The sequence below is a fragment of the Zosterops lateralis genome (genome assembly GCF_965231275.1).
Source record: "Zosterops lateralis genome assembly, chromosome: Z".
NCBI classification, from domain to species: Eukaryota; Metazoa; Chordata; class Aves; order Passeriformes; family Zosteropidae; genus Zosterops; species Zosterops lateralis.
The window spans coordinates 79,668,953-79,739,684 of record NC_139800.1 but is presented as its reverse complement, the minus strand read 5'-3'; the positions used below and the strand labels follow the sequence as shown (position 1 = coordinate 79,739,684).

General features: G+C 48.8%; 3 protein-coding genes across 5 annotated transcripts in view; 1 reads left to right on the top strand and 2 right to left on the bottom strand.

Annotated features, from left to right (window-relative positions):
• Positions 1-25,203, bottom strand: part of LOC310922472 (four and a half LIM domains protein 1-like) — a 30,002-nt gene extending 4,799 nt beyond the window's left edge. The window contains exon 1 of one of the 3 annotated variants that reach the window (XM_083883056.1): positions 25,100-25,203. Coding sequence is in view for 2 of the 3 variants with exons in the window: in XM_083883054.1 (XP_083739180.1) it covers positions 6,467-6,488 (22 nt within the window). In the remaining variant the exon portion in view is untranslated. Of the gene's footprint in view, positions 1-6,466; positions 6,614-25,099 lie in introns of those variants that run through there. The other 2 variants (XM_083883054.1, XM_083883055.1) reach the window with 2 other exon arrangements.
• A 13,615-nt stretch (positions 25,204-38,818) lies between these two features.
• LOC310922569 (sodium/hydrogen exchanger 6-like) lies at positions 38,819-62,686 on the bottom strand (the record flags this gene model as incomplete). Its single annotated transcript, XM_083883199.1, has 16 exons — positions 38,819-42,669; positions 43,448-43,553; positions 44,151-44,230; positions 45,410-45,440; positions 46,422-46,575; positions 46,921-47,032; positions 48,602-48,715; positions 48,931-49,019; positions 49,240-49,345; positions 49,573-49,714; positions 52,544-52,649; positions 54,224-54,336; positions 55,267-55,343; positions 55,997-56,074; positions 56,447-56,646; positions 62,434-62,686. 16 exons carry the CDS (start codon positions 62,684-62,686, stop codon positions 42,394-42,396), a joined length of 2,037 nt encoding a protein of 678 aa, XP_083739325.1. The 3' UTR covers positions 38,819-42,393.
• A 1,197-nt stretch (positions 62,687-63,883) lies between these two features.
• On the top strand, positions 63,884-68,571 carry LOC310923015 (ER membrane protein complex subunit 5). The gene is made up of 4 exons (XM_083884070.1): positions 63,884-63,978; positions 64,477-64,529; positions 65,362-65,465; positions 66,436-68,571. The coding sequence occupies exons 1-4, from the start codon at positions 63,897-63,899 to the stop codon at positions 66,596-66,598; spliced, it is 402 nt and encodes a 133-aa protein (XP_083740196.1). The 5' UTR covers positions 63,884-63,896; the 3' UTR covers positions 66,599-68,571.
• The last annotated feature ends 2,161 nt before the right edge of the window (positions 68,572-70,732 follow it).

The following is a 70,732-nucleotide window of genomic DNA, read 5'->3' as shown; positions in this document are numbered from 1 at the left end:
TGCAAAAATCACCAACAAACACGAGCAGAGTGGAATTGTTTCCATGTTTCCACCCTGAACCCGCAGCCAGCTGCAGCCCTCCAAGGCCTTTTGTGCTGGATAGTTGTGCAGCTTCCAGCTGTCCTTTTTCACCAGGCTTTCACATATAAAATTATAAGGAAAAAAAAATGGGCCTCCATGGAGAGATAATTTTCAGTTCACACCATCAAGGCTCTGCCAAGGTCTGATGTTCCACCATGGCCAGGGAGCTGTCAGTGGGTGTGGGGAATCTTGACTGGGGGATTTTCCACTTTGGCTCACAGTTTCTCCCCAGACACCCATCCCTCCCTGCCCTCCCAATGTCCTGGTAATGACTCCCTCCATCCCACACACCCTTCCTCAACAGAGGCCCCCAACACTCTTGTGAGGGGGCTACAAGGGCTCCATTAGGATTCAGAGAATCCTGGGCTGGTTTGGGTTTGAAGGAACCTTAAAGATCATCTTGTTCCAAACCCCTGGCTGCAGAGAGGGGTACCAGCCACTACATCAGGTTGCTTAAAGCCCCATCCAGCCTAGCCTGGAGCACTTCCAGGGAGGAAACAGAAGAGTTACAGAAGCCCATGGAGTCCCACAAAGGGAGCCAGTTCCATCCCTGCCTCTGCCGCTCGTGTCCCCAGAGCTCCAGCATTGCAGAGCCCATTTCCCTGCACCACCAACACACAAGGACACAGCCCTGAACTTCCTGCATCATCACCAGCCAGATGGGAAAGGTGGCTGTGGTCTGCCAAGAGGAAATGTCTTTTCTTCCTGACAGAGCAGCAGCATCAGCACAGAGCAAGGAAGGGGAAGGACAGACAGACATACAAATTGCTGCTGCCTCACCTTGGACCACCCCATCCAGCCCTGGGGGCTGCCTTGAAGCCTGCTCCTCACACAGCTCAGTGGTACAACAGTGCTTATTCCAGCAGTGCTGGACCAAGCCCAGCACAACGCTCCTTTATTAACCAAACCAGTAGGGTTTTGAGGTGCAGAGAGGGTGTGTCACTCCTGGCTGTGCCCTCACAGCAAAGCAGGATCAGTGGGAACAACTCTGTTGTGCTCACCCTTGGCTGCAGCATGTTCTTGTTCTGCCCTGTTATGGCCTAAGGGCCTGTTCACAGGATTGTCTGGACACTTGCCCACCCCAGTAATTAGATGTGCCATCAGCTACAGGGCCCAACCTCACCATACCACTGCAGCACTCCAGGAGCAGCCCAACATTGCTGGGCACAGAGCCAGATGAGCCTGTTTGTGAACACTTTGCCATCACAGCAGAGCATCTGCCTCATCTGGGCCCTGGAAGAGTGGGACTCACAATGTTACCTCACAAGTTTTAAAATCCAAAAGTCATCACACTGTCTCCCTTTGTCACCCTCTCAGTAACACAGGGCCAGAATAAGCTGAAGAATTTGTATTTCAGAAAGCAGAACAGAGAACCCTGAAGAAAAGTATCTCAGGGGGAGGCTGCAGCAGAGGTGGAGGCTCTGTTCACACTCTATTATTTCCCCTAAAAATGACAGAGGCAGGCTGGAGACTGAGCTGATAGGAACTGTACTTTATGGAGAAATCAAGATCTGGAAATAATCCCTTGGCAAGGCCAGGAGATGCCATGTCCTGCTGACAACTACACCAAGAGTTTTGAGGTACCTGTTCAAGAAAATGAAACAGATAAACAGCTGGGAAACATGGTAATTATGTGAGCCACCACCAGGTCTTCAGAGCTCTAGCAAGCAGGTGAGTTTTATTTGGAAGAAATGCAATTGCAGATTCCAGGGTAAATGGTGTTGAAACATCCCTGATCTGAGGTTTAGGATTACTTTCAACCTGAACACATAATCTTGAAAGTATGGCTCAGGAAGGAACATAATACATAATCTTGAAAGTATGGCTCAGGAAGGAACATAACCCTGTGTTCCCATGTAACACATCATGTGCTAATGTGAGATACATTTATCACAGCAGCTCTGGAGCTCCACAGGCAAATTAACACTGGGGCTGGCAGCCTCCAGACTGGGCTATGCAGGCACCTTCTGCCTGCCTTGTGCCATCTCATACACCAGAAAGCCCCTCTCATACACAGGCAGGGGCGTGAATTTGCTTCCAGCTTTTCCAGCAGCTTTCTGCCCTCCACTATCATTCCTGAATTCCTGGTCTGGAGCCAGGAAAGGCAGCTCTGTCCCCTTGCCTGCAGTGAAAATGGAATCATTGCATTTCATCTGCAAATTGCTGGCTGCTTATGGGCCCTGCTCACCTGTGCCATGTCTGGAGCAGCCAGACCATCTCCCAATACCCTCCTGCAGGAGCAGGACCAGCCCACCCAGGGTATGGTGCACAAAAGCTCTGAAAACCACTAGTGTGTAGCAGAGTGGAGCCCCAGGCCAGTAGCAGCTGTGCTGGGACCACCAAATTATTTTCCCCGAACATCTGTGGACACTTCAGAATTCAGCTTCATTTAGTATCCTACAGCTGGTTCCCTCAGCAGTGCTGTCCCCTCTCATGGAAGGTAAATAGAGCAGATATTTCTTGTGCTCTGTATAAAAATAAATGCATTTCTAAAGCCTGCTTGACAGCAGGTCATGAGTTTGGAGTTGTTTATCTCCTTAATAACCTGTTCACCCTCCAGCTGCACCAGGTCCCCACAGCACAACTTTCCAGAGTTTCCAGGTATATTAACCCTGGCCTGTCTTTGCTGTCTGAAAAGTAGGCAAGTTATGAAACTAAGGTTACACTGGGTATGTGGAAGAATCATTACTTCCTTGGAGTCTTTATTTAGTGCCCTCATCATCACTTCCTGTATGAGCAGGGCAGCAGCTGCTGAGCACAGGGCAGGGATTCACATCAGGGGTACAACAGTGCTACAGCAACCCCAAAGCAGGGAAAGCACTCACCAAACTACCACTAAAGCCCTGAACCTCTGTGCTTTTTTTCACACTGCTGTGTTTAAAGTAAGAGTAGTACATGCAAATGTTTTTGCTTGGAAGTCACTTGAACACAGGTTTCTGTGGCTGTGTCTTTACAACAGACTACGGAATCTCCAGGGTGACAGCCTGGTCAAGTGTCTCTTGTTTAGCCCCAGGAGAATCACGTACCCTGAGGATGTGCACTGATCCAAACCCCATGTCAGCTTGGCACTGAGGCCACAGAATGGGATTTAGAAAGCAGAGGAGAAGTATGGACAGGCTGGAACTATTCCCTCTCCCAGGTATGTGCAGAGGATGGTTCTGCTGGAGAGAAGCAGGTGAAAACAGTGAGCACAGGCAGCTGGGGAGAGGGATAAATGCAGAATGTGCCCATCCTTAAATAGCCTCAGTAAGTGATAAAGAAAAATGAGAGAACCCTCTATAAGTGATGAAGAAAAATGCAGCTATACTTCCAGAAACTAATCTGGCTCTAAGCAAGGCACCCCTGTCCCACCAGCCCTGGCAGGGTGTTCTCCAAATGTAGCTCCCTGATGGATTTGGCTACAGCTGGAGGGCAGAAGGCCAGGCCAGTGGCCTTCTCAGATATCAGGGTATTTGGCACAAGGTCCCACTGGAATAGAACCCTAACGTTTACCTGACCACAGAGGTGCCCGTTCACCACTTGTCCCCTGAAAGCATCTTCTGCTTTACAAAAACAGCCCTTGGACAGCCACACCTTCCTTCCTGCCTTCCATCCAGAGATCCCAAATACTTGGGCCCCAGGGGCTTCCACACATCACAAGTGGCACTAACACCAAGCAGCCACAGGGCTGACTGAGGGTCAGGGCCACATCTGCACCCTGCAGCATCCAGGTTTGGGATGAAAAAGGCACAGACCTAAGAAGAGCCAACCCACAAAAGCTGTTGCACCCACACAACCCCTCTCTCCCACTGGGCTCCTGCCATCACCCTGGGTGGTTCATCCCAGTTCAGCCAAAAGCCCAAAGTAGCATTTGGGGCTTTGGCTGAACTGGTTTGCAGTTCAGCCAGTGGTTCGCACAATAAATGGAACCAAAGAATTGAGAGAAGGGAGCTGAAGCACAGCTGATAAGCAAAGCACTTAACACAGACTATGTGTTAATATCTCTGGGGAATATGTTTAAATGTGATAAACCACCAAGGAAGCACTTGAAGTGCAATCTCTAAACACAACCACAGAAACTGTGCTTACACTTCACAGATTATTCTACCACTTAAGAAAGAAGATGAGGTTGGAGTTGTTAACCCTCTGCCCTACACACAATTGCATATGGAAAAAAAGGAGCAATTGCTTTTAAATTCTCCATTAGTTGTTTGGTTTTTTTCTCAGCAGACTGAGTGCACAGCCCCACTCTGCCAGACACTGGCTACACCTGCCTGTTTCAGATCAGTCCTGGCAGCCCTGGCCTGTCACCTGAGTCACTATTCTCAGCATTCCCCTGTGCAATGTCGCATGGCTTGCTATAAATACCTGGGAAACCCTTAAAAGAAGGGTCCTGTTAATCCCAAATGCAAAGTGACACTCAGGACTGCGCTGGCACAATGCCCTGGGCAACAAACCTTTGCAAAGCCCAAGAAAAGAAAGAAAAGAAACCTCTTGTAGGTCGTTTTTGCTGGGAGGGCTGAAAATACCAGAGCTGTGCTCTCCCATTGCCAGGCTGGGGCACGTGCAAGCCTCAGCCTCTATAATTCAAAAATTAATCTGTTGATAAAATGAAAACTTCTTTATTTAGACCAAGAACAGCTCCAAGTTCCTCAGGTGGTTGCCAAATATATTCCCTACAGTCCTATTGCCACTATGTCTGAGCACATCCCAGTCATCACTAAATCTTCACAGTCCCCCAGGGAAGGAGGGACATGCTATTTATTAAAAATCACTGTTCCAGTCCCACAAACACTTTCCTCAGGGACTGCTTTGTCACTCAGCGCAGAGCTCAGGGAAGGCTAACAAGGCACCACTACCTCCAATTTAGGCAGGGTTTAAGCAACAAAGTCCAAACCTCTCAAAACTAAACAAATCCTGATCAGTAACTAACTCTGTGGCTGCATTAAGTTTTGTCCCTTGAGACTCCCCTGTTATGTTCCCATCTAAGCGCTGGTCTGCCCCACCTCTACAGCTGGATGACTTCCTCACACCCAGGTGCTCCCAGGTGCCAAAATGAGATTTTCTCCTGCTCTGGAGGATTCAGCCCCACCCTGAGTAGGCACTGTGATACCCCAAAGCTGCCCTGAGGCTCCCAGTGGTCTGCAGGAGCAGACACCATGCTGCGGCTGTTTGGCAGCAGCACTCCAACCTCAGCATCTGCTCAGAGCACCCTGCAGCATTTTATATTACAGCACAGTATCATGTCTGTGAGTTCTTGCCCCAGGTGACACCCTCTGAGGAACATTAAAAAGAAAAAAATTATGTATCTGGGAATATAGTGGCAGTCATCAGTCAGTCTTGTGGGCTGAAGTTAAACATCCTCTTGCATCAAATGATACCACAGAAGTCAGGTTTTACTCACAATGGTGCCCTGCATAACGTGTATGTGCATCTGAGAGGCAAATCCTGAGCAGTCACATGCTGTGCAAACAGCCTCATGTGTGTGCCTTGTCCTGGGAAGAGGAGCAGGAAGCTGAGCAGCAAATTGTGCTTTTTCTCCCCATTTTTGAGGAGACGCTGTGTTCCCAAGAGCAGCCCTGGCTCCTGGTGTGCAGCAGCTCATTGTGATGGCCACAGGAGCTGTGCCCTGTGCTGACCCTCTCCCCAGGCACATCCACCCTCATGGTTGTGTCTCACCAAGAGATGCAATGGCACTGACACTGGACTGTGGTGTAGGGCTGTGAATATGCCCTGAATATGCACAAAAACAGCTTCTAAGAGTGAGATAGGCTGTCAAAAATCCCAAAGAGTTTCTGATTGTCTTCAGCTGCTGGGCTAGAGGAATGAGGCAGGATGAGAAGACACCAAAGAGCTGCATGCCTTGGAGACATGTAAAATATGATCTCAAGATTCCTGTTGGTGTTAATGGAAAAATTAACATTTTCCTCTCACTGCTAAGGGTCAGCCCATCTGAACTAAAAGGCAAACAGAGAAGAGGGACTAACCACGAACTTCCCACCAGAGCACAGCAAACCATCTGGATTTACACACTGGTCTCCTCTCTGCTCTGGGTTTCTCTGCTCACTGCAATAAACTTGCAGCAAGGAGGAGCATTGTCCCTCATTTTCACCAAGTCCTGCTCAAACAGCTGCTGAGCCCCAGCCTTCCCACAGCAGCAGATACAAAAACATTTACCATCCAATGCATTTTACAGAATAAAGGAGGCCACCACCACCACTCTGCTCCAGCACCAGTCTCCCACACAGGTTATCAGCCGATTTGCCCTCAGGAGTCACAGCTGCAGATTGCTGGGGTTTAAGTCTGCATTCGAAGTTATTTCTCTGACACAGGAGCCTTTTAGCAAAACCTTCCTCCCCGTTTACCAGGTGTGCTCCCACAACACCTGGCAGCACATCCACTTTACCTGTGTGCCTGTGGAAAGCCATGGTCAGCAGCCCAAAGTCAGCAGCAGCCCCTCAGGTAATGGAGTTCACAGTCTCTAGGCTGATAAGGAGCTGCCCCATTTGATAACATACATTTAAACGGAGGCTATTAATATGGACAGGGCTCCTACCAGATGTCCACTCCCCTCCCCAGAGATCACAACCCTAATCCCCCTTGGAAATTCTTACCATTTTAGGTGATCTGAGGGAGAAGAATAGGATCCTGAGACCTCTAGGTCTCTGCAGGCAACAGTCAAATACCTGCCCAGCTACTCAGCACCCAAATTAGTCCCAAAGGCAGAATGAACTCATGAACTTGACCCCATGCTGGTACTATTTGGCCTTGGCTTTAGAGTGAGATTGTGTCTCGTAACAGTCCTGAGCTAGATTACAGACCCAACATTAGTGCTGCTCTGCCATGGCTGAAGGGAAGGGGTGGATCACTGCCCTGTGGGGGGGCAGAGGGGCTGCAGCCCCAGGAGCCAGCAAGAGGCTGTATTCTGGCCCAGAAAGGATACCCCAGAGGACTCAGCTGACAGCCCACACAAGTACCAGCACATACATTCATGGGTGGGTTGGATTCACTCTCAATATGGAGGTCATGCTGAGGCTTCACTTCCAGTAAAAATGCCATTCCTGGTCCTTCTCCAGCTTTTTCCTAGAGGAAGCTCACAGCATTAACTTCTCAAAGGGAGCAAATCCCTGAAAAGCAGCACCTAGAAAGATGGCTGTCATGGTATGGGGCTTCTCTAGCATCCAGTGTGGCTTTAGAGGCACTGGCTCATGCCTCTGTCCTCTTGACTCAGGTGTCCACAAAGCTCTCAGGAAGGTCCCAGCTCCATAGCTCCAGCCAACCTGTTTCCACCCAAGTCACAGCAGGGGGAGAGGGAGCTCTGGCTTGGGGTCACTCCTGTGGGGACCCCCAGGCTGCAGCAGCTCTGCAGCCCCACCCTGACTCTGGGTTATGCAACTGCTGCCGGCAGCACACAGGGCTGGGGGCCAGGGACACCCAGCTGCTAATCCTGCCTCCCCACTGACGCACTGCACGGCCGTGGGAAAGTCACTGAACCTCCCTGACAGCCACTGGGAAGAGCCAATGTTTATCATTCCTTCCAGGGAGCCCATCGTGGTGGTGTCTGGCCTCTGAAGAGCAGCCCTGCCACAGCCAGGAACATCTCTGCTTCCTGCTTACAGAGGTCCCAACAGCTCCTCAGCCACACACACGTGCACAGTCTCCAGCCCCAGCAATGGGCTTGGTGAGCCCCTCAGCCTTCTTAGGCCCCCAGGCACCATGTGCACAAGCTCAGCATCTCACCAGCATCCTCACACCTCCAAGTTTCCAACATGGCCTGGAAAAGGCCACTCTTGACACCATGCCATTCCAAAAGAACACAGCATGGATCCACTGGGGCAGCAGATTGAGGCTGGGAAATGTGCTAAAATACTAGTGCACTGAAACACTTTGGCGAGGAAAAACCCAATGTTATTCTGCCCCAGCTCATCTATAAACTCCAGCAAATTGTTTGCATAATTGAGATAGCAACAGGAACCCTAACAACTGGTATTTTCCTGTTCTAATCTTGCTGCGTGCAGTGTAATATTTACAGACGTGAGTTCATTTTTGGCAATGCAAGTAGAGTTTGCACCATTAACCATTCTCATTCCTTTCTAGTTCCCTGCACAAAGCTCTGGCACCCTCCCACCCAGCTGTCATTTCCTGCTTTCCCCAGAATGCCCAGGTATTTCCATCAGAAGCCCTTGCTCCCATCCCGGATGATGGAGCAGAGTCTCTGCCTGGTGCCAGCAGCTGCCATGCCCCGACTGGAGGTGGCTGCAATTAGCAGCAAAGTTTGGCAGCTGCAGAGGGGTGTGGAGAACAGGGATGGATTCTTGGGTGTCACAACATTTCGTGTGCACACACACACACACACACACGTGTGTTCACAGCACCACAACAGGCTTGGGCTGGAGGAGAGAGGAGAGGGAGAAATCTTGGCCAAGAAACAGGAGGAAGATCCAGACCTGTGGATGCCTGTGGAGATCCCTGGCATAGCTGTCTCTGAAAAGCCCCTGCTGATCTCCCAGAGCAGACTTTAATTAAAAAGATATTTTGTTTGAAATTCTGGCCTCCTGTTCCAGCAGCAGGAATGGAAAAACCTTTCTGCTGCTCTTGGTTTCTTGCCTGGCTTTAGCCAGATAACTTTGGACAAATCCCCTTTTCTTCCCATGCCCCTCCTCATCCACACAAGCCCAGGTGATTAAACACAGCTGTGGTGCAGGTGTGGCACAAGAGCCAAAGAGAGACATCAATGCCCTGTGGAAGACATCAAGGAGCAGAGACCTCCAGGAAAGAGAGGGTGCCCCAGAATGGAGCAGTGCCAGCCCTGCCTTAGCCCTTGTCTGTGCACCAGGCACCCGCAGGTCCCAGAGGGAAGAGTGCTACAAATACACCAGTGAGTGCACAGCAGGGCATAGCAGGCTTGGGATGTGATGTTTTTAACATCAAACCTGTCCTGTAGGTTTTCCAGGGAGCTGCCCTGGACACGCTGATCCCACCCAACTGGTCTGACTGCAGGGCAGCATGGCTGGGCCATAGTGTCATCTGCTCGGATAAACAAATGATTCATGTTGTGATTTCCAGAGTATTTTCTTGCCCTGAGAATCCTGCCAGAAAAGGCCTGGGTCTCTCAGCTTGCTCACACATCCTGCTGTCATTCAATAGGGAGAAGATCCTAAAGAGAGCTGTCCTAACCCAGGCATTGATGAACTATTAGTCACCATCATCAAAGAAAGCAGCAGTAAATACCAGCAGCAGGGCACCTGTGCACCTCCTAAAAGTAATGCTGTGCCTCCTGCTTCCAAACATGCTGCTGGCAATGCACAGTGCACCTGCACAGAAGAGCACACTGCCATTCACCAGGCTCCCCATAAAACGAGAGTCCCACATTGCTCCCTACCCTTCCTGTCATGAGGGCAGAGCGATTATTTTTTAAATTCTATTATATGTCTCAGGTTGCATGCATCTGTCTTCCCACAGCAGAGCACCCCTGTACAAGAGAGTTCAGCTATAAATTTCCTTGGCTCTTCTGGGACAGAAAAAAGCCATTTTTAAAAAAATAAATTTAAAAAAAAAAGTTTGTTTGTTTAACATAAAGACAAAGTTTGCAGGAAGGCCACCAGTTAGACAGTTGGGTTTGAGAGGAGAGAGGACACAGCTCTCTCCAAGGAAAAGATCTCTCAGCTGTAGCTGATCCATCAGAGAGACACAGGAGGCAGCAGTCCCAATGCTACAGAAATGCTGGACAGATCTGGCACGAGGACTGACACTGGGGGCTGATCCAGCTCTCCAAGCACTCAGTATCCAACATGTTTCCTGCTCCCAGCACTGGCAGCAGGCACTGCAGAACAGTTTGTGGATCATCTGGAGAGGATTGCCAGGGGATGATGGCCCCTGGTCCCCCCAGCCTGACCCTGCATGACAAAACCACACCTGAACCAGAGTGGGAATTTTCCACTTTGTCCTTTCAAAACTGGACAGTTTCTCTTTGAAGTATCCCAAAAATGCTCTAGAAGTCTCAAATCCAGCCCTGTGTACAAGAATGTGGCTCGGCACCACTGAAGCATCCCACAGGCACTCACAGGAACACAAGGCAGAGACAGATAGGATGTACCCACATCCAGAAAAAAATCCAGCAAGGTCATCACTGCAGTGACAGGGGAATGAGTACCCCAGGCACCAGGGGAGTCCCTGGTGTTTTCAGGGAAGCAGCTCAGAGGGAGAGTAGAGAAGGAAAGTGGCAAAACATGGCAAAGGCACAATTCTTCCATGCTGAACCAGGTCACAGTGGTGAGCTGAGCCTTCCAGTGCCAAGGGGAGATTTTTGGGTCAGCTGTGAAGGCAGGGGTAAAGGAACTGGGAATAGATTTATAAGGAAGCAGATGCAGGGTGAGCAACTCAGATATAGTGTGAATAGAAACAAAAGGTGGAAAAGAAGACAGGATAAGGGGGGGGGAAGGGATAAAGGTGTAGTAATAGGAAGGGTCAAGAGATATTACAGAGCTGGAAATAAAGGCACCTGAAAAAAAGGCAAAACCAGGAAGAAATATAAACCAAGTCTTTCCCCATCTGCCTCCATCCACAGTCTGGATCGTTTCCAGGACTATTCCCCCAGGCAGCTCCAAATTTACTTCCCTGCTGCCATCTGCTCCGTGGCTCCCCTCCACACACGCTCCTGACTGGCACTTCTCCCCATCACCTGTTGCTGACATGGCAGACCTCTCACTGCTGCTGACAGCCAAGTGACACTGAGGCCTGGGGAGTGTCTGTGCATAAATCAGGAGCTGCTTTTGTGGTCCTAAAGCTTTGTTCAGCTCCTGTTCCCCATCCTGGCTATGGCAGTGTGGGGATGCAGGCACCAAACAGCCCCATGGTAGCCCCAGCTTTGGAGAAGACTGGGGAGAGGAGAGGCTGCAGCAGGTGCTGGGCAGAGCTGGTTTTGAATCAACTAAGTCGATTTTTTCCTATCCTTGCTCCTCTTTCTTGCATTACAGATAAGATGCCAAGGCTGTATCTCCCAGCAGCAAGGAGGTTGAGTGCCTGCTGTAGCCTCAACTGTTAGATTTAGACCTTCAGTGCGAACTCTAAAAGGGACAGCCTCAGAAGGCTGAGAATTGTTTAAAAATCTCTAGAAACATAGATGCCTTCATCTTTAAATGCATTTGCCTAAATGTGAGCTGTGTTTCTGTTCCCAGCTCTGTCTCCCATGTCCCACTGCTGTGAGTGTGCAGGCAGTGGGCTGGAGGCTCAGCAGGCTGCCCACAGCACCCTTGCAAGATGAAGACCACAGGTGTGAACATGCCCATGAAGGTCATACAGCCCAAAGGGGAAACAAAGACTTCCTCTGCTCCTCTTGGGAGACAGGTCCACAGGTACTGCCAAGACTGGTCTAATTCAGAAGCCTCATAAGAGCACCAGGCCCACGACTGGGCTCGAAGTCTTCAAATACTGCATTTACCTCTTCCTCACCAGCCCTGCAACTGGGTGTTTGTCCTGGGTTGTAGTGTAGGATGTACACAAAGTATTTATTCTATCACCCTCTTCATGAGCTGTTGGAACCAGGTGGGGCAGTGTTTTCCCAGGCCCCTCCTTTGGGCTCTTCTGCTCATGGCCCATCAATGCCTTGCCCAGGACTCACAGGGAACTCCCTCCAGGAGTTATCTCTGTTTAATGGGCCATCAAGGACCCACTTCACGACTCCTCATCCCATTGGGAGATGCTCCACCCAGGGGGAGGAGCCAAGCATTCTCACCTGGATATAATCTGGGATTTGGGACAGTGCAAGCAGCCCTGACCCACTGGATTCCCAGAGGACCAGAGCTACCAGACCTTTCTACAGGATCACTGCTTCAGGAAGAGCACCTCACCTGGACTGCTTCCACCATCCTGCTCAGGTTGTGTTCTGACTCTGTCAGTGGTCTTTTGCATAGTTGCATTTATTTTACTTTATTTTATTTTACTTTTTTTTTCCTTTCTTCTTATTAAATTGTATTTCTCACTTGGAGCCTCTCATGTGTTTTGCTTTCAAACTACAACAGTTGTGCCCAGACCCACCCAGCAGTGGGTTATTCAGTTATTCCCCAGTTTATTACCCCAAAGCTTCACACTTAGAGCAGTGGAGCTCCTTAAGGCCTTCTTAGCCAACTTAAGGTCTTTTTTTTCTTCTTTAGTTGCACTCACATGCAGAGGGAATGACCAGGGAAGCCAAATGCGAGGTAAATATTTGCCAGTCACAGCTTTCCCCTCATGGCTTAGGCCTGGCTTCAAAGCTGAGAAAAGTAGCTCAAGTCCCTGTCAAATAAATACCACAGTGATCCAGCCAGGCAGCAGGGCAGCCTTTCCCAGGACAGATGAGGTGTGAGGAACAGGCACAGCAATATAATCCTGCCATGCCCACACAGTAAATGCTCATGCCAGGGCTTCACCAAGTAGTGAGTGAGCCATCAATGAAATAATGTTTCACAGTGTCCATCAGGCTCTCTGCACTTCTAAGAGCTCCCAGTTCCTTCTCATGGGCACAGCAGCCGGCTGGGCAATGCTCTGCCCTGTGAGGTTAAACCTCTGCCAGTGAGGTTAAACAGCTCACTGTGGAGCTCATGGAAATTCAGCTACTAGTTTGCTTCACTGCTTGAAAGCTGGGTCATTCCTCGGAAAACTACACACTAGGAGTTAGAAATTAGCAGCTACCCAGACATCAGCTACAACAAACACTCCTTCCAGCATCCCCTGACACCCTCCTGCATTTGTTCAACAGGACCTGGGAGCAAGGAAGACTCACAAGGTGGGTGCTGCAGACTCTGCCCAAGCTCTTCCTCCAAAGCCTGGGAATGCTTTCCATGTCATGTTTTCTAGCAAAATACCATGTTCCCAGGAAGCTGCTGGGCAGATTGTTCTGCAGACCTCCATCTCCTGCCCACGCAGGACAGTGGCCAAGCCAAATCCCCACACCAGCAGAGCTCTGTGGTACCAAGAAGCCTTGGTATTTCCCCTTACAGATCTTGACTTTCAGGGCAGGAGAAGGAAGGGCTGATTGTACATGGACTGTGATTCTGGCAAAACATTCCCCAGAAATTCAGCACGTGAGAGACACTGAGGATAGAAAACTTCAGCTGAGGTGGTCAGAGATGGGCAAAGCAAAAGCCCTCAGAAAAGGGCTGCCTGGCTAAGGGTGAAGACAGACCACCTCTTTGATGAGGACATGCCCTTCCAAGCATTGGCATCCTGGTTGGGAAGACTCCCTGGCATCCAGCACACCATCAAAGCACTGCCCAAACTTGGCACCAGCCACAGGGCCATGCCCTCAGCACTGATTTAGAGCTGACAGAGCCAGAACTGGCACATGCTTTCAGCAGGAGAAGCAGCCCAATACCCTGGGCAGGACAGTCGCCTGGAGCAAGATTAACGTTTGGCTGTCTGCACCCTCAGTTGTTAGCCAGAGCTGGTGGCTGAAGGGACCAAATCACCCTTGTTATGTGGCCACTTTAAAAATAACCTTTCCCAAAGCCCCACAGTGCATACCCCTGTGTCTGTCTCAGCTCCAGGAGCTGAAGGGGATCAGCTTGCAGGGTTGACGGGTATTTTTGGGCACTCTGACTAATTGTCAGGACATATGCTGAGCATTCTTTACAAGGAAAAACAAAGCTGCAAAGTCTCCTCCAGCAAAGCCTAAGGGGTTGGATTAGTCACAAGAGTTATTTTCATAAACCTCTGCTTTAGGAAGGATGGATTTAACTTCCAGCTTCAGATAAGTGTGGTTTAAAATGAAAGAAGAGGTCAACTTCCTTGCACCTCAACACTCACCACAAAGGCTGGACCAGGCTGGGCCAAACTGCACCAACAAGGGCAGAATAAGTGGAAACTCTTCACCTTGGAGTGGCTTCAGGTTCACAATCTGTGGTGCTTCTTTGGTACCACATCAAGTATTTTGCCAGTTGTGTCCCTCTTCCTCCCTCCACTTTCAGGAGCAAGAGCTCCCAGCTTGGAGACTCCAGAGGTTTGATATCCTGCAGCCTAATGTGAAGTTCTCCTCAAAGGCCACATCCCCTGACAGGAGCAGAGATCAGCCAATTCTTGCATGTTTATTCACCATTAAAAAGACTTTGTCCTAAAAGCAACCTGTTTTGGGTGGGTTTCTTTGTTGCAGTTACTTGCTGCTTCTTTCACCAACCTGAGAACCTCAGCAGCCCTTCCCTCACATGCCAGTTCAAGGCAGCACTCATCAGTTCACTTTCTCTTAGAGAGCAAATAAAGCAGCTGTGTGCAACATCTCTGCAACATCTCTACAACATCCTGGCACACACAAGCCAGAGCAGCCCATGTTTCCCCACCACTTTGCTCTCCCTTTCAGCCCAGAAGATCTTTGGGATGTTTTAAGCCCCTCTGCTGTCTCAGCCCATGCTGTTGGCCCCTGGACTTGTGGTTTCCCCTTTCTCTATATCATATCAAATATTGTTCTTATATATCAAATATATATATATATATATATATCAAATCTTGTTCTTCTTATTCAGCAGACACACTGCACCAGAAGCACACACATCTCAAGATGACAAGAGCTCTCTGAAGTCCCCACCAGTGCTCTCTGTACATTTTCCCCCGAGCTGCAGAGCAATTTCTACTGAGGATAAATGTTGTCAATTCAATTTCTAATAACGGCATTAAAATGTATGAGCCATTTCTCTGGAGTCAGGGATAATATTTTCAAAGTGCCTGTGTGATACAGGAATGTAAATCTCATTTTTCATAAAGTGATAAGGATCCTGAGTCTCTCTAGAAATATGTCAGATCAGAGCTTGGCAAAGACTACACAGGAAAGCTTTACCTCTGGGGTCGGTTAAAAAACACAGATTCAAATGTCAAAAAAGAAAAAGGAACAAACATCTTTAAACCTTTCATCAGGGTTAGGTTTCAGTTTCAGCCAAAACCAGAGTCCCAGCCAAGAATGGTTTTCAGAGCCCTGCCCTGGTTTGTGGTATCCCAGCTGAGTGTCATCATCTGCAGGATAGAGGCTGTTTTGGAGAGGGAAGCAGGGGAATTCTCCTCCCCAACATACTCCCACTCTAGTTTTTTGGTAACCTAGCAAAATCTGAGTTCCTTTAGTGTCTTGGAAATGTTAAGATCAGTAGATTAATAAGAAACAGCTTGGGCCAAAGGGGCATGGGGAGGTGAGGTTACTGAAACTGCCAAATTTAACACCTTCATCCCCCTTCCCATGCATTTCTACCAGTGCTGACTCTTGGAGGAATGGGCAAGGTCTGTGTGTGAGTACATTCATTAAACACAAACTTTGAAATAAGGAAAGTGAGATACTTAGAAGAGTGTTTAATTTTTAACATAGAAATAAACCAACTGGAGTTGGTAAAAGCACTTGTGTGTTTGATTAAACCATCCCCTGCTCTGGGGCTGGATTCAGGCCCAAAAAATTATTTTGTTTTCTTTTTCAAGTAGCAGAGACACAATAAATTGAGGGACAACAAGCAGCACAATCTGGAAAGAGAAACAGCCCTTCTCAGCACAACCACTGCAAGCTTTGCCACCACTGCCCACATCCAGCTATTAGAGGATGGGCTCCATGTGACAGAAAAGCAGTGCAAATTGCTCACAAGTGCCAGGGAAAGCTGTCAAAAAGCTAAACCAGATGTGAAACAGTGTTTTCCTTTCTTTTAAAACCAGCTTGTGCAACCGCATTTCCTGAGAGCCCACAAGCACCATGTCCCCCTGGGAATGCTGCAGGACAATGGGGAAAGGGTGAGGTTTCCAAAGCATGGAGGCCTTTTCCTGCAACAGCAAGGACTCTGCTGTCCCTCTGGTCCCTCTGTCTCCTTGAGACAAATTCTCAGCTGTGCTAGAAGGAAGCCTGATAGGAGGCTTTTCCTACTTTGTGCCAGTGCTGAGCAAGGGTAGGCTTGGTCCTGGGTCTGCAGAGAACTGCAGTGGGTTTAGTCACCCAGAGACAGCCAAAAGGCAAACACATCCTGATACCAAGAAGGTGAAACACTGGGGGAGGACACAGGGGAGACCTGCAGGGATGCCTGCCCTCCTTCCAAATGTTAAATCCAGTGCTACACCCCACAGACAAGAGGTGACACAAAGGAACATCAGACACCACGCAAACAATTCACATCAGGCAGGCAGTGTCTCATCTCCAAAGAGATGCTGAAAGTAGAAGATAAAATGCTCCACGTGGCATTTGTAGGTTTCAAAGTTTTTTAGCATCCTGCCCAGCTCAGTTATGGGCAGTTTGGGGCCACAGGGCAGGGCTGTGCAGCAGGGTCACACAGACCCAACCCCAGCCACGGGGACAGCCCAGGCACACCAGAGCACTGCCCACCTTGCAGCTATAAAAGGTGAGCTCATGTCTGTCTCACCGAGATCTCACTCAACTGTAAGTCCTCACATGAAAATCATCTTCTTTCAAATGCCAGACTGCTCCAGGAGCCAGGTTCTCCTGAAACCTCTCCCTGGAGGTGATGGCTGAATGCACTGGTGGCACTGAGATCTGCCCATGATACTGAGGGGCTTGGTTGTGTCACCAAAGCATTTCTCACGGCCCCAGAAAGGAGCTGGAAAAAATCCACCCACAGCCCTGGAAGGGACTTGCAAGAATACATAATTTACAGATCCCTCATGACTGTAAAATTATAATAAAAGACTTCCAAAATACAAAATACTCCTGCTGAAACCAATCTCTTTTTATAGATGCAACCTCCATCCTTTGTTTCAGAAAGCTATGAAGTTAATCCAAAGAAAGGATCATGTTTTTTCATCATGTGAGTAGGTTCACAGATCACTTTCCAGGGACTCAGCTTCTTGTTTTCATTTGTGCTGTTGATAATTGTTCCTTGTTTTCACTCACTGTTAATTATGTCTTATAAGATTTGCTGAAATCTGTCAGTGGGTCTCTGGTAAGGGGCTCATGAATTGCTTCATTAAGACAGCTGCCAGGTGATGTTGTCATGTATTTCTACACAGCTTCACATATTTGGTAATTCAGCAATGGAGCGAAAAACCCAAGCAGAGACCACTGCCACAGCTTTGTCAGCCTCCCCCCTGCAGCACCATGCTACAGAGGGACAGGTACTTCCCCCTACAGACAGAGCTTTTCAGTTTAAAATTGTACTTCTTCAGAAAATGCAAGTCCATTGAAGGAAGTGCATCTGGAAACATCTCTGTCCTCACAGAGAAAGGTGCAGGATGATACAGGAGCCCTTTCTGGGCTGCCAAGGGACTGAGTGCAGCACAGCCTCCTCATCCTGCCTTTCTCAGGCACAGCTGGCACTCCACCAGAGCCCCCTCCAGCCCCAGCCTCCATCGTCCCAGAAATGACATCTCTGGCCCCACAGTGCCCTGGCAGGAGGTGACTCCAAAAGTCCAGTCCTGACCTGCTTAAACTGGGGGCACTTCAAGGCAGAATAATGCCAGAGTCCAAATTTTCAATCTCTTGTCCCAGGTGTATTTCAATTTTCAATCTCCTGCCCTCAAGCAGAAGAGGGTGAGGTTTTTCCAAGCTCTTGCTGCAGGCTCTGGAGTAGCAGCAGGCAGTCAGTAATCCTGTCTCATCAGCTGCATAGAACCAACCCTTACCTACAAGCTGAGCATCTCAGTTCCCCCACAATCCTTTCACACAGGGAGACGTTTCCAGGATAGGGGAGATGGCAGAGAAGACCACCTTTGCAGCACCTGAACCCACCCCCAAGGCTCTCCCACAGTCCCAGGAGGAATATAATTCCCATACTTCCAGGAATTGCAAAAGCCCTGTCTCAGCAGCCAGCCTCACACACCATCCCCTGCATCGTCTCATTTACAAGGCAAAGGCTGTTTGGCAAAACAGCTCCCACGACATCCAAATGTCGGTGGGGCAGACAGCATTCCTGGCCCTGGCTCCTTTTCCATCCGGCTGCTCCGGCTCAGGCACCAGCGCTGCTGCTCCAAGGATGAGCTCATCGCTATTTCAGGTTGAATTTGCACTTGGCAATCTCCCTGGTAACCAAAACAAGTTACTCCTTGGTTTATAGGAGATTTATTGGTTGTTTGGTTCAGAGTCTAGTGGAGCACACAGAGATTTCCCGGCACTAGAGCTGTGGGGAGGGCCGGGAGGGCAGGAGGTGTTCACAGAGTGCTCCAGAGATGGGCAGTGTGAGCCCTGCAGGGAGCAGGGAAAACTCTCTTCAGGCTCACCCCTGCGGCTTGGAACTGCAGAAAGGAGGCGAGAGGCATCCACACACACCCCAGGTGAGCATTTATGGCAGTCTCCTGCCACCCCAAACAAGTGTTACAGCCTCTCCAGCATGTTGAAGTAACCACAGGGATGCTGTTTGCAACCCTGCCCGGCCAAAACCCAGCCAATCTTTCCCCAAACAGGAATTGTGTGTCCCCCACCCACTGCAAGAAACCCATCCCTACCACAGGGACAGATCCAGAGTCGAAGTTTCCACCTTCAGCTGTAAATCATCAAGGTGATAATGGCATAAGAGAGGAGGGAATGTTATGGCAAGGTGTGGATGGCATGTTCTGGCATCCACCAAAGCAAATCCAGACAGAATTTAACAGATTTGCAACCCCACCAAGCGCCCTGGTGCTGCTGTGAGGTGAACATGGGCTGCTCTCCAATCCTGATCCCATATTTATTGTCATCCTGGCCATTTCCAGTTGGAAAATAAGTCCTGCATCAAGTGGCATTCACCTGGCAGGCTGTCCCCTGGGGAAAGCATGACTGGCTTTCAATGGGCAGAGCAAGGGTAGACAGGAAACTATATTTGCATATGTTGAGTGAAACACAGAGCTCTGTGTATTTTTACAGTGAGATGAGACCAGGGAGAGAGAGCGAGGGAAATCCTTGCACCCTGGGCTGTTCATCTGTGCCTCCCCACAGTACTGTCAGAAGCAAGATCACATCAGGACAATGCTTAGAGATCACCAGGGGATTTTTAAATGTAAGCAAAGCCACTCCAGATTATGATCTCAAGTTACTCAATCAAGATGAGGACCACACACCTGTGTTCTGGAGGTGCTGTCTGTGTTTGCATTCCCCCAAACCACTGACTACCCTGATGTTAATGCTGTACCAAAGGCAGGACACAGTGCCAGGCCCCTGGAATGCTCTCAGGATCCTGACACTGCCTCTGTGGGCTCTTCAACTGAACAGGCATCAGTCAGAAACTCATCAAACTCATCCACTGGATGAGGTAAGTCAAGCTAGAAAAATCTCTGTAGCACAAATTAAGAGCATTGTGAGTGCACACAGCTGTCCCAAGGCAGCAGTTTCCTGGGATGCTGCAGCCCTGGGGATGACACACCTACCAGGAATTTTAAAGAGCTCTTTGCTATCTCAGTGCCATGAGATGAGGGGAAAACCAAGAGGCACAGAATGAAGTGGAAAGGGCTCAAGAGTCCAAAAAGGAGACGATAAGACAGAAGCTGGAAAGGGAGGCAGGCAGTGCCTCAGAAGTGACTAATTCCAAACCTTTGCTCCAGTGTTTATTATAGAAAAGAACAGATAAGAAAGGCTGCTGGTAACAACTGCCAGGGGCAGCCAGTCCCAGGGTAAACAAACAGCAAATGCCTTGGGAGCAGCCTGCCAAATCCAGACAATTCCCACATCTTGGGGCATTTCTTTAAAAGAAAGGGCATTATTTTCTCCTACCCCAGCATCCTCCCAGCAGTGGGGGGATATATTTAGGGTAGTGTCATAGTTAAGGGGATCCTTGGTCAGAGACCACTGAAAGCACATGAAAACTGAATATTCCCATATGAAGGCTCTGAGGAAGATCTGGGAGCAAACTCCCTGCAGGAAAGTCAACTAACAACCCCTGTGGGGTGGACCAGTCATGGCTTTAGTGTGATGAACCATTTCTATTTTTCTTAGCACGAGAAGAAAGGCATGTCCAGCACTGTAGTTCATATGAGAGAGTTTTGGAGGATCGAGTGGATTTTTTGCTCTGTCCAAGCAAAACAGCAAGAGCAATTCTTGCTCTGCCAGAAGCTCTGAACTCCTCTGCAGCTGAGAGCTGGTGTAACACAAGAGCCCTCACACTCTGGGACATCTGCTGCAGTGCTAAAGGGACCTTGAAGCAAAATAGGTGGATTTTAGATCCCTGTAGCAACTGTGCCTCCCTGCAGGAGTCCCTTGGCATATGGAGCACACACAATTTCTTGTGAACAGGGGTCTTTTAAACCCATCATGTCAGCAGACAGACACCTCTGGAGACAGCCAGTATTTGATTTGAAGCTCCTTCTTATGTCGAAGCATTGTGAGGCATGAAGGTCTCTTATGTCTTGAAGACATCTGGGAAGATTTCTAGGAGAGAGTTTTCTATTCTATTCACTAATTTTAGCTATTTTTCCTGTTATTTACCTCCCCATCCACATCACAATAGAAACAGCAGAACAGATTAATTTCGCTGTAGCCATGCAGTTCACCAAGTAAACTAGCTCTGAAATATTTTGATCCAAACTATTAAATCTCAAGTTAGACAGCCTCTTGTGAGGAAGATTTTAGTCTCCTCTTTTCCATTGTGCTCATTTCCCCTTTCCAGGGGTGGAAATCCCTCACAGTTCATGACCCTTGGCTGCCAGCTCACACCAGAGACAGCTCTGCAGGAGGGATGCATCCCAAGGGACACCAGTCACTGGGGTCACCTCAAGGAGCAGAAAAAAAGATGAGGCACATCTGTGGAACAAGTGGGTCTTCTGAAAACGTCAGTCCAAAGTCAAGAGGGTTTGAATTTCTTATTTACAAAAATAACGCAACTCTGTAACAGCATCCAAACCAAAATTGTAACTGTGCCTGAAAATTTCCAGTCAGGCCCACAGCAAAATAGCTGCCCTTCCACCCTGGATTGCAGCTCCAGGAACTGCCAGGAACCCTTCCCTAGCTCTCCAAATTCATCCAGGGAACTCTAGTTCAGCCTTTTTTGAAAGAATTCTTCCAACCCTGTCTATACCATTCCATCATGGCTGTAATGCAATCCTTGCCCTACTCTGATTTTCTCCAAAGCCTTAGATATAATTTTAACTCTGTCTTGCCACAGGACACAAATCCCACTTCCCACCTATTCTGATGGAGATGAAAACACTGGAGAAGCAGAACAGCAAGCATCCATCCATCCATCCATCCATCCATCCTTTGTCCCACAGAAAATGCCAAGCTCTCCTGCTCTGAGAGGAGGAATTTGCTCTGGCAGCATTCTTGGCACTGCACACACCTAAATCACCCTGGAAATATCAAGGACCAGCTCCTGCCTCGGTGTGTGCTGCAGGGAGGGCAAGCACTGCCCCATCAAGGGCTCTTCTGTGGCTTTCCAACAGCAGCTTGGAGCAGGGCAAAGCCTTGGCAGGAAATACCCTGAGCAGAAAAATGAGCCATTTCTGGTAGGAGAGTTTTGCCTACAGGCCTGGGGAGGTTTTGCAGAGAGAAATGCTCATCACACACCAGCCTTGGCCTCTTGGCTCCAATTCACTCCTCCAGAAGCCACCTGGGGTGATATTCCCAGAGATGGCTCTGCACTGCTCAGCTACAGAAGGTCCCAGTTAAAGCACATGGGGGAGAGGAACAACCTGGGCTATGTCCTGTCCCTGAACACCAGGAGAGCCCCAATCCCTTGGTCCTACACCCAGCTGAGTGGCTGCAGAAAGGGTTTTTAGTGGGCCCAAGGACAAAAGAACTGAAGCCATAATATATGGCACAGTCCTTCCAAAACCACTCTGCAGAAGTGGAAGCATGCATTTATCTAAGTAGCATTTAATTCTTTGGAGTTTCAGTGTCTCAAGAGCCATCTGCTTGAAACTCCTCTCCAAACAGAGTATCTAAGTGAAGTATGAGGTCTCTTTCTTCCTCCCACACTCCCTCTGCCAAAATCAGACACAAAATGACTGATCTCAGATATTTCTGCTTTGTTACTTTCCCTGTCTGCATTTCTATAACAGAGAAATGAAATAAAAAGAGATCCCAATGAATCAAGCCGTAGTATTTTGACTTAAATGCATTTTTTAATGAAATCACAGGTCAGTTCTGGGAAGGTTTATTGCATAGACAGGGTTTCCATTATCTTTTCAAGCAAAAGTGAGTCCACCCTGCTCAAGGTATAGAATTGAATTGGAAATCTCAGCTTTGCTGCCTTTGCTCTCCTACCATCAGGGCACAAGGTGACAGTGGCTGGGGATCACGAGGGTGACAGGCAGGAATTGACTGCTTGGCTCAGCTCTCACACATCTGCATCTCTGTGTGACCCTTGTGGAAGCCTGGCACCAGAGCCTGCCCCTGGCTCTCCAGGGAGCTGCTCTGATTTAGGAGCAATCTAATCAAAACCAATCAAAACCCTGAGCAAACTTTGCACATTGCTGGTGGTGAGGCTTTTCTTGCTGCATTTAATGCCGCTGGGACTTCAGGGCTAAGCAGCACCACAAAAAAGGAAATGCTGAACACAGGCTCGTGTGATCCTTGTCTCATCAGCAAAGATCAGAGGAATTTTCCACCTAAATCCCCCAGTGCATCCATTAGATGGTGAATAAACTTAAAAGAACATAATTCACTCGGGCTAGTGCTGAGGGGACAGTATTATTCCTGGCTCACATCTGCCTCCCTGCTCCATTTTGTGAGATCTCACCTGCAGAGCTGGTGCAGCCCTGGGGTCCCAGCACAGGCAGGACACAGAGCAAGTCCAAAGGAGACAGGGATGATGTGCTCTGAGGGATGGAGCATCTCTCTTTGGAGACAGGCTGAGAGAGCTGAGATTGCTCAGCCTGAAGAGGAGAAGGCTCTGGGAGGGCCTTATTGCAGTGTTGTATTTCAGTATTTCAAGGGGGGGTCACAAGAAAGATGGCAACTAACTTTTTATCAGGATGAGGGCAAAGGTTTTAAACTGAAAGAGGTTAGATTTATACTAAATACAAGGAAGGAGATTTTTTTCACTGGTAAGACCAGTAAAACACTGGCACAGATTGCCCAGATATGTAGTAGATTCCCATCCCTGGAAGGGTTCAAGGCCAGGCTGGGCAGGGCTCTGAACAACCTGTCCTGGTTGAAGATGTCCCTGTGGACTAAATGGCCTTTACAGGTCCCTTCCAATCACAATACCTTTGTGTCCAAACTATTCTGTGACACAAAAGGAAGTAAGCTGCTTCCTGGGGGCAAGGGGGTCAGCTCCTTAAAGCTTTTGTTACATCCCAGTGCAGTGGGTGTGAATCCAACCCATATTCATGGGGTAAGGATTTAGATTACAGATGAAGTACATCCAACAGCATCACTCCCCTATCCATGGACATGAGCAGGGACCTGACCAGGCTCCCCCAGCTGCTTCCTACCATATGTCTGGATTTTCCATTCACAGTACAGTTCGATGGACAGGCTGCTTCCAAAATAAAGGCCAGCCAAGATGGGCAGGAGACTGTTTATTGTCAAGTGTTTGAGCACCCTAAATCTTGCCTCCTTTTGAACAGCTGCCATTGTTTACATCCAAACAGAGAATTATTCAGGGGGACATCACTCACAGCAGGGAATACCTTCTGTTAGAAACTGTTCAAGGGCCCAATCCTAAAATCTTTCCCCAGCCAAAATTCCCAAAGAGCTGTGCATGTTAGAAACCAGCTGTAAAATCCCAGCCCTGAATTCATTCCTCAGAGCCTCAGTCCAAAATCTGAGCAACTGGCTTTCTGCTGCACTGAGATCTGGAGGGGTTTGGGGTTTTTTGCACTTGTGGTGCCAGCTCTAAAACACCTACCCACATTTTTTCTCTCAGGTATTAGTCAAAAAGGAATTTTTATATACTGAGCTCGTTAAGGAAAAATTAGGAACTGGTTTGTATTCAAGAATGCTGTGTTTGGGAAAAGGAAGAAAAGGGTGTTGTCACTGAAGTATGTGGGTGCTTTTACCATTATAAAAGAAAGTTGAAGTTTCAAAGCCATATTTGGTTCTTGATCAGCTATTTTCTTTGTACATCATGGCTTAAGAATTTAATCAGTTTCCTTTCGGAAGTTTTTTTGTTGTTGTTTTTTAAAAAAAACACTCTTCCTCTCAAAACAGGGTAAAAGGCTATTTGGTAGGTGGATTGTTTTTATGATTTTCCCCATTCTATGTGCTAGATTTCAGTGGTTTAAAAAACAGTCACGTCCCATTCTCAAACACAGATGAGCTCCTGCTTACACAACACAAACAGGACCAGAGTCCCATGCATCAACTTATCTTTTGACCAATTACTAAAGAAAAGATTAATGACAGAAACACCCATCTTGCACACACAACTCCACTCATGCAAGTGACTCCCCAAATCTCTATCCATACAGGGGTGCAGCATTTGTACAAAGCTAAAGGTGTTTGCATTCACAGGTGTGCAGCTGCAGGAACTCTGCAACTGCTTGATATTCCATAAAACAGAAAGAAAGAGGAAAGCATGATAAGTATTGGGCAGAAGCTTGCATTTCCATATTCCCCAATTGTGCTCCTGCCAGCCTGCTCCTAGGATTGTTCCTCGCATCACCTGAGAGCCCACAAAACACCTTCTGCTTTAGTTATTTCCTCCCCAGCTCTCATTAAAAGCCTCAGAGAGGCACATCTGATCACCTGCCCAGGAAAGCACAGAGCTGACAGCTCTTGCACAACTCAGTACCACTGCAAAATGTTCCCTGAGCACCAGTTCAACTTGGAAGCAAAGAGAAAAAGTTGTGTTTATACCCCAATGACTGCTGGTACTTTCAAAGCAACCACCTTCCAGGAGGGAATATGCATATCAGAAAAAGAGAAATCAGAAGCAAGAACGTAGATAAACCCCCATTTCCAAAACAACCCATAAAACAAGCCGTTTCTGAGGTTAACTCAGCGAACCACAGAGAAATCTCTTTGCTGGAGAGTGTTTCAGAAGTACATCCCACACCCACAGGCTTCCCACTCCCCATCCGTGCTCTCACAAACCCTCCACAGCACAGCACAGCGCTCACAAGGCAGACAAAAGACCAGCACCAGCCCTGAAATCCAAAGCTCTGCGAAGCGTGGGATGCTGAAACGCTCCCTGCCCTGCTCGGGGAGGCGATGCTGGGGAGGGAGAGGAGGGAGGGATGTGCTTACTGCCTGCCGGAGAGCCCGGGGGTGCTGCTGCTGCCGGGAGCAGGGAAGGGATGGACACGGGAGCGCTCTGGTCCGGGGCTGGGCTGGGATGTCCAGCGGGAGAGACGCGGTTTCCACACTTATAGCAGCAGGGAGGTGCACCAAAAAAAAAAAAAAAAAAAAAAAAAAAAAAAAAAAAAAAAAAAAAAAAAAAAAAAGTTAGTCCAGCCCAAAGCACTCAGAGCACTGCCCCTGGCTGGAGGTGGGGAGGGAGCTCCTCCCAGGGTCACTGAACCATCCACGGGGGGAAAACCCCAACCAGCGAAGGCACTTTGCCAGCAGAGCTGTTGGGAGCCTCCCCACAACAGCCCAGCGCTGTCATGGGAACCGTGGGATGCAGCAGGATGGGAACAGCCCCGCTGCCCCAAAAAGTGCCGGCAGCTGCATCCCCAGACAAGGAGACTGAGGCACAAAGTCTTTGCAGGAGGATGCCTCGCCAGGTTTCTGTCCTGTCCTAACAACCCTCTGGGAATGCTAAAGCCTCTCCTGGAAGCTGAGTTATACATCACCTTCTGTTCATTTTGTGTCCTTCAAACCCCTCCATGAACCTGCAGGGATGTATGTCAAGTGAGAAGTCTGCAGGGAGGGAGAGGACCCAGCTGAAGAGAACACAGAAAAAAAAAAAATATGCCAAGAGATGAGCATAATCTTCAACGCAGACAAGAAAAAAAAAGTACTGTCAGGCAGCAATTTATCCCTATTGTAAAAAAATCTGCCTGACTGTGCTACACCACATCAGAAAAATCTCACTACATTGATGTTTTTTTTTTCACTTTCTCCATCCCTCATTTTTTTAATATTCTTCCGAGTTTATCCCACATTCTTCCATTCTTCTTTGCTATTGGACACATGGCCCAGCAAGTAACTAAGTTTGTTTTTTAACAAGAGGTGCTTGTGTTGGAGCCCTTGCTCTACAAACAGGCTTTTGTGGTGCCTTGGAGAGCCACCACAGAGCTCCTGACTAATGGCAGGAGAGGCTGGTAGGTGTGCTGGAACACAGCACCAGCATCCCTGGAAAGCAGACCATTATACTTGGGCCAAGGAATTTGTCTTTGTTAGTGAAAGGAAAACATTGTGTAAGAGCAAATACAGTCCCTTCATAAAAACATCCATATTTTTCTGGGTCTCTGCTCATTCAACAGGTAAGTCCCAGAGATTCCTCCAACACTGAATCATCTGTATTAACAACATCCCAAGCAGGGACAAGAACACCGTACTGCCCTGAGGTTCAAGGCTCAGACCTTCACCACTTGCCAAAAACAACTTCAGGCATGCATAAAACACAGATGTGAAACACCAACATCATTTATCACTATGGACTGAAGTTTACACTTGATTTTCAAAGGAATCCAAATACTCACTTCCAGCTAATTTTTGCAACAACTCTCCTAGCAAGCATAAAACTCACTCACCGTTAGTGAGAGCTTTTCTCTAATGGCTGTAACCAGCCATCAGACCTACAAGAATATTAGCAGAACCCCCCTGCCCCTAAGGTGCGATGTTTGTTACATGCTTGCAGCTGCAGAGCTCCAGGATTCATGAGAAAGTGCTCCAGGATTCCCGAGAAATGAGACCTATCAAGGATTGGACATTCAGATAGAGCATTCCCTATTAGAGAAATCAAGCCAAGAGCTCCAGGAGAAACCAGAGGTGTAGGGTGTGAGGTAGATAAAGCAGGTGTTGCACAACTGTAGGAGAACCTCATCAGGGAAAATTACCCTGCAGACAGCTCCTGTGAGGCTTCTTCTTTCAAAAGGAGTTCTCCTGCCTCTGGCCACAAACAGAAACAGGAGGAGAGAGGAGTGGGGAGGGCTTTGCTCTAGGGGTGTCAGTTCCAATGGAGCCCCTTCACCACGGACCAGCCATTGCCCCTGACCCCACAAGGGTTTTTGGGGACTAATCCTGCCCCTCTGCAGCTGCATCTTGGAAGGTCCTGACCAGATGATGCATCCTGGAGAAGCACAAGTGTTCTGATAAGTGCCTGACAACAGGCACCTGCAGCCCACACACAGCATAACAAGCATCCCGTATCTGCAGGGAATGTCATCAGGCTGTCAGCATCCTCTGCCTCTTATTTAAAGTATTTGATGCCTTCCACATACAACAGAAACTAGAGGTTTCATGGCCAAATCCTGAACACCAGCTACCATCAAAAGCAACTCCTAGGCAGCATGTCTGTCAGCTTAACAGAAGAGCAGCTAAATAATAAATTCATCTATTTAATGTGGCTCTCACTGGTTACAGCAGAGCAGGCTGTTATTGAGTAATTAATTGCTCTCATTGGATTGCAACTCAGGGCCTCATCCTGCAATTGCTGCATCCTTTAGATCCCTGTTGGATTCTCTACCCAGTCCCATGTGCACAATGCCACATCCAGAAAAAGAAGCAGCACAGTCTGCAAAGGCACGTGGCACAGAGCAAGTGCTTTACCCCATCCTCAATAGCCTACTCCTGCCAGAAAGTGAGTGTGTGCAGGATCAGGCCTTTAATCAGACCTTAAAATGACCAGTATACCTGACAGAGAAGAATTTAAGCACTCCAAAGCTTGCACTTATCACAGCAGCAGTTTTATTCTGTTTGGAAAAGAGCACTGGGTGATTTAGAGAGCAAGGACAGCACACAACCAGAGTCAAGGAACAGGCACTGGGGCACTGCCACATCACAGATACAGAAGATCACTATAGAAATCTCTGCCAAAGCATGGGATTAAACAAGAATAAAGTGCAAAAATGACACAACTCATTGCAAAGGACTGAGTCAACTCTGAGTCAATTCCCTGCTACCACCAGTGCTTACTAAGGAAGATAATCAATTACCCTGCAAAATGATTTCTGGCAAACACTGCAAGTAAATCTAAAAAACAAGGACTCCAATGATCCAATACATCCCTGACTAGTTATCCAAACAAAATGAATTATAAGCAGAAGCACTTAAAACCGAGTTGGTTGAATTACTCATTCAAATCTATCTGCTAGGAAACTTTATTTGGAGATGGAAGAGCTTGCAGAGGGTGTGGAGAAGCTGCTCTACAGCCAAGTTCTCTCCAAGAAACCCCGAGGGCAGGACACCCCCAAAGCCAAGGGCTCACCCCAGAGCAGGGATCATCTGCACCAGTGGAGAAAAAGGTGTGTTTTGATTCATCCTTAGGCTCTCTGTGCTGATTCCATTAAACCTCTCTTCAGCCACAGAGGGGGAAACCCTTCCACACTGTGAGCCCTGGTTTTGGCAGTGGAAGGGAGCCAGTCCATCTTGGGGTGAATCCATGCCCAATTCCCTTCATGTGGGCCATGGGTGGGTGTGACTGTCCTGCTCTCCACACTCCATTAAAGTAATTACCAGTCATTATCCCCTCTCACCCCTTTGTGCAAAACAGCTGGGAAGGGCTCTTTTCCACTTCAAGTTGCAGTCTGAGGGATGCAGCTATTTTAGGCTTAAGGTACCATCACAAACCTTCTTGACTGCCTATCCACACTGACTCTGCAGGGTCACTGCCCTGTTAATTCCCTCACTGACAGGCTCCATCTTCCTTTCACCACACAGCCACCTGCTTTCACCAGCCTCTGGGGGCAGGAAGCCTTCCCAGCAGAGTCAGCCACACAGGCTGGCTGCTCCTGTGATATCTCTGTCCCTTGTCTGTGTAGAAGTAATTCATGCTTTGTTTTGGACAGGTTCCTTTTCCACTGGAATATAAAGCATCCATGGCTCACACAGACCTCCCAGCTGAAAGGAGAGCTATCGTATTGGAAAGCTGATCCCTTGAGGCCCCAGTGATGGCTCCCTCCTCAATCTGTCCTCTGACTTTTCCAAAGTCTGTTTTCAGCCCCAGGTGCACACCTTGCCCGGCAGTGAGTCATTTCAAGAGATCCTAGAGAGAGGAAAAAGAAGAAAAGAAGTAGAGAAAGAGATCTATCAGTCTCCACACCCTCAACCACCCCCATTCTGCTGCTCTGGGGGATAACTGGTGGCCAGATGGAGCCTCAGCCCTGTAGGCAGCTGGAACTCACCTGACACCAACCAGTTACCTCACAGCCATCAGCACAAAGTCTCCAGGCAGGCAAAGTAATGGAAAAGCTGAAACACTTCAGAGTCATTCCTCTCTGGGAGTAAGTAAGGGAGGGGCTGTGGAAGGTTTGGAATGGTGTGGTCAAAACATCAGTGATGCAAAGCCTTTTCCATGGAGTTTAAGTCCATAACACACTGCTTTCCAAATTGGTGCAGAGGAGAGCATCGATACCTGTTGGCCACACACCATGGGCTGTGATCCTCAGTGGGAGCAGCCAGGCTGCCAAAAATCAGGTATGTCTGTGCTTCTGCTGCAATTCCTCCTATCAGTGTGGTTTGGAAATCTGACACATGCAAGGGAGTGAGGGTGAAATAGCCAAGGGGCATCAGTGGGTTCCTCTTTCTTGCTGGTTGAGCAAACCAGAAAAGGACCAAGCTGTCCTGGCTTCAAGATGCACCATGGGAGGTTTAGATTGGACATTAGGAAATATTTCCCCGCTCAAAGAGTGGTCAAACATTGGAACAGGCTACCCAGGAAAGTGGTGGAACCATTGTCTCTGGGAGAGTTCAAAAACCATGTGGATGTGGTGCTTAGAGACGCAGTTTAGAGCTGGGATTGGAAGTGCTGGGTTAATGGTGGGACTTGATGGAAGCTTTTTCCAACCTTTATGATTCTATGATTCTTCTAATTTAGTGGGCAAAACAGCAAGCCACCAAAAAAGGATTATGATTGTATAAGGTGACATGAACAAGACTACTCAGCTTTCCCCAATTTAGTGTCAAAGTATTTCTGTAGCACAGCCCTAAGATTCCATCAGCAAACCTGGATCAACGGATCAAAGCAGATTTCCAAAAGCTGGACAATCACCTGCTGAGAGCCTGCTAGTGAGTAAGCCCATGAGTAATTACAGGGGCTGTGTTATTTGTGACATCACTGCTACTCAGATTTTCCTGAGTGAAACCAGAATCTGCACATGGAGAAGGGATCTAGCTAAAGATTGTCCCACCTTTAAAAAGCAGCTGCAGAGATGGCTCAGCTATCAGATTAAGAGGAGCAGCCGTGTCAGCCCCCTTGGTGTCCTTTGGCAGAGTCCAAAATGCTTCTCCCAGAACAAGTTGCTCCTTCTGTGGATGGAAAATTACAAAGGTGACTCCCATTTATAAAAGATGATGCACCAGAGCCCCGCAGGAATGGACCCATCTGTTGACTCTAACAAGGCTACATTTGGAAAAAGCAAGAGAAACTAAGGTTTCCAGCTGTCTTACCAGCAACAATTTAAGTTTTCAAGGAATGTTGGCAGTGGTCACAGCTGCCTGCTACCTGCAGCCTGCAAGGGGCTATTCAAACACACCAGGTTTCTTCCAAGCACAGAGCTTGAGGTTTTCTGCTCTATGGTCAATTGAACTTCAGAATTTCCATCCACATTCATGTGCTGGTTCCTGGTGGTTTTTTCCTGCTGGATCACAGGCAGGGATGTGGGAGCTGCAGGCAGCTTGTGGTCATGGGCAGTGCCCCATGTGGGCACACAGCCCTGGGACAGGGCAGCCCTGTGAGGGCACAGCTCTGCATCCCCACACACTGACCTCAGGGCTGGGCAAACCCTGCTCCCTAGAGCAATTCTGCCTAACCCTGAGCAGAGCCCACAGGCTGAACTGTGGGGAGCAGCCTGGCCAAAAATATAACTTTGCTCCTCCACAGTTGCTGCTCTTTCTAGAACTCTTCAGCCACCCTCTGTAAGTCAAGTAAATTTCCATTGACTTCAACAACTGCTGGGGCACAGTTTGCTTAAGTGTTTCCAGACTTTGGCCCTTCCAGCAAACACCTTTGCCAGATGTTAAACAATAATAGAAATCCATCAAATATTTGAGTATTCCCATAAGCCAAACAGATAAAATTTGAGGAGAGGTTTGGTTCTCGGTCCTTATCAGTTATCAATTCCTGGGTGGACACCTATTGAGAGAGATTTAGCACAGGTTTCTAATAGCAATGAGGTAAAGAAATAACAATATAATATAAGGTTTTCCTTCAAACAGAGCAAAGAGATTTGTGATGATACATGTTATAGACACAAGTATATCTTTATCTTACTATACATCATTACCCTAACATTGGTCTTTCTTCTTGGTGCCAGAATCCCCAGGAGTTTCATGTTCCAGATTTGAAAAGATTGTTTCCAGGTATCAGACCGAAATTAAGCTTCTTTATTAATTTTAGCTTTAGATTTTAGTTTAGGAAAAAAAAATCATTCAAGGTACCCACAAACTAACATAAGCAAAATACATGTTTTAATAGCAGAGGAAATTTTCAAAGCATGACAAATTTCATTTTGCTTGAGTCTGCAACTAAAATCAAATCAATTAGAAAGCTGAGGACCGTGAAGAAATACATACAACTGGATTAGATCATTCCATGAACATGAGAGACAACAGGCATAGAATGAGCTGGGGGCTCACAGTGTTTGCTGCAGCTCAGGGCACCAAAATTAAATTCCCCATCATGGTGCAAACTGCTTGCTTAACTTGGGCTGAGTCACAACATCAGCCCCTCAGGCAATACCTGCCTGGCTCCAGGGCTGCTGGAAATGCTGTGGAAATGCTCGAGAAAGGACTAGTGGTGCCCAGTACCTGCAGTCCCTTGTTTGTTCACCTGTCATCTGTGACCACGATGGAAGGAGTTGCTCAATGTGCCTCAGGCTCCTGTGTGCACACAAAGACATAAGAGCATTTTTTGCTCCCCTCCCAGGGAAGCAAAGATATGGGAAGGTTAAAATGCAGGCTTTGCAACAACAGCCAGGTAGTAGGAAGGCAAGTTTTCAGACTCAAATATACCTCATGGTGAAGATTCTGGTTCCAGAGCAGAGCTGGAGACCACTGCAACAGACTCACACAAACCTCCTCTGCTGCCACAGCATCTTGCAGTCCATGGGATGGGACGCAGAGTCACACCCCAGCCCCCTCCAGCACCAGCCACCAGCATGTCCTTTTCTCTCTGGATGCAAAGCCTCGAGCTGGGGAGCCCTAATAAATGCTCTGCTGGTTCCTAAATAGTGATATTCTGTGACTCACAATTAATGCCAGTGAAAATCATATTTCATGTCATAGTTAATGGCATCTGAATCTGTGCAGAGGGTTAAATTTGGTGCGCTCCAAGGTACCAACCTAAACCACCCATATGGTGCCCAGGGTTACACCAGGAGCAAAGTGGAGAAAGCAGCCACTTATCCAAGGCTGTGGATGAGCTCTGTCCCAGAGCTGGAACTGAACACCAGCCCAGCTCACCACACCCAAGTGCCTCTACATAAATCAAAGTCTTTTTTTTCTTTTACATAAAGGCACTGGGAATCATACTTACTGCTCAGACCTGCACTGAGGGTGATGTGGAAAAGCCAGGTCACACCTTTCCACCTTTTCTGCTTTTTCCTTGTGTCCAACAGCACTGGCTACGTGAGCATTTTGAATTTCTACATCAGATCAATTTTCCTTTGCTAAAAAAAGATTGTATTAAAATTTTAAGACTATTGATGGAAAACTTAGTCACAAACAGGGTTGGGGGTTTTATTCTCTATGCCAAACAAATCAAGGGAATGGTATCCCATTAAACTATATACTTCATATTAGCTTCACACTTAGGCAAAAAAGTAAATTTGTGCAAGATTTCCAGAGGCTTTGTTTCACAAACAAAAAAAAGAAATAGTCATGGGAAAATTACAAACCATTTGGCACTAAGGAAATTATGAATGCAATTTCCTGAGCTCAGTGTGCTGAAGGAGCTGCAGTAAATAGCTGTCAGCTAAAGGCAGCTCTCTCGAACAAAAGATTTTAGATTTGATACCCAACTGTGAAGGAGATTTGTCTGTGCTGGACTTTTGTTCTCCTTCCAGTCAGATGGGATTTTCAACTGGCTTAGTTTAGCTGGCACAAAGGGAGAATGGGTGTGTTGCCTTTGGTTTAAACCAAATTTTCTGGGAATTATCTCTTAAGTAAAAATGACAGAACTCACTTCTTTGCTGAGTTCTGCTGAAGAAAAGTGATTTAACAATGATTTGAAGTCAAACTGAGAGACCCAAGAGAAAGGTCCCAGACATATGCATGGCTACAGAGAAGCTGTCTTCCTGCCACTTTCAAACTGAAATAAATCTCTTCAGTAAAAGCAGATTGGGATTTTTTTTTCTATCAGCAGCTCAAGTGAGAGTTGGGATCAGAAGAAGAAACTGAATCAACAGCAGGAAAAATATTTGGTGTTAGATAGTCCGGATCGGAGGAAGAATACGAAAATTGTGCACAGACTGCCTAGATTTTGATGAAACAGCTCCTCAGGAGAGCAGCTCCCTGCCATGAGGGGTGGCAGAGGCATGTCCCAAGACAAAAAGGGCTCTGGGTGCTGCACATTCCCACCTTTCCACCTCCCTCATTCAAACCTGAGCTGGTCAGTGAAAATTGCTGCCATTTGTGGGTCTGGTCAGTGTCTCATTCCCCCTTCCCAAAGCTCTGGCCGGGGTGCAGGTGCTGGAGGGTGCAGTGGGTGCTGCTGTGGTGTGGCAGCACAGCCAGACCCAGCTCTGGCTGCAGGAAGGGTCAGTCAGAGCCTGGGGCACCGCTGCCTCCAAGTGCCACAGCACTGCCCCTGCCTCCCTGCAGAGAGGATCCTGCCCCTGCCAGTGTCCTTGGCAACTCAGAGCCACAAACATCAAGTGGTAGGAGCCAGGAGGGACAGAGGGATTGGCCAGATAGGAAACCTGGTAACTGGCTATAAATATTTACAGGCTGAGCCTCAGCTTTACTTGTTCTGCTGCATCAGAGGCACGGCGGCCACGGAGCCCAGGTATTAACTGTGCTGCTCATCGTGCTCCAGGACTTCCAGCAGCACCATCATCTCCATTCAGTGTCCTGAGGCAGATCCACTCCTGGGGAGGCCCGTGGATGCTCCTTTTCCCAGCCTGAGGAGCCAGAGCATCCTTCTCTGATGGTGGTGTGTCCACATCAGAAGTTTTGCCTGTGGTCCCATGACAGTTCTGCAAACAGAACTGCTCCAGTGCCATCCAGGCAGGACTGCCTGGCCCCCAGCTGGGCTCCTCTCCCTAGAGCAATTCAGCCTTGCCAGCATTGCTGAGCCTGAGTGTTATCTATGGAATCTCAAACTAAATATCTGTAAAGCCAGGATGATCCATTTTTTCCAGGGAGTTTTTTCACTCAACCCCTACACCCTTGTCATGAGCACCATCAGTCTATTATCAGCTCTGTCACGGGAGAACAGATTGCAGCTGAAGCAACAAGTCTCTGAGGGAGATGAGTTTAGGAATGTCAAGTGCCACTGGCCTGGCTTCTCTCTACCAGGACAATAGACCTGAGCCCTCTTCAGCATCTGACCAGAACTGGGGTATTTTATTGACAGCAAATATTTCAGCAACAAAGCTCCAGCCCATGCAGAGCAGAAACAAATCACAAGGGAAATTCGTTTGCCTTTTTTAGGAATTTGGACACTTTTGTGTGAGTGGCAGACACAGATCTGGGGTCCCAGGGTGGAAAACATACCCAGGCATACCTTGTGCAGTTTCAGAACTGTGTCACTTGAGCTGCCTCATCAGAGGAATCCTTGATTTTGCACTTTAAGAAGTGGGCACCAATGCAGATAGTGACCTCAGACCACTCAGACATCATTTAGCTAAATAGCTTTAGGTTGTTTGGGGCTATTTCACAGCTAAAAATTAGTGGCAGAGTACATGGAGAAGGGAAGAAATTTGTACTAAACTTGGCCCATCTGTCACTGAGATACACAGCCATTTCCAATTCTCTCTTATTGCACATCTCAAAAGCTTCAGAACCTGGGAGAATTCACATAACATATCCAAAGCTCACCAGTGATTAATATTAACTACCTAAGAAAAGAGAAAAGCAAGTGATGCTGCATCTCTTGTTCCCTTTCCTCTTGTACCTCTGGGAATTCTAAGAGTGAGCCGTATCACAGAAGAGCAGATTCAGCCATCCATCATCAAAGGAGGAGAGGATGATACTTCAAAGCACTGCAGAGAATGATGCTGCTGTGAGGATGTGGAGACCTGCTGTCCTTAGCTGTCTTTAAGGTCCTACCCTTGGAGCTACTACCCAGAAAAGGTGCATTTTAGTTCAGGCCAGTGCTAGAGGAGGAAGGGCAAGAGCAAATCTTTATTGCTCTCTCAGCCCAGGCACGTTTACATTGCCAAGTGTTTCCATGCTCAGCCAGTTGGTGTTTTCCTATTCTCAAAGCATCCTTTGCCCTGCAGTGCCTGCCCTGCCCAGCACAGCACCTGTGTGTGTAGGCTGGCATAACTGCCCTGGCCGCTGCAGGTGGAAGGGCTGACAGGCTGTACAGAGCTGACAGCTTCAATTTATGCACATTTTTATTCTTTTTCCACATTCCTGGGAGCTTATGCACACGGGAAAGGTTGCAATGTTCACACATATCCTTAAAAGTAGCCATGATCACATTATTGTGGAACATGCAGGCTTAGGAGATTGCAACCATATATGGGCTCCTTGGGGCTGGAGCATCCCTGGCACCCCTGGGAGGAGGACAGCTGGTGGAATTTTCTACGAAAGGACAATTAATAAAGACCAAATCCTTTTGTATATACACATGTCTAAATATTGGACAAGGGATTCAAGGCTTTGCTACCCCAGAATCCTGAACCTTACAGGACTTCTGCAACTCATTAAGAGATTTGTAGCCTCTGACCCAGGTTTTAAGTGCAGGGACTGTAAAGGCTGGAGATAGGAAAAACACCAAGAGGGGCTGTTTAAGGACTGCAAGTCCCAAAGGAACATGCTCCAGAGCTCCTGATCCTCAAAACTGCTCTGAGAGCAGCACTGAGCAGTGACAGGCTGGAATTCTACTTTTCCTGGCCTTGAGCTCTCCAGTCACAGCCTCACCCTGATACCTCACCCCTGCAGCAGCCAGCACCCTGAGACTACTTTTCTTATCTGAGGTCCAGGAGCTTTCAGTGACATCAGAACCAGTGTGCTGCTGTGCCACTCCCTGCTCAGCATGGCAGGGAGCAGGACAGCAGGAGCCAGACTGTCCCCAGTGCCACCAAGGTGCAAAGCAGCCTCTGATGTTAGTGGCCAAAGGCACCAGGTGTGTTGCAAATGCCTTTGGGATACATGAGACACACAAGGCTCCCAGCTGAGTGGGGGAGGTGGAAAGCAGGGGGCACACACAGTATTTGTGCTGGGCAGTGTTGCTACGCCTGCACTGGACACAGAGTGCACAGTAAACACTCCCAGTCCCTGGATTCCCTCATAGGCTTGGCAGTTTTTGTTAGCAAGGACACCATTTCTCCATTTCCATGTTACTTGCCTCGTCTTCCAATTATTCTCCAGTCATGGATGGCCAAAAGAGTTTTTTGCAATTTACTGTTGTGAGATTATATTTGGGCCCATTGGCATCAAAGAGGGACTTCCAGCCCCACCTGCTCTCCTCACCTCACCAAGAAGTTTCCTCTATAAAACTCCCCACATCTGGTAGGAAACACTTTTTTGGAGTCGTGACAAGAGAAAGTCCTCCCTCAACAGTGCAAACAGCCATGATGACCACAAATTGGTGGCTGCAGAGGCTGTAAAGCCTAGTGCTAGGAATGGCCTAATGCCCTGGTGGTGTGAGACACACACCTGTGAGACATGAGGAGCTCCTGGAAAAAGGTGCCCTTGCAGGCTCAGTGCTGGTGGGGAGGGTTTGAACCAGCTCTGAGATGTATCAGCATCTCCAGCAAGGGCTGCAGCTCATCTCTGACCAAAACTCATCCTGCAGTCAGCTGGTGGCCACTGGCCTTAAACTCCTCATTCTGAAAGCTTAATAGGGAATAAATGGCCAAGAAGCAGCTGAGCTTGAAAGGGAAAACAAAGCCCAGAGGAGATGTCTGTGAGCACCTCCATACTCCCAGGTGCTTGAGAAGGTGCGAGGGGCCTCAGGGTGTCAGAGCACCTTGTGTTGCAACAGGGTCACCTCTCCTTTGTGCTGATAAGGACTCAGCTGGATGGTGCATGAGGTGTGGTGAACTTGGCAGTGCATAAGGCAGGTCTCTGGAGCTGGGCTGTGCTCTGCAGTGACACCGTGGTGATGGACAATTGCTGTCCTTTCCAATATTGCCATCTAGAGGACCTAGAAAGGACCAGAGCTCCTTGCAGGCCATGATGAGATAAGGAAGAAGAATCAAAGCCTTGCTTTTTTTAAAATTTTACCTCACACAGATGCTACCCCAGCATGATGTGGAGATGCAGAGCCAAGGGCGCAGAACTGCCTGTGGCTTTGGGCATGGCAATACAGGATTGCTCTAAAAACAGCCCTGTGGGGGGTTTTTTGAGGCTGTAGATACCCAGTGCTGGCCCATTTCCCAGTGCTTTACTGATCCCCACATGAAGGTGGACAGATGGTACTGACTGAAAACTGCCCCTCATCAGCTCAAACTGAACAGAACTAATAAAACTGGGACTAATCAGCAAACGACAGCTCCGTGCACCTGCCTGCAGGGGAAGTCCCCTTCCCTAGACCATGCAGGAAACTGCCTTGTCCCTGCTTGCTGTGCCCCTGAACAGCACCTATCCAAAATATGTTTGCATGGCTGATATGAGATGCCAGCTCTTGGCCCAGTGAGTGCCCAGCTGCAGCTGGCTGCGCTGGGATGAGGGTGGATACAGACCAGAGGATCCCAGCTACATTTTGGGTGCAGGGAATACCATTCACTGATGGTGAGAGGCCTGAATCACACCTTGTTCCACGGAAACAATACATTTGAAGGGATCTGCTGCAATTCTTCTGAGGGTTTGGGAAGGTGAAGGGCTGCCAAAAGGCTTCTGTTCAATTGCTAAATTATGTCCCTCTGTTTGTTTTAGTTACATGCCCAAGTCCAACCCAAGCTGGGCTGGACAGCACTTATCCAGTGGGATTAGTGGTGTTTACTCCAGCTGTCAGTATGTTGAGGTGAGTGAGTACAGCAGAATTAACATCATTTCATAGCAAGAAAATAATGTAACACCTTTGTCTCCTGCCCACTGCTGGGACTCCCAGTAGCACAGGCCACCCAGCATGATGCCAGGCAAGCCCCTCTCGCTCACAGGTTCTGTGAGTTGCAGTCTCAGCTTTGGGACAGCCCAGCAGGACAGCTCAGGATTCACCACCCCACACAAAGGGCACAGTCCCTTGGGAAAGCAGCACAGGCACCCTCTCAGCTGCCCACTGCTATGGGTGGGAGATAAATGTGTTACACAGGTATCAGGGCTACCCTCCTGCAGCCAGGCAGAGCTGGAACAGTGTGGTTTTACACCATCCAAGGGATGAAAGCTGTCCTTGGTGAACCACAGCCCTCGGAAAGAGATGCCTGGAGTTTCTGAGGCACCCTCTGCACTGAAGGATTGTAAAGCATTTGAACAACTTGCCTTTTCAGCACATGGCACCAAAAAAAATGGTGTGGTGGGAGTCAGAGGGCAGAATCACCAGCCAGGAGCCCAAGTGCAAATTCAACAGTGCCAGAGGATATAAAATCCTGGGAAATCTCAGTAACCTCGATTTTGCAAACACCCCATGGTGATGCCTCTATGCAGGTCCACTCCCTGCCCAAGGGCTGGGAGGAGGCAGCACTATCCCAGCTGGATTTGCTGCTCCTGGAGGGGCTTTTGGCAACCAGCATGGCACTGTTCCTACAAGGAAGGTGTGTCCCAGGAGCTGGGCTGAAGGCAGAGCGTGTCCTCAGGGTCCAGCATCCGTGGCTGCCGCCCAAGGGCATGAACAAACTGCTCTCAGAAGGTCAAGTGGCGCATCGTCACTTTGCTACAGATTTATTTCCGTGTGAATTAATGAAACGGTACACACAATTCCAAAAAAGAAAAAAAAATAATAATCTTTTATAGGCCCATACTCCTTCTTTCACAGTACAACGCAACAGTAAAGGATTTAGTCAGTGTAAACAGAAGGTCCAATAGTGATCATCAGCTATTACAGATCAGCTGCACAAACACCATAGCTACGGGGTTAATGCCATTACCACACAAATTGACAGTACCAGTACAAATCATAACTTTACCTACAATGCTTTTTCATGTGCAAAAACCATGGAAATTCAATTTACAGAAGAAGGGCGCCTTCTCTAAATCTTTGTGGGGGCTGTATAGTGCCTCCTCAGGGCTGTCTTATCTATTTGGCAAAGGTCTCAGGCCCTGATTCTCCAAGGTACCCTGAACTCCATCTGCAGCACAAAGCATCAGGGCCTGGCCTCTGGCATTCCTGTGTACAGAAAATAATCAGCTGAGGATGAGTCCCATTCATTTATGAAATCACTCATAAATTTAGGCTTAGATTCATTCCTTGACTAAGGCTATTTGAAAGTCCTGCTTATATTATACACAGATCATAACGTAACCCATGAAATCATCATTAATTAACTTTTTTTCCTTTCATGTACTAACTGAACTGCTATTGGTGTGAAAGTTGAGTATGGGTAATGTGTTGGCAAGTTTACAGTGAGTGGACAAATTACTGAAGTCAAAGGGCCAGAGGAAGGGAGGAATGATACCACAGCCATGGGAAAACATCAGCTGGTGGCCACATCAAAGCAAATTTGCACCTCAGCTGGCAATGCCTGGGAGGGAACCCCGAGGCAGCAGAACTGTCCTGCACCTCCAGCTGCACCAACTCTGTAAATTGAATCCATAGTCAGGCTATACAGGAAAAAACAAGAGGTAGTTATTTATCATACCTCTTCAAAAAGGCAGAACAAACAAAAAACAGGACGTAGAAGTGATGCAGTAAACCTAAAATCAACAGGTTCCTATTTTTTTTCTCCTTTTTTTGTTTTTTTAAACACACGAAGTTAAGTTACAGACATCATATAAAATGCACACTCACTTTATGGAATTCCTGCATAGTAGGAAACAAAGGCCAGTGCTAATCCAACTTTGTTAACAGCGGGATGCCATTTACAGGTGCAAGGAAGATGCCCCAAATATACCCAAATATAAACACAGCATTATCCCCCTTCTAGGGAAGTCCTATGGCAACACTTACACATTTTGTTCAGAAGGAAAAAGAAAGCATTTTCTTGGGGATAAACTGCCAAAATAATTATTGTTTCACATCCATAAATTTAAGGCAATGTTACTTAGACCTGAGAAAATGAAAATAAAAAACCAACCATGTAGATTTATTTTCTCAGCTATACATATACACTTGAAACATCAGAATTTTCTCTCTCCTCCAACTCTCAAGTGGTGCTGGGGAAAACAGCTGTGGGGACACTGCTCTGAGGTCTCAGGGTCAGATCCTGAGAGATGCAGAGTTTGTTCCAAAGACAGCTAATGGGAGCTGTGAGTGCTCAGACTCACCTGGCTCCCTTTCATGTATTTTCATTTTAAATACTTCTGTTTAAGCCCTCTGGAGAGGGTTAACTCCAGAATGGACCTGTAGTGCACAGTAACCCTGAAAGGTTTGTATAGCAAAACTGTAGAAAAAATAGACAATAAAATTACATGCAGTAAATTACCACGATTCCCCCTTTCCAGGAGAAAAAAGATGTCAGGGTTAACAGTTTTACTGCACCTTTAGTTGTTAGAATTCTGGAAACTTAGATTTTGGGGTTTTAGTATATAGTAATACATGTGAGTCAAGATGGAGGGCTCTGGGTCCTTCTTCTTCACCTTCTTCTTCCTTCTTCTTCAGGGGTTTAGGTGGTTTTCTGTAACTGGGTGGAAAAGGTTTGCATTGCAGGCCTTGGGTGGTCATTATTGGGCCAAAAGTATAAATTATACAAGTGTCACTTTGTTATTGGGTAATTATCACTTAAATAACCTTGGAAAGAGTTAGAAGCTCTCCATTTTACCTCTGTTCTCTAACTTGCTAGTTAGAGCTCACAGCTCCTGAGTCTGTAAATAGATAAGAAATAATGAACACACACAAGTCCAAACTCGAAACCTACATTTCCTCTGTATTAATCTCAACCTTGGCAAAGAAGAAAGGAAGCCAGAACCTCCCCATTCAGCCATTCCCCTAACTACAGAATAAATCCTTTAACACTAGTGTGAAATCTCAAATTGTTCCGTGCTCTTCCTTGAAAAAATAAAAACGTAAATTAAAACAAAAAAATAAAAATCAACTCGCAAACATTTCTCATTAAATGATAAGAGACACAAGAAAGGTCGGGTGGGGACTGCAGACACACAGCATGCTGAGGAGTGACCAAACAAAGTGCAATGGTTTCTGACTCTGTGGGGGGACGGACGGACAGACAGCTCCCCTTCAGTACCAGCTGGATGCCCCTGGAGAGCTCTGGAGGTACCGTGTGGATCTGCAGCCCTAAAGCTCGAGTTTGAGGCTGGCTGGGCTCCACAGCCCCATGTGCAGCTGCAGCAGCTCTGCACACCTTGGCTACATCTGTGACTGCAGGACAGGGACTGGCCCGTGCAAGGACACGGCCGCTTCCCGAACGTCGAATTTAGTTGCCAAAAGAGAATTTGATGGCTGGTTGTAGAAAGCTGCTTGAGCCACAGCTGAAAGATGGACTCAGACCTAAAATCTGTGCATGCCTGGTGTAGTTTCTGTGGGATCGCCTCCTTCTCCTGAACACAACTACAGACACCAACCATCCCTCTCTCCTGCTCCCGTCCAAGCAGCCGGACACCCGCAGCCTTTGCTGTCAGCTTTGGCCGGGGTCTGCCGTGAGCCCACTAAAGCAGGGCTTGGGCAGAGGGTCACTAAAAAGCAGAAAGTCTCCAGGTTCCCGTAGTGAAACAAGTTTATCACCATCCACTCCTGGCGAGAGGGTCTGTGGGCAGATTTTCTGCTGATATTTCAAACGTGGCTATCCAAAGATCAGAGACCAAAAAAAACTCAACAATCCTCATCAGACTAGAAAGCAATTTCCACTGCTCACCAGCAACTCCCTACCCTCCTCTCCCACGTCCAAAGGATGAACAGGGAGTCACAGCTCCTTTACTCACCCGCTGGGAACTAAACCCTTCATCAAATCACACATTAACGAAGCTCACTGTGTGCAAAAGACTCTTTACGCTAAAAACAGTTCCACCCTACATAGTGCAGTCAACACAGTTTTTTAACTTAAATTTGCAGCTTGTTCTTTACAAGTGCTTGGCAGAGAATATTTATATTCTTTTGACACCATATAAATAATATTTATACAGCTTAGACATTTTGAGACATGCATTAGACTTTAGGTAGTACATACTTCTTTGATCATATATGCAGATATTACTGTCAATCAAACCGAGCGACCTTACGCCGGACCGTGTCTCGCGTTATCCAGGACGTTTGACGGGGGCTCCGAATCGTCCATGGGCAGGACCAGGCGTGTTCCCCGGATCACGAGTTCATGATCCCCAAAAGCCAGCTCCCGGTCCAGGGCATCCTCCGAGCTGTTCCCTACAAACCGCCGGGACGCACCGCTGGACGCCACCGAGTCGGTGTTCACCGTGGAGTCCCCGTACGTTAGGCTGATGTCCCCGTCATTCAGAATGAGGTCGGAGTCATCGTCCTTCAGCTGCTCTTGATTCTGGGGGAGGAGCAGAGGGAAGTGCTGTTGAACTTTTCCAGAGTGGCATGGTGATGGTGACTGGGCAGAGACAGAGGGCACCGAGTCACAGGCTCTTGGGCACCGTGGGCAGAACCAGACGTGGCACACACATCTCAGAGCCCAGGTGACTCACACCATGCAGAATTTCTCTGCAGACTGCCTAAAAGGGCTCTCCCAGCTCTCTCCTTTGTGGTGCCATAGCCAGGTACTCGAGGAATGCAGCATTTGTGGCTTTGACCAGACCAAATACTCATGAGCACAGGAATTTAATTTCTGGCCCATCACAGCCATTTCTGGTTTGTCAGGGAACCTGATGCTGATACTGTGCAGACAGGGCAAGAAGACTCCTGGCATGGACGCTGCCACTGCAAGGGGCCCCTGGGCACAGCAATGCTGGCTGCCTTTCTGGTTGTGAGTGATGCAGCTGAAAGGGCTGCAGGAACGGCTCAGCTGTAAGGCTGGAAGTAAGCAGGGGATAGGGAATTGTGTGTCCTCCCAGCTGGGCCTTGGGAAGGAGAGCTGCGACAACTTCATTGAGCCAGACACTGAGGAACCACCACAATTACACCACAAACCCCTTCACAACCTAACAGCAGGCTGGAAAAGCCGAATACTCATGGGAATTAGCTCATCCATCAGCCCTAACATCTGATTTCCCTCATGCTACCAGCTTGATGCTGCAGAGCAGCATCCAAAAGAGAAACAAAAACACATCAAACCCACAGCACTGTGACAGAAAGGAAACAAAAGGACTCACCTCATATGCCTGCGGGCTTGTCAGGCACCGGGCAACAGGTCCACAGCACCCTGGGAGTGTGGTGGTCAGTGGGGGACCACTGTGTGTCAGGAGAGGCTTCAGATAGCTGTGAGAGGGTTAAGGAAAAAAGAGGAACAGGGCCAAGCCGGTGAGTCAAGGGCTGGGAGGGCAGCACTGAAGGACTCAGCATTGTGAGGAAATCACAGAAAGAAAAGAAACACAAATGCATGGAAGCACAGAAGCTGTAATGGTGTGCAACGAGAATGCAACCAAGCACAGCAGGACACAGTCCTGGCAAGATGCTCAGCTTGTCCCATCACCCTGTGCCCCTCAGCGTAACATCCCTCCCCAGTAATTCACGGCACAGCATCTGGAAGGGAGGAGAGGCACAGATCTACCAAGAGGGACTGCAAGAAAGAAAACCTCCACCCCTTCCTGCCCACCTGCCCCTGGGATTAAGGACCCCCAGGATTCCAATCTTGGAGAGCCGAGCTTCGAACAGAACTGCTGCTGCATTCTCACTGAGAGAGGGTGGAAACTGTCATTTCTTGCAGCCACAGACACAAGTAGGTGCAAATCAAAACACAGCAATGTCATGGGAAAGCAAACACTGGCTCCTCTGCTAAGCAGGGAGCAAGTCAACATCCCAGTGAGGGGTGTCTGGGCAGTGGGATCTGACACGGCACACACTGACCAAGGATACTTGTGGTCGAAGTTGTACCACATGCGGAAAAGCCAAGCGCTCTCAGCCTTTGTGCTCCTCCTCTCGCTCTCTGGGACACCCTGTGGGAGAGAAAAACAGTAAACAGGGGCAGGACAACATGCCATGACCTGGATCAGGGCCAGGAGACCCCAGTGGATTATCCCCAGGGGACACAAAGAGACACAGACTTTCCCACTGCCTCTGGAGAAGAAGCCTTTGGGTTGCCGTGTGTATAGGGAGGTTCACACAACAGGCTGCATTTAGCAGCATTCAACTGCCTCAGGGAGGTGGTATCAAAGCACAGAGTGACCATTTTGCTGCTAGAGCCTTCAGGTGTCTGGCCCCAAGGTTTAAAGTGCCTCAGAGCACTGCACCCAGACATCACATTTAATAGTGACTGACAGATCCTACCTCCATCAGATCTCGCCTGACACTGCTGCATGCAAATAATTGTGTGTTATGGGAACGCCAGGCTTCCTTTTAGTCAGAGAAAAATACATAAAACTGTGTGGAGGGGACTGTGAATACAATTGCACATTTCATAGAAATCTGGCTTACAGATTTATGGCCCTGGGCTGCGTGTCGCATTTGATGCTTTCTCTCCAGGAGATGAACAGCTCAATAAATGGCTCTGAATAAAACGAATCTCCAAGGTGCAGAATGCACACTGAAATCAAGAAGAGGCACAGCCACAGCACGACCAGGCTGCAGATACATGAATGAGACAGCTGGAACTACCAGGCAGGAAAGCTCCCAGGGCTGTGGGGTTCCAGCATTGATCTCAGTGTGGTCAGTGGTTGTAGGGCTGCCCCATAACTACCCACAGGAAAAGGGGGCAAGCAGGGCTGAGGGTACCCATGGAGCAGAAGATGCTACCTAAAATGAGTCAGTAAATGGTGTTTCTGTACTGCCCTGGGCAGGACACTGGGATGAGCCAGAGTCTCCATGCCATGCTCACTTTGGCTTTTATTTCAAACCCAGCAAGGGAGAGACTGAATCTATTGCTGCAGCAAAGTGGACTGACTAAACAGCCCAGCATTGCTTCTGTGCCCTTCTTTCCAGCTGAGTCAAAACAAGGCTCACAAAAACCAGAGAGCACAGAAAAGCTGTGACTCCCACTGACTGAAACTCTTTCACAGGGGGAGCTAAAAACTCCTGCAGCTGGAAGTAAGCAGAGACAGGCATTCACAGGGTCAGGATGTTACCCCTGCCCTGAGGGTGTGATTCCTCTGCAGAGGTGCCCAGCAGTGTACACTCACCACATTCTCCTGATCTGCATCCACACCGACCCTGTGAGGAGAGAATCAGCACAGTGTCACACACAAAGCCAGGGTGAGGAGGGAACAAGCACAGGGTCACAGTGTCACACACAGAGCCAGGGTGAGGAGACAAGCACAGGGTCACAGTGTCACACACCATGCCAGGGTGAGGAGAGCACAAGCACAGTGTCACACACAGTGCCAGGATGTGGAGAGAGGAGAGAACAAACACAGTGTCACACGCAGAGCCAGGGTGAGGAATGAACAGGTACAGTGTCACGCACAATGCCAGGGTGAGGAGAGAACACACAGTGCCAGGGTGAGGAGAGAACAAGCACAGTGTCACACACAGTGCCAGGGTGAGGAGAGAACAAGCACAGTGTCACACACAAATCCAGGGTGAGGAGAAAAGCACAGTGTCACACACAGTACCAGGGTAAGGAGAGAACCAGCACAGTGTCACACACAAAGCCAAGGTGATGAGGGAACAAGCACAGTGCCACATACAGTGCCAGGGTGAGGAGGGAACAAGCACAGTGCCACACACAGTGCCAGGGTGAAGAGAGAACCAGCACAGTGTCACACACAATGCTAGGGCAAGGACAGAATAAGCACAGTGTCACACACAAAGCCAGGGTGAAGAGAGAACCAGCACAGTGTCACACACAATGCTAGGGCAAGGACAGAATAAGCACAGTGTCACACACAAAGCCAGGGTGAGGAGGGAACAAGCACAGTGTCACACACAAAGCCAGGGTAAGGAGGGAACAAGCACAGTGCAACACACAGTGCCAGGGTGAGGAGAGAACAAGCACAGTGTCACAGACAGTGCAAGGGTGAGGAGAGAACACACAGTGCCAGCGTGAGGAGAGAGGAGAGAACAAGCACAGTGTCACACACAATTCCAGGGCTGGGATCCAGGGGGAAGGACAGGATCTGCCCCTGGTCTCTGACACTGGAGCAGCCTGAGGTGAGGCCAGGCCACACTGGGGCTGGGGGGCCCCGCACTGACCGGATGTTGAGGCAGGACAGCATGGCTGTGGTGCCCCCGCCGAACACCCACACCGTGAAGAAGACGATGAGCAGGGTGGTGCTGAACATCATCTGCCGGGCGTAGGTGGCCGTGTCCCGGATGGCCAGGGCAAAGGCCATGGCTCCACGCAGCCCTGAGGGAAGGGAGGGCACAGGAGCTGTGTCAGGTCACCCCCAGGGCCAGATTCCCATCCTGCTGTCCCTCTGCTGGGACCACCAGGGAAGAACAGTGAGGATTTTGTCACCCCTCTTTCCAAGCCCAGCAAGGCAAACCCTCCTCCTGCCCCATGTCATGCACTTGAAGCAGGACAGGAGGAGCTCATTCCTATATCTCAAACCACTGAGTCCCTTCCTCCCCAGCCTCCCCTCCAGACATTACCCATAAAAAATTTAGAGTTGAATAAAGAATATTTCCAGGTGCTCAGGGGCAAGAAAATGCCAGTGGGCCACATGGTCAAAGGAAGGATGCAGTAACCTACCAGCAAACATCATCATGTGCTGCAAATTTGTTCCAATCTTATTTCTTCTCCCCAAATTCAGTAAAAATGACAATGGGTAAATATTGGCAGCTCTTCCTAGGAAGATAGCAAGCTGTATTTGCACATGTTAAGGAAATTGCTCTTCCTGTGTCTCCCATCACGTCCCACCTGCACAGAGAGTCAGCTTCTACTGCCCAAAGGAAACCAGGAGCTGCAGAAATGCTGGTGCTCTGGCTGCAAAGAAAATAACCCAGCTCTGAGTGCTACAGCATTGCGGGAAGAGCAGGGAGAGCAGAGAGAATTGCCCTGCTGAAACACAGCAACTCAGGAATATCATACAGAGACAAGCACAAATAAACAAAAGTAATGATGACAGGACATGTTAGACAAGTGAGAGGAGAGAAAAACCATTTCCTACAGTACACTCTCTGCTGCCTGGTCCATTTTGCACCCCAAGAATAATTTGTCTTCTGTGAAGCTCAAGTTATCACAGCTATAACAACCCCTCTGACATTCCCCAGCATGCCACACTTCACAGCTGGGTTTGAAGCTCTAAGCCAAGTCCCATTCCCAAAGATTATTCAGCAAAATGAAAGCAGCAGCCATTGAGCAGGAAAAAAAAAATCTAATACTCTTTCTTTTTTCATAGACTGCGAGATACAAGAATCACCAGCCCCTTCATATTGCTTTTTATCTTTGAAGCTGTGTCTTTTAATACCAGCACCCAGATGGCAAAAATAATCTTGGAGCCAGTATTCAGCACAGCCTTGAATAATATGGAAAATGCTTCTAGCTTTTATGTTCTTTCCTGAACATCACAATTTGCATAAGAGACGTATTTCATGATCTCTCTCATGAATGAGCTGTTTCATCAGTGAGTTAGCCAGTTCCCACTGAAGAGGCACAGCACAAAATTCCAATATAACAGCCCAAATGGCATTTCTCTGTTCTCTACCCCTTCTGCCCTACTGCAACCCCACAAAAGCTGATCAGGGAAATTCAGCTGAGCCTGCTGCAAACCCAGAGACCAGGACTGGCAAAAATGTTTTGTTTACCAGAATAAACTCACATCAGTGCTGGCAAAGGGTGAAAATAAGTCTGCATATTTAACTGGTTCCCCTGTGATGTGAAAAGAATTCCTTCAAAATTCTTGTTTTTCTGAGACATACCAGGGCCCTTGTTCCCCTTAGCATCAGCCTGCAGAACAGGAAATCCTTTCTCATGACATCATCCAGAGGCATCTACTGTAGCTGTAACTGTGCTATTTGACCAAAAAAAGGCTTTTTTTCAGGGTTAACCAAGTGCATTAGCAGAGAAAAGAGGAAACAAACAGCTAAACCAGGCAGCCCCCCTTTGCAAAGCCCCTCCTGGTGCCACATGACAAGGCCTGGCACTGGCATCATGGTCACATTGAATGATGAGTTCCTGCAGCAGCTGATTTGGATGCCCACAAGAGGAGAGAAGATGGGGGGAAAAAACCAACAGAAAAGCTGGAAAAAGAATCTCTGTTGTCTTAAAATAACCAGCAAAGGCATCACTACCTGGCAGAAATCCCCTTTTTAAAAATAAAGCTAGACTGATTGAAAAAATACAAACCCACTCATTTGAATGAAAAACACAAATTAGGAATGAGCCAGCTCTCCCTTTCTTTCTGTCTTATAAATTGGGCCCCAAAGGATACAAAGGCCCCCACCACAAAGGTAGGGTTAAAGACATGGTTCTGGAAGGTGAACAGTGCAAGCCCCATGTAGGAGAAGATGAAGTTTTCTGCCAAGAAATTCAGAAGCTCAAACAACTGAAAGAGAAAAACAAATTAAAAGTGAGTTACGTGTAATATAGATTTAACAAGAAAAGCATGTTAGCACATTCATCATGCAATAAATACTTCTGTAGAAGCAACCCTAGTGAAATGCAGCTGTAAGAAGACAGATAAACCTACTTCTGGCTAGAGGGAAGGAAAAAATACTGAATTTGATATTCAGAGACTGAAGTGGTGTGAGGAGTTCTCACCTGCTTAGTTCTGTGTTGGGACTCTGTAGATAAGTTGTTATAGGTATAATGGGCCTGTGTGATCCCACAGAAGAGCACAGCCACCACACCTGGGGAGCAGAGCATCACATTAGACTCCTAGTCAGGAAAAGGGAGCTGAGCTGCACCCCAGGGCTGTAGGGAACTTAACGGAGTAACCCCAGAACCCAGAATTATTCTGCAAGCAGACGGAGAGCCCCAGCTACAACAGATACTGAGAAAAGCAAAACTCAGTGGCCCCACCACCCCTGCAGATCTCCATCCCAGAGGCAGGGCTGTGCTGGAGCTTGCCTGTAAAGCCACAGGCTTCAGCCAGCAGGAATGTGCTCCAGGACATCAAGAAGAACAAGCCGGTCTCCAGCAACGGGAACTCCCGAAGTTTGGTGAATTTGGTGACGTTGCAGATGGTTAAGGACAATTTGGAGAGACACTGCAGGCTAACAGCAAAATATCAAACCCAACTGAGTACCATAGCTACACAGTCTGCCCCTAAAAAGGCTATGGCACTGTCCTTCATTAATTTAGGGAAAAAAAATTTAAACATCTGGGTGAAATGCAGTGTAGCAAAAAAATAAATTGTTATACAAACACTTGGAAAAAAACCCCAAACAGTGAAAAGGATATTAAAGCTGTCACAACTCCAGTAGCTGCTCCCATTGCAAAAGATCCACTGAATATCCCCAGGAAGATCCCAATGGACTTGAACATTGCTGTGACATCAAACGTGTGGCTGTTGTCACCTGCTGGCTGATACGCAACTATTGAGCTGGAAGAGGAGAGAAAGCACAAGAATAAAGCTGCTCAGTCTGGAGGGAGAGGCCCCTCACCATGCTACACGAGCCTTGCAAAGTGCTACAACTGCTGCAAACACTGAGCCTGAGGCACCAAGGAGAAACAACACACTGCAGTCCCCTGGGATCAGTGGCTGCACACCCTCCCTGTCTGGGGGAGTTTGGGATCGGCCACCCCAGCCAGATTGGATGTGCAGTTATTCCTGGACATTAGAGAGCAGGGGACCAAAGCCCATGTCTCGTATGATGTGTAGTATTTATGGTGGTGTTTGGAGGGTTTTGCACCAGCTCTCCGCAATGCCAGGTGCTGTGGGACCACAAAGCATTCAAGCAGGAAACTTCCATTTCTCCACTGAGGCGGCTGAAGTGAACGTCCCCCAGAGAGCTGTAACTGCTCCCGTTCTGCCACATTTAACATGCACTTCATTCAGTTTGCACTGCTCTGAGCTCCAAAGTGCAACACCACAGCGTAGCCAAGGCAGACAGTGCCATGCACAGCAGCAACACCATTCTCTGTGCCCACCAGACTTCAACAGACCTTTGTGATGAGATGGCAAACAGGTCTGCAGTGCTGATCCCATCTCTCACTCTGCTCCCTCCTAACCCTGGATGAGCTGAGCCTTGCCTTAGCCCTTCCATTGTTCTACCTGGAAAGGCTGAGATAGAAGACGGCTCTTATCCAGCTCCTAAATCCCATTTATCAACTTCTTACTTCACTTTCCTTGATGTAAACTTATCAAAAACATTAACTTCCTAGTTAGCAATCCCTTGGCTCACTCTGTTAAAACTCCTGGATGTGAACTTTAAACGTTTGCTGTTTAATCTGCTGAGAACAGACACTTACTGCCTTACTGCACACACATCTTGCAGCTTTCTCCCCTAACTATACAGAAACGTTTTTTTGCAATACAAATTACAAAGCTCCCCTCTCCAACACATCACAGGTAATTTCCCTTGCTAAACTTCCCTGCTTTTAATACAGCTCATTTTTCTGCATTGCCTTTTATACTGCAAGCTGGAGATTTTTCCAATTTAATTCCTTTTATCAATTCCATCTTATACTTCTCATTCACCAACACGCTCTTATTCTGGGATTTCAGGTTTCATTCTTTTTAAATTCAGACTGGTTTCACTTCCCCTCCGTAACCAACTCTTTGAATGTTGGTTTTACATTTTAACCTCTTACAATTCTTCTTCTGGTTTTGCTTTTTGCATTGCCAATTAGACATTATTGCCAGCTGCCCTTTATTTCCCCTGTTGCTCCCCATGAGGCTTCCTGTGGGGCTTCCCGTGGTGTTAAATCCCTGTGAATTCTCCCTTTGGAAGAAGCAGGTAGAGATCCTGCAGCTGCATTTACCCCTCTGCTCCCAAACTGCAGCTCTGGCACCTCACTGCCCACCAGCTTTCAGTTCTGGGTTCAATTCCTCTTCACCCTGCAACAAGTTTCAGCTGCCAAGCCACGCCAGGCCAAGACAGGAACAGAAAGGCACAGATCCTGCTCCTCAAGCACAGGAACAGACATTTGCCCAGGGCTGAAAGCAGGAGAGGAGCCTTGGAGCCTTATCCAGACTGGGCAAAAGCCACTGAAGAGCCCAGCTCCTCATCTTCCCCTGCCCGCAGTGCTGAGGCAAAATAAAATAACTGCTGGGTGAGCTTCAAGCTCCTACTTTGGTGCAAATTATCCTGGTTTTGGGGAAGGGGTGGACTGAGCTGAGCTTGTGAAGCAGGAAATCAGAGCAACAGCTACGGAGCTGGCACTGGAGCAGAGCAAGAGGCAAATCACGACAGGCGGTGCCATCACCCACACGTGCTGAGATCCACCACGAATTCCATCACTCTGAGGCTGAATCCACCCACTCCCACCCAGAACCTACCAACACAGGCTGAAAGATCCTATCCCCTCCTCACTCATGATCGCTTCTGAAACAAAACCTAGCTGTGCAGTGTTTCCTCTCACACCAGCAGTGACACATCCAGCAAAAAAAGCCAGAGTGAGCAATACAAAGAGTTCCAGAAACCTCAGCAGAAACACTCAATTCAGTAAATACAACACACAGCTCACTGTGTTACTTGCTGCCTCCAGTGAAACCCACACAACCAGAACACTGGAGTGACAAGTACTCCAGAAATATTTTCTCCATTAGTCTTAGCTATATGTTAAGCTGTCACCATTGCAGGTATTATACATTACTGAACAAATTCCCATGATGACAACACAGTGAAAAACGCAGATAAAATATGTCCTGCATGCAAAGGACATAAAATATTAAAGAATATAAAACATTTCTCTAGAAAGGCAGCAGGTCTCCCATGTGTTTAGTCAAGGGCATTAACTCCAGCTGTAAGAACATTAACTCCTCAAAGTGGGGAGAGAAAGGAAACAGCTGCTTCACCAGCTATTTCCACCTAAACAAAAGCAGGGATTTGTGGGTGGGAAGCAATGCAGGCAGGAGCCAAGCCATCAGCAAGGGGTTTCAGTGGGATCTTGTGGCTGAAAAGCAGATGTGGTGCTTTTCCTGCTTAAGACATACATAAAAACTTCTCTATGGATGGGTCAACTGACCACAAAAGCAAAACAAAACCATCCATCATGCAGGGGGAAGCTGTAAGGGCAATCCGTAATCTCAAGCAGTGGCAAGCAATGAGGACACGCACCAGAATGTCACTACAGCTTTTTGGGACACTTAAGACTCTCTTGCAAACACCCATGCTCCTATTTTACAGGGGCAAGGCCAAGTGGCTTCCCCCCAGCTCCTGACATGTAACACACACAACAATTCTAAATAAAAACAGAAGACACTTACGAGGACAGCACTATGGCAACGGCATCATTGAGGACGCTCTCGCCAAAGAGAAGGGCATACAGCTCAACATCGACCTGGAGTTCATGGAATATGGCAAGGACAGTCACTGACAAATAGAAAAATAGAGAGACATTCAAAAAGGTGCTGTTATTTCGGTGTAATCAAAGATCAAGCGTCCTTTTTAGAAAGCTGCCTTCCTGCACATCTGTGCCGCTGCTGAGATGGTGCCAGCTGCCCCCCGGTGCTCTCTTTGACAGTCTTCCTTCTGCTCTTTCAGATTTGGATTTGATTCATCATTTCCCTCCTCCTTTTACTAAAACACATCTTGGCCTATTGAATCTTTTAGAGGCAGACATAAACAAACACTGCTCTGAGCTTCCCAGGGTCTGAGCTCGTGGGCTGGGCCACAGTACCAGGTTGGCATGAGCCACTGAGCTGTAGGGATGCCGCTAGCTCAGAGCATCAGGGAGAGCCTTCCTCCACCTGCAGAAAGCCAGAAGGATCAGGCTTCTCCAGGGTGATGACTGCCTTTTCTTTCCATTCCTGATACTCTGAGAGAAATCCTTGGATTCAACACATTCTAAGTGCCAGCACAGACACCCAACGTTTCAGACCTGACTGGAAACAGCCAGGCATTGGCTCAAACCCCATGTAGGGGTTTCTGTGATTTACAGCCACATGGCAGAGATCAGCACTCCCTCAAGCTCTTCCATGATCCAGCAGCTCCAAGAGGATAATGGAAAGCAGCAGGTTTTGTACATCAGCCTTGCAGAAACATTACAACATCCAAAGCAAGCAAGATGTAACACATGGTGCATCGGGCACAGTTCAGGCTGAGGGCTGAGCCAATTCAAATCAACTTCTGTGAGTCTTTTCAAACTGCACTCAGGGCACACTGAAGGGGGTTTATGCCATTTATGCACAGGGAAATGCTCCATTTCTACCTGTGAAATCCTCTTGTTCCTATTTCAAGCCCAAAGAAGGGATGTCACACCAACAGCTCATCTGCAGCATTTCTGAGCATTAGGAGATTTCCAGCCCTGCTCAGCAAAGGGCAGGAGCAAAGAGAGGCCTTTTTGTGGCCCTGTGTTTTTACATGAAATGAGGGCATGCAAGCAAACAGCTACCACACACAAGCTATCATGAACTAACTTCAATTTAGTTGGACAAGGCATGTTTTCCATAGTTTCGATTTATAAAGTGCATTGGTAAACCAAGGTGTCATTATTGCCCTCAGTACTGCTCATTAAGGTATCTCATTAATCTAATTTCAACTAGATTAGCCGCTGCCAAAATCCAACCAAACTGGAAGCAGGAGAAAATAGATGAACTAATTAAAACTATCAACTGAACCCTCCCCACATAACACATCTTGTTCTGCAACAGCTGCTGGCACAGGATGGCAGAGACACGATGCCAAACCCCAGCAAAGCCAAAAGAGAGGCTGCCTAGGACTTCACTGCAAACAAGGATTCAGGAAAGCAGAGGTTTGGAAGCTGTATTGCACATAACTGAAGAAAATTAAAAGGCAGACAGAGACAAATCTGACCTCTAAGAACGTCACAAATAAATTAAGCTGCAAAATTCAGAAGGAGGAAACTCGCAAGGGTTTCAGACTTTTCCCCTCCTCTGCCTCACAACTCAAACCAGGCCAAAATATAGGGAAAACATGTAACACACCTGGGTCAGTGGCTGAGACGATGGCCCCAAAGAGGAGGCAGTCAGTGAAGTAGAAATCTCCCCCAAGCTGCCCAGTGACTTTCATCAGCGCCACGCAGCCGTACACGACAGAGCTGGGGATCAGAAGAGGCAGTTACACATCTCTGCAATGCACTAAAACAATTCCTCTTCACCCTGCAATTCATATGGGCTTGGTTTCCCTGAATTTATCAGATTAAAGCTACTCAAATGCCAGAACACCAACAAACTGCATGGGATGCACTGAGACTGGTGAAAGCCCAGGGTCATGATCTTGGAGGTGAATACTGGACCACACACACCAAAGCACCCTCTGAACTGGAGCACAAATGTGGTGCCAACAGGAACTGGGACCAGATCTCCTCCAGGAGCATAACATGGCAAAAGAAAAGCAGCAGCCAGGCTTATGGGGGTCACACAATCACTTTGCTGCACATTAACACAGTTCAGTGAAGTCACCTTGGGCTGACTCTGAAATGGCCAAAACCTTCCATGAGGAGCAGATAACACAGATGCTGAGTTTGCTTGAATCCACTGGACTCCAGTGGAAAACACCCTGTGTCAGCCTGTGTGCTACTATCCAGAGTGGGAGCCACCCAGCAGCCTCTGCACTGAGGGACAATTTGAAACACATCTGTGCTCACTAGACACCCACCTTTATGATCCTGCCCTCTACTCTTGTGCCTCAAGTTTATGAGGGCTTATGCTTTCAATAATTCAATAATAAGTTGCTGATTTATCAAGACAATTTTCTCTGAAGTGTGAAATTTTCCTTGCCATGAATAACTATTCCCATGGGATGCTCAGATGCTGAGAGAGCACTTCACAATGAGACAGCAACCACCCTGTCCACGCAGCAGAAGTTTGCACAGTAAATAGTATTATTTGCTGCTGCTGAGCAGCAGTAGCAGAGCCTGTGTGACCTTTCAGGGCTAGGATTAGCAGCTTCAGCTCCAGGCTCAGAGCACTTCTCCCAAGCACAGCTCAAACCCCTGTGGGAGAACAGCCCAGCTCCAACTACTCACCCAATCACCAGGCAGGAAATGGCAGTGCCAAGGAAAGCATATGCCAGGATGGATCCCAAGTTTCTGAAGAAGTGCCTCTAGCAGGAGAAAAAAAAAAATCAAAAACTGAATTATATTTTGCTAACAATTTATTTCAAGTCTGCACAGGCACCCATAGTGTCCACAGCAACTTGGACCCAGCTCAGACACCAGGAGCTGGACAGGCACAAGGTGCCCAGCACAGCCCAGTGCCAGACCAAGCAGTTAATGCAGCATTAATAAACATGAATGTACCATTTTCTCATACCTGGGTGCTATTTAATAAGGTGCTATTCTAAGTCCTGGGAACTGATTTCCTAACCCAGCAGCATTCCTCCTTCCTTCTCCCACAAGCTAAACTGCATCATTCTCCTCTCCTTCCAAGTCAGCATTTCAGAGAGCTGCTGCTTTCTAAAACCTTCCCACACTCCCATGTGCTTGGAAAGCTGGGATGGCTGAAATGGCCTGGCTGACCCCAAAAACCCCTGCTGGAAATGGCTGAGGTTGCTGACCCCTCCTGGGACAGAGGGGCAGACAAGAATGACAGGGGCACTCTCAGCTCTGCCTCCCACAATCCCACATTCCCACATTTGCAGGGTAAAACCATTCCCACCCCCGCAGCCTCGGCCTGCTGAGCAAGCATTAAAGCACTCACAAGTATTAAAAATTCTCTGGAGGCAGAGGAACTAAAAAACACTGTAAAGGCACGTACCCTTTTCAAGCTGTAGCCTGCATAAAATATAATGGGAGGAAGCAAAATGTTGAAGAATACTTCAGGATCAAAAGTCACCTGTTAAGAAAGAAAGAAAAAAACCCAACAACCCAACAGTAAAATGATTTGTTAAAATCTTGCAAGACAAAATACAAATGAGAAAGAAATATATGGAGGAAGCCCTGTACCCCCACCACGTGAATCCTGTTGGGTCAACACTGAGGATGTGTCTGGGATCTTCTGGAAACAAATCCCAGAGCCTAAACATCTTAAATTAAGATGAGCTAAAACTAGAGTCTCATTACATTGTGTTCAACATATAAATCGCTGCTCATCACAATCGCAAGTTAAAAACCCAAAATAAAAACACTTAATCTAGCAGATCCAGGACCCATCCCCACGGAGGGAGTGGGAAGCACCGCTCACCTCTCCAGCCACTGCCTCCCTTACCTTTCTCAGCATCTCATTATCCTGGACGTTGTTGAGCTCCTGGGCACTGATTTCCCCCTTCAGGGTGTACTCATAGAACTTCCCACTGACGTTCACCAGCAGCGTGGCCGGGCTGGTCTGCACTTGGCAGCTCAGGGTGACGTTGTTGACGTCGCTGGGGACGTGGATACCGTAGCGCAGGACCACACCAACCAGGACACCTGGGGAGGGACACAGGTCTGTGAGACCAACCACAGCAAACCCCCAGAATGATCTCTCTGAACGTGGATGCAGCACTAGGATCCTGATCCCCAGCTCAGCTGTTGAGCACAAGCACACCCCAATAGCTGCCTGTGTGAACTGAACCATCCTTGTGCCCCGTGGGCCAGGCAAAGGCTCCGTGCTCATGGGGAGTTTCTAACACAGCCATGGACAAGTCCTGAAGGATTTGAACCACCCAGCAATCAGTCAGATCCTCACTCCAGGGTGGCAAACAGCCAACATCGAGGGCATGCTGGGTTTTTTAAGTGAGCACCTTGCACTGCTGGGCCAGGTGCTGCTCACATGTGCCCAGACTGTGCCCTTTGCACCTTGAAACGGGACATTGATTCATTAAACTTTTCATTTTGGCAGAGATTAAAGATGGTACCCAGCAACCACCCTGAACACACTGAGGCTGGCAAGCATCCTTCCTAAGGTGCTGCACCCCCATTCAGCCTCCTCCCAGCACTGCCTGTTTTCATAAAACCACATTTTGAAACAGAAACATGTAAAAGTGTTTCCCAGTCCAGGCTGACCACTCAGATCTACTCCTTGCCCCTGCAAATTTCAGCTCTACACCACAAGCAGCAGCCCTAGGGCAGCACTGTGAGGCAACTCTGCCTCCAGCTCAACTGCTAAGTAGGGGCATTTTGGGGTTAATTTGCAAGCCAACAATTTATAAGGCATTTTTCTTTTGTTGTTTGAGGTCTCGAATCCAGATTCAAGTGCATTAAGCACTCTCCTGGCAGAGACATCTGTTTTAACATCTGCAGGGTGGGGAAGAGGGGTATCCCAAAAGACACCTTTCCAGGTAGCCTTTAGCACAAAAGGGTTTGGAAACTCCTTGATTACGGTGGCCCTGAGCCACCACAGAAATCCTGGATCCTAACGCCATCTCTGAACCACACATTCATGAAAAGCTTTCAGGCACGTGGGAACTAAACACAGACCGCAACGCTCCGAAGGCTTCTCCATTTGCCTCCCAGGACACTCCTGCTCCTGACTGCTGCCTTAATTAAGGCCTTGCTCTGTGCTTTCCTACAGGCAGGGCACAGCCCTGACTGAAGGGAACACCCAACTCTTCCTGTGCCACCCTCTCTCAGGGAGCAGAGTCTGGACAGGATACTGTGTGGCCACAGCTCAGTCAGCCTCTCCTGTAGCCAGTTCCTGATCTGCCACTCACTTTTTGACTTCTCCTCCCTTGGACACAATTTTTCCAGGATAAGATTTGCTACTTTTCCCGATGGCAAAAAGAAAAGCCCCAGCCTCCCATCTCAGGGTGGGGCACACACAGCAAGGCCATCACAGCACTAAGGCCAGGAGCACAGGCAGAGGAGCTGGCTGCACACGAAGTCACCACTGCTGACCTAGAACAGCTCAGCTCAGGGACTGGACAGACCCAAAACCCTGGTCTAACACAGTGCTTTACAGCACAGGTGAGCTAAAAAGCTACAGATGCTCTTAAGCCATGCACCATCAACCAGGTTGTCACCACTCTGTGCTTTATCCTGCCCTGAATCACCCCAGCAGTGACAGAACAGTTCCCTCTGGGCACAGCTGGGCACTGTCAGGTCCAGCAAGGAGAGTTCAGAGCATGTTACACTGTGCAGAGCAGCTGAGGGCTGCTTTTACACCACCATCACTTAGAGGGGACACCATAAGTAATTCTTTAGTTTACTGATTCTGCCAGCCTCTGCTCCTGTGATCTTCCAGCACTCCAGAAATAAAAGTATAGAATGAAAGCAAGTGTGTCAAGCACATCATGATGCCACAGCATGTATTTACAGCAGTATGTGGGAGTGGCTGCATGCCACCACAGCAGTGGGACAAAACACTCCATTTTCCTTTCACCTAGATGACAGTCCCACAGGTACCACGGGAAATTACCAAAACTTTTCACTGGGATAAAAAGAATTTCAAAGGGTTATTTATATCTGCTTATGGCTACTAAGGTATACCACACTCTGCAACCCTCCTATCTGGGGTAAAAAGTTTATCCTACCTGGGGTAAAAGACTTATAAAAAGTTTCTTCTTTAAAAATAAACTATTTTAGAGATTCATGCAGGAATCAGAAACCAGGAGCTGCAAGGAAAGCCACTCAGCAACCCCTTTAACACCAAGGCTCAGCACTGTGAGAGGAGAGGCCCCACAGGAGGAAGGAAGGACAGAGAGAAGGAGCCACTGCTGTGAATTCAGAAGGGATCCTGGCTCACTCACCTCTCCACTCTTAATCCCTGCCCCAAAGCAGAGCTACATCTGATAGCACCCCTGCTCCTCTGCCATCTTCTTATCCAGGCAGCTGTTCCTGGCCTTGCATGCCAGCCAAGCTCCAGACAGGGCCAAATTCCCACTCTGGCCAGGAATGGGGTAAGGGGAAAGGTACAGATGAACCTACAGTATCTGCCAAGGACCCCTGTTTGGGAGTCCCAAAATCAGACTTTTTGTCTTGCTCAGTAACAGGCTGCCTGGGAGGCTGCCAGGTGGGGAAAGACACTCATGTGTAAATACACAAATGCACAAATTGCTCCTGGGCATTGAGTGTGACCCTGCCAGGGGCCCCAGCACAGAGACATTGTCAGAGTTACCTGCAGGGAAAGCATCCTGCTGCTCTGCTGGAAACCAACTACTCCACCAACATTAAATGCTCCCCCCCCATCAGCCCCTCCTGCCCTTGGTGGATCTATCAACCCTCCCTATCCAACAGTGCTCACAAGGAGGCCCTTGGGACAAACCTAACCTGGTTTTCCAGACACCAAGCCCAGTCCTGAGCTCAGGCTCCCTGGACCAAGCCCAGGGGACCCTGCAGGTGCTCCTGGTTCTGACAGGCTCTTAGGAAATGGTTTAGACTCTCCTGGCACTCACAGGGCCCCAGCAGCAACCTGTAAGCCAGTATCGACATGCTTTTGGTGCCAGAAGTTTCACAAAACTGAGCCCTGGGAGGGAGCTGAGCTGAGCTGAGCAGAGGGAACCCAAAACCGAGGAAGCTGCCAGCTGAAAGCTGCAAGGAATTGAGAAGCTGAAGGCAAAAGCCAGCAAATTAATTGAGTTCTTTTATGCAAAGTGCAAGAGATTATTTTCATTGCATTTCTCCTGACTTCATTAAAAAGAACAAAAACCCATGGGCTTTTTTTTTAAGGTGCTGTTGAACATTTCCGAGGTAATGTTTTAAGTGAAGACTAATATATTACCAAACCCAGCAGTTAACAAGAATGGAAGCAGACAGGATCCCCAGGCAATTAATCTGGACACCAAAAGGAAAGAAAAATGTAACAACCGAAGACATCCTGGCAACAAGCAGTTTGGATACACACAATCCAGGGGCCAAGCAGGAACAAGTATAAGGAAACTAAACTTCTAGAGAAGCTCCTGCACATCCACCACCAGACTCTGGGAAGAACTGAAACAAAATTGTTCAATTAGTCATCCTAAATGCTGAGCACCTCAGATGTGGGAACCTTATTTTAAACACTGAAATGAAGCTTAAGGGCTACTAAGCAACTATTGTCTATCACTGTGAAACTACTCCAGCCAGTGTCCAGGCTCCTGAACATCAGCTCTGAGCTGACAGTGTGGTTTGCATGGCAGAAATCCACCTGGAGCAAGAGCTTGTAACTTCCAGTAAAAACAAAGACAACAAGGGAACTGATGTGTTTTGCCAAAAGAGAGATGTGTGAAAGTTTTGACTTAGTTGTTGCTGGGTTTTTTAAACAGAAAAGGACAAGCTTTTACAAATTTCTTCTCTTGTTCAGATTTCAGGGTGTGTTTTGCAGTCCCTTTCACACTTTCAGTGAACTTCCTTGGGGCTAAAAGCAACGCAGGGAGACAGGGACAGCGATACCTCCTTTCTTCCCTGCAGATTTTAAGTTGTCACAGTCAAAAACAGCACCTTACCATTCCTTAGGAATTACACATCCCTTCTCCTGTAGCACCTGCCACCACCTGAGAAGTAAATGCTAAAAGCCTTGATACCAGGGAAAACTTGGGATGTTCTGCATGATCAGACAGGTGACATTACAGATTTCACCAGCAATTCTCTAAGCACAGTCTGCAGAAGAGCAGACAGAAAAGGTGCATTTTATGCATCAGCAGGAGACTGAAACAACCCAGGCTGTGCTCTGAGAATAAAGTGAGCACCCAGGTAGGTCAGGGAGAGAGGATAATCAACAGGGAGAAATGTCCAGGAGAAGAAGAACAAGGTTAAGGGCAAGTGTGGAAGCACAAAAGGAAACAAAAGTCTCATGCTGTGAGCTCTGGGGTAGCAGGAGAGAGAAGACCTTCCATGGTGGAAGCATGTCCTCCCACAGCACAGCTCCTGCCCCACAAGGTGACCATCCCCACCCTGGGCAGGAGGCCAGAAACATCTGAAACCCCTGAGCAGTGGCTGGAAGGAACCTGAAAATGCAAAGCAGTATTTTGTGCCGCTGAAAAAGCAGAGCAGTACTTCATGCCTGTTGGCTGACTCAAGTGTCCCCACCCCTTCATTTGGAAGGGCACTTCCAATAAACTGAAACTCGGGATCACAAAAGCCAGTGGCCCAAACAGGCCAAGTCACAGCCCTCAGATCAAAGCCACGTCTGACTCTGTGTGGTCACACATCACCCCAGACAGCAAGGGCCACACAGGGGACAGACACTGCAGCACACAGCAGGAGATGCCTTCTCAACCCTAAACTCAACAAATCTTCCCTAGATGTGGATCCAGGGCCACATTAATCACTTCCCCAGCACACCTCCCAGTCCTACTTTGTCTGAACTCAAAGTCATGCCAGATAAGCCAGGGAGAGCCACATTTGGCCCCTCCACACCCTGGCTCAGGCCACTTCACGAGGCCATGTCACCTCAGTAAATCACAGGCCACTAAAACCCCAATGTCTACAGCTCCACTCCACTGACCCACAGCCTTGCTCCTCTCTGAGAGGTCTTGTTACAGCAGAGGAGGAATTCCAAAGGTAGGGGCTGGTGCACACAGGTCCCCAGGCTCTGCAGGACAGAAGGCTGCCGGCTCTGCAGGCCCCTGGGCACGGCAAAGGGTGGGATAATCCCCCAAAGGGCCTCTCCACTCTTCCTGGGCAGCTTCTGGCAATCTGGATCCTCTAAACACACGTTGGAAACACAGCCTCTGGCCCCAGCATGTGAGACCACAGAATGGGGGAATGGTTTGGGTCAGAGGGGGACCTTGACAACCATTCAGTTCCAACCCCCTGCCATGGGCCAGACTAGACTGCCACCAGACCAGACTGCTCATCCCATCCAGCCTGGGATGCAAAGCTCCTGACCAGCTGCTCTGTGCTGCCCCAAGCCCCCACTCTCAACCCCGGAGCAGGTTAAGTGGGACCTGGCAGTGCCTGGTGACGTGATAGCCCTTGACCCTGCCAGCTTCACCCCGTGGGGCGGCCTGGAAAATCCCAACCGGAGCTTTGGCACTCACTGCCCTCGAGAGCCCTCCGTATCAGGGCAGGGAAAACAACACCCAGATAAGGCTGGGCACGGGACGGGGTGACAAAAGCAGGACCCGGCTGTCCCCAGGAGAGGCTGTGCCGTGTCCCCCCGCCCACCAGCCCAGCCCCGGCAGCTCCTGGGCCTGCAGGCACCGACTGACCCGGAGAACGGGGCGCTGCCAGGGCAGGGCCTGGGGCAAACACCCACCGCTGCAGCTGGTCCAGGGCACAGCCGGGATGGGGCTCCGGGGGCAGCTCCCGCAGGGGTTTGGCAGGAAAGGGGTGGCAGACCGGGGGATGCCCGCTCACCGTAGATCATGGCCAGCCCGGTCTCGTGGAGGAAGCGAGCGCGGCGGTGCTTGAAGAGCCAGATGGTGAGGATGGTGAGGGTCAGCAGCAGGATGAACACCAGCAGGTTGGCGCTGTCCTGGCGGTGACTCTCCTCCGCCGCCTTCTCGGACACGATCTCCTCCTCCAGCGCCCCGGGACGAGCCGCCTGTGCCGCCGCCGCCGCCACCTGCGCGGCCGCCGCCCCCCGAGCCCACAGCCCCGGGCCCGCCATCGCCGGCACCGCACCGGCACCCACACCCGGAAACCGCCAGTGCGCAGGCGCGGGCGGGGACGGAACGGGAAGGGAAGGGAAGGGAAGGGAAGGGAAGGGAAGGGAAGGGAAGGGAAGGGAAGGGAAGGGAAGGGAAGGGAAGGGAAGGGAAGGGAAGGGAAGGGAAGGGAAGGGAAGGGAAGGGAAGGGAAGGGAAGGGAAGGGAAGGGAAGGGAAGGGAAGGGAAGGGAAGGGAAGGGAAGGGAAGGGAAGGGAAGGGAAGGGAAGGGAAGGGAAGGGAAGGGAAGGGAAGGGAAGGGAAGGGAAGGGCTGCCGTGAGCCCTGCTGGGATGAGCCCTAGGGAACGGGATGCAAAGGACAAGGAAGAGTGCGAGAAGGGGGATAGGTGGTCAGAGTTCAGAGGGAAAATAAATCCGCAGATAGGTGTAGTGCAAGGAATTTTAGCGCAGCCGCAGGTGATGTTTGTGCGCAGGGTGTTTGCAGGGATGTCCTGCAGGATTCATGGGGAGATGGGTCCAGGGGGGTCCTGCAGGCTGGACGTGCCCCCGCCCCGTGCCCAGAGCTGCTGTCAGCCCCCGAGTGGGGTCAGGGTAAACTTCACACCTTTTTCACTTTTCACCTTTCACAAATGTAAGGGGGATGCGTGGAGCCCCGGTGGGTGACGGGCTGCAATAAACGCCAATGATCAGCTTGGAGGTGACTTGTTGGAAGCGTACTCAAAGAATTCCTTTGTGCCTTGGGGACATGGAAGACCCGGAATGCTTGGCTATGTGGGACCCTGGATCTTTGCTTTGCCCCAAGTTTGGCGTCCCTCCTGCACGTGTTGTGTGCATCCCTTTGCCCCGTTTTTCCTTGCACCGGGTTTCTCAAAAGCTTTGAGGTTAAACACGTGGAAAGCGGGAATTACCTCGGGCACCACGTGGCCCTGTGCCCTGTTTTCGGCTGGAATAGGCCCTGCCTGGCCCGAAGGCGGGAAAAGGGGCTGTTCTCCCCAGGACCACCCGTGACTCCCGCTCACCCCTCCCAATTTATCAATGGCCTCGCGTGGGAAAGCGGTGCCGTGGTCACGCCCCTTTTTGTTTAAGCCACGCCCCCTCCAGCTCAAGCCACGCCCCCGTGCACACCCACGCTCCTCGGGCGCGGTCCGGCCCCGCCCCCCCCCCCCCCCCCGTGACGCCATCATCGTGCGCCCCGGCGGCGGCGGGCGGATATGGCGGCGGGGTCGGTGTGGAAGGGGCTGGTGGGGCTCGGCCTGTTCGCGCTGGCACACGCGGCCTTCTCGGCGGCGCAGCGTGAGTCACGGCCCGCGGGGCAGGGCGGGGCGGGGGGCACCGGCACTCCTGCACGGCCCGCGGGGAGCTGCCGGGGCGGGGGCCGGCAGCATCACCGTCCCCAGCCGCCAGTCCGCCGGCGGGGGCGGCCCTGCCCTTGGGCCGCGGGGAGAGCGGCGGTGCCGGGGGCAGCGCGGGGCTCGCAGCGGCCGGGAACGGAGGGGGAAAGGGGTGGGAAAGGGGAGCTGCCGCCCGCCGGGTCGCGACTTCAGCCCGGCTCCTGCCGTCCCGCTGCCTCCGTCCCCACGGCCCGCCTCCCTCCGGCTTACTGCTCCTCCTGGCTGCTCCCTCCCGCCTGCTCTCTCCCTCCCGGGCTCCGGAGCCGCGGAGCCTCACAGCGGCACTAAGGGCAGCTCACACTTGTCTCGGCAGCCCGTCCTCGGGGGGGTTTGTGCTTTCCCGGGCTGTTTGTTTTCGTCCGCAGAGTGTTTGATGCCTGCCTGTGTTTCTGTTTTGTAGATCGTTCTTACATGAGGTTGACAGAAAAGGAGGACGAGACGTTGCCCATAGATGTAAGTTTTTTGCGGTGTGTGGAAGGTGTGACTGTGGAGTGGGTTAAGTCTCTCAGTTGTTTCCTTTTAATGTGCTAGGCAAGCATAAAGGGTAAAGTAGTTTTTAAGCTGCACTTTCATCAGGGCTGCCACTGTCAAAAACTCTTCATCCCAACTTCCTGAGCGTGTTGTAGCTGGAAACCAGTGAAACCAGTGAAACCAGACCTCCCTCTCTTTTAGAACCACCCTGGAGCATCTTGTCCAGGATTCCCTGAATGTATCCTAGAGAGCTTTTACATCCATCCACCTCCTTTGCAGCACAAACCTCCTGCACCCTCTGGCTCTGGCTGGCTCACACCAGGTGTTTACCCAGTGTGACTGTTTGATCCCAGCACAACCTGCTTCAGGAAGGGGGATTTTATTTACTTTATTTGCTTGCTCTTCAAATTTCCACTTCACTTATCTGTTTCCTCTCTCCTTAATCAGAAGGGCAGGAGATCAGGTGCCCAGGAGAGCCTGGCCCAGGGCTCCAGGCATGTTCCTGGCAGGAGTTTGGATCCTGGAGTGCACAGAGCCCAGTGTTTGGGCTCAGGCTCTTGCAGTGTGACTCATTTCAGTTGGTGCACCCCAGACCTGTGCTGGGACAGCTGGAGCTCTGCCAGAGTTCTGCTGTGCCAACAGGAGGGAATTTTAATTCTCCCGTGCCTCAGTTTCCCCACTGCTGGGCTGCCCACCTCTGTTTGCTGTCTCTGGATGGAAAGCACAAGGGACACTGTGTGAAAGCTGAGGTTTTTTGGTAAATGTGCAGAACAGTCAGTAATGTTTGTGTTGCACTGTGCTCCCTCTGTTGCAGATAGTCCTGCAGACTCTGCTGGCCTTTGCAGTCACCTGCTATGGGATTGCACATATTGCAGGAGAGTTCAAAGACATGGATGCCACTTCAGAACTCAAAAATAAGTATGTTTTATTTCTTCTGCTTCTCTGTACAATCTGAAATCACTGATCTTTATCTCAGTCCCTCAGTGCATGCTGTGGGCAGTGACCCCAGGGCAACAGCCACACTTGCAAAACCAGCAGTGCTTTAGGGAGAGTTAGATAACAGGCAGAAATCAAACAAACTTCTTGCTTCTCCCCATCTGAAATCCTGCTGTGCAGAGTTGGTGGAGGAGTGGAATGTGCAGAGCTCAGGAGTCACCACCTGCTGTCGTGACATGGCCTCAGACTGCAGGGTCTGGCTCTGTTTGCCTTCTCATCAGAGCCTGAGTCACTTGAGCCTCACACAGTGCATTCAAGGCAGGACATCTGAAAGACATGAAGAAAATAAGGGATTTTGGATGAAGATTTTGAAGAGGGTAGTTGGGTAGAGCATGCCAAGGTCTTAGGTTCAACTGCTTTATGAGCTGTTCACTTCAGAGTTGGACTCAGTGATCCTTGTGGGTCTCTTCCAACTCAGAACAGTCTGTGATTCTGACAGGAAATTGGATGGGCAGATGTTGCCTCTCTGGCCATTTCCAAAATGACAGGGGGGTATGAGAAGTGAAAAGATTAACATAATTGTGTTTCAGAGTGTTCACCTAAAGCCTTTAGCACGAGGCTCTCAGGGGGATGGAAAGCTGAGCATCATGAGGGTATTAACACAAGTGACAGCTGAACAAAGGCTGGCACGTGGTGTGTCTGCACCATCCACAGGCTGCCCCTGAGCTCCAGAAAGGAAGGGGAAGTGTTTGATGTGGACATCTTGTGGTCTTTTTCACAACTGGCTGTGTATTTCTTCAATGTTTTAGTTTAGGAAACTTAAAAGCAAGCAAGAGTTTTTGGATTGAAAACTGGTATTTCTGTGTCTAAAGTCAATACGCCCCAGACTGACTGTCCTAAACTCCCTGCTCTGAGAGAGTATTAACCTTGGCTTTTTACATTTGTTTTGAAGGACATTTGACACATTAAGGAACCATCCGTCTTTTTATGTATTTAATCATCGTGGTAGAGTATTGTTCCAGTCCCCAGACACAGTGAATTCTTCCTCAAACCAAGATGCTTTGTCATCCAGCTCAGCACTGAAATTTCGAAAACTTGAACCTCTGCGCCGCTAAGACTTTTACAGATGACACCAATAACCCAGGACACTGAGATGTAATATTCAAGTCGGGGATGTAAACACTTTTTTAATTTCTGGAGCAGTATTTATATTGATCTTCCAGACTTTATAAAATATATATATATAAATATATATATATATATATATATATAAACTAATGACCTTCTTTGTACGCTGTTAATGAGAATGACCGAATTGTGGATTGGCAATGCAGTGTAAATTCTACAGTTATGCTGTGAAACACATCTTCAAAGTTTCAGATATTAAAATGAGTTGCAGCTAACTTAACTTCAGTTAAAACAAAAAGCAAGCTAGTTTTTTTTCCTGCAATTAATGTTCTTTGACAGGAGGGAATGTGTGAGTTTATTTATTTTCTCAGTTTGCTTGCACTACAGTCTGTGGACCCCCTCAGAAATGCTGTGTGCACTGCATCACTGAATAGCAGGAAAAGGGGCAGCACCTGATCCTAGAATGCCTGTGGGACACCAGCACGGTGTGGCGGGGGAAGTCAAAGAGATTGCTTTCATTTTTCATTTTTTTTTACAGTTGTGTGAAGGGTTATTCTTTTTCTCCTGTTTTTTCACTGCCACGTTATTTCCTCATTGCCCTCCTTCATTCCGTGTAAGTTGCCCCAGGTTGGCTGGGCTGTGGCTGTGCACTGGTGCTTGTGTGGGGGAGGCAGCTCACGTAGGTCATCTGCCACACTCCGCGTTCTCCAGCTGTGATCTGGGGAATGCTGAACGTTGTGTACGTGCTGAACATGGTGTTGGCACCAGGTACAACCTCCAGGTCATCATCATTTTTAAGTATCAGTAAGAACTGTCCCTTTTGTGAGTCATCCTGGGGTAGGGTCCAGCAGCTTGCTCTGTTTGCTGGCACTAATCCAGGACAGCTACCCCTTTTCTGCCACCTTGATTTTTCCAGCTGAGCCCTCCGTTGATTTAAGATTACTGTCTTGATTTCATGTATTAGAACTGATCACGCTGTCTTTAACTCGTACTTATGTCTAAACTCTTAACTCCCCTCAGGGGCTGAATCAGTGCTAAAATCTCTCTTGGTCTGGCTTTTCACCTCCCCGACGCAGCAGAGGGAGGGCAGGTCGAGATGCTGGTGGGGCCAGCAAGAATCTGGCCTAGCTGGAGGATGTTTCACTGGCACAGTGGAAGCTCAGCCTTTTGTCCTGGCATCTGTTGAGTTGTGTTTGGTATTTTTTTTAAACTGTTAAGAAGAACTGTCAAAGGCAAAAAGCTTGGCAAAAATACTGTGTAAACCGAAGCCTCTTTTTCTAGCTCTGCCCGTCCTATGGAGTGGGTGCCCCAGTGCTCAAGCAATATCCGTGGCTGCTGCTCTACAATCACTCTTAAGCATCTGGGTTTGATTAGAAAGGGTTGCTCTGTCAGCTGAAAGTATCTGAGCTGCAGGATTAGTTCCTGAAGTATCCTGGTCCCCCTGTTGCTGGTGTCACAGATCAGCTCCTGCCAGCACCAGAGGCCTCAGAAATAGTATTGGGTCATCTCTCCATTGCAGACAGAGCTGTTCCCTTGGGGAACAGGGCTGCTGTGCAGCTGCACAGAGGGGAGGCTGAACGTGGGCTAGGTGACCTTGTGGGGCAGAGGAGAGAATTAGCAGAGGGAGAAGCACAGCAGGAGCTCAGTAACCACTGCAGTAGACGTGGTTGCACTGAGCCCTTTGCAGAGGGTCTTGGAGCTGAGCTACTCACACAAAACGTCTGAGAAGCCCCGTTTGTGCTGCTGGAAGGGTACAGGGTCCTGCCCGGGGTGGGAGGTGCTGCTGGGACAGGGAGGTGGAGAACATCACCTGCTGCTCAGAGCAGGTACTGCTGGGAGCATCCTGTGGCTGCAGCAGGGCCCTCCTCGTGAGGAGTAGCTTCACTCTGCAGCAGCAACGGTTCTATCACAAAGCTGTACAAATTATTTTTTCTTATTGATCTCACAATGTCAAATAAAAATTGATATCATTAAAGTGTTTTGTTTGTTTATTTCTGGCCATCCTGGAGTCTGCTGCAGCAAAACTCTGGTGAGGGATTATTTAAAAGGGACTGCCCATCACTGACATGAAATTATTGCCTTTACTATGGCAGTTCTTGTGTGAAAATGCTGTCTGGACTGGTGTTCATTACTGGGAGATAAGATCAGAAGCAGGGATCAAAATAGCTGCAAGTAGCTGAGTAAAACACTTAGGAGGGGAAATATTGCCAGCCTGGGGATCTGCTTGCCTTTGAGGCTCCTCGTCATCCTCTCTGGCAGAGCTGACATATCTTCTGTCTTCAGTTTAACCACAGTAAAGGCTTTTCTACCATGTGCTAATCCTCTGCCAGCCCATGGGACAAGCTCCTGCATGGGCTGGTGTTGCAACAGTCACTGGGGGGAAACACTCAGGGTGCTCCTCGGGCTGGCGATAGTTAAAATCCTGGACTTGAGCAAGATCACTTTTCACCCCTTGCTCTGCTTTTCCACTGGGGGAGGTTGAAAAGTTAGCAAAAGCACTGGAGGAGTTTGCTCAACTGTGGCATCCATCAGGATTGCACCACAGAGAGCAGCAGACTCACCCCTCATCTGATTTCTGTGCTGCTGCATTTCTGCATCCAGCACAGAATATGAGGGGAAAAACACCAATAAAACCGGTGGTTTGGGAAGGGGCACCCTAACTAGCTCCCAAAGCCACCTCGTACTTACCTCTCAGCATGGGGTTCTTCACAGATGAGCTTCTCTTCTTGAAAAGCAAAGCAAGAATTGAGCCAAGAGTTTCTTGAATTAGACTGGAGAGTTTCCAGCCTCGCCCAATGCACATTTACAGCCGTCACATCTTGAATTGCTTTGGCTACAAGCCGTGATATTTCTACTACATTAAATAGTAAAATAAAAAAAAAATGTGCTGGTAATTTCCATTCATTGCTGAAGTAGCAGGTTTAATCTGCATTAATTTTGCTGGGTTTTTGAACCCTTCCAGTGAGAGCTCAGTGGGGAATTGCTAAGGAGGGCAGGAGTCATTTACACCCTTGCAGGTGAGGGGATGGGGGCCATGGTTTGTGTCAGAGATTGGTCACTCGTGCAGCCCTTCTGTGTGAGGCTGGAATGGGAGTGCAGCTGGCAGAAGCACTTATTCTAGAGGTCAGTGAGAGCTGAACTACAGCACCATGTGTGGAAATCCCTCCTGGTCACACGTCTGATGTGTCCCCTCTGCATGTCCCAGATGTGGAGCCATTGCTGCAGTCTGGTGCCAGGACCCACGTGCTCCATGCCCCACTGCTGCCCAAAGCTGGAGCACAGCTTTCGCAGGAAAGCTGGCAGCTAATGGCCCCTTCCAGGTGCTCTGGAGCACCCACACAGTCCCCCTCACTGAATAAAGTCAGGAATGACAATTACTTTCTAACCCTAAAATGATTTTTGGCTTCTTTATCACTTGCTTCCCATAGTTCAGGTTCTCTCCCACTTCACCACACTGCAGCAGATCTGCCCTTCTCCATCTCTGACACCTCAGCAAGGACATTACTGTGGGGACATCCTCCAGCTGGATACAGCCCCCCACCAAGAGTGGCACCGTTTCTGCTCCCTTTTGCCACCTGCACCAAACAGCAGCAATTTTCCACCGGACAATTTGGGAAGGCTGAGGCTCACCCCACAGCATCTGGGCCACAGCACTGCCCCCGGGCTCCCTGTGGGAATCCCCTCAGCCATGCAGGGAAGCTGCAGCTCTGCAGTTCCCTGCTGTCCCAGCCATGCTGTGCCAGACTGGCAGGCTGCCTGCAGAGGGGAAGGGCAAAGCAAGGCTATTTTGAATGTTAAACAAGCAGAAAAGACTTTGGTACCAGCTTTCCACTGCCGGCACTAACAGGAAAGGCCAAACACTCCTTGGATTTGGCCTTGAGGTCCACCTTGAAGCCATAATCACCAAGGGCAAAACCCTGGCGGAAATAAATCTGATATTCCGGCAGGTAAAAAGCCTTTTAATCAACCCCAGGTTGGTCTGAGTGACACAATGCCATTTCAAAACACTTTGGACTGCGACGAAAGCTACATCCTTAAAATGGCAGCTAATTAATTTTCCTGTCCTGCTAACTTAATCCTTTTTCCAGCCAAGAAAGGCAAATGGGAATTCACAGAGCAGC

Bases quoted from the DNA above. Each gene is read 5' to 3' on its own strand.
- LOC310923015 (XM_083884070.1), top strand. From the start codon at position 63,897: ATGGCGGCGGGGTCGGTGTGGAAGGGGCTGGTGGGGCTCGGCCTGTTC. The intron at 63,979-64,476 runs GTGAGTCACGGC...TCTGTTTTGTAG, and splicing joins GGCCTTCTCGGCGGCGCAGC to ATCGTTCTTACATGAGGTTG. The intron at 65,466-66,435 runs GTATGTTTTATT...TTTGTTTTGAAG, and splicing joins ACTTCAGAACTCAAAAATAA to GACATTTGACACATTAAGGA.